The sequence below is a fragment of the Saccoglossus kowalevskii genome, chromosome 21 (genome assembly GCF_978046115.1).
Source record: "Saccoglossus kowalevskii chromosome 21, keSacKowa6.1, whole genome shotgun sequence".
In the NCBI taxonomy this organism is placed as follows: Eukaryota; Metazoa; Hemichordata; class Enteropneusta; family Harrimaniidae; genus Saccoglossus; species Saccoglossus kowalevskii.
The window spans coordinates 10,890,735-10,962,823 of NC_140661.1; the positions used below are offsets into that span (position 1 = coordinate 10,890,735).

Genomic DNA, 72,089 nt, shown 5'->3' on the forward strand with positions numbered 1-72,089 from the left:
CCAGCTTCTTGGCGCGCCCAATCAAATGACTCAATATGACTGCAGTGAAATACTAGTACACCTTTTCCTAACACGCATGGGTTCATAGGCCGGTTATGAATGGCCGGCTTTATCGAAGAAATTTTGCAATACGGACGACGATATGTCATAGGAAAAAAAGATTCTGACTTATATCACACGATTCTGACATATATCATATTATCACGATTTTTGCATATGTTATATTTGTTTCGATATACATGATTTGGCGTAAGTCATAGTACAATGATTCTGGCATATGTCGCAATCTCGGTATACACGGTGCTGGAATTTGACTTGGTGTGCGTGGTTCTGGCATATGTATCGATATGCATGATTCTGGCATATGTCCCGGTATTCGCGGTTCTGGCATATGTCTCGGTATTTACTGTGCGGCATATGTCTCGGTATTCTCTGTGCTGGCATATGTCTAGGTAATCGCGGTGCTGGCATATGTCTCGGTATTTACTGTGCGGCATATGTCTCGGTATTCACTGTGCTGGTATATGTCTCAGTATTCGCGGTGCTGGCATAAGTCTCAGTATTCGCGGTGCTGGCATATGTCTCGGTATTCACTGTGCTGGCATATGTCTCGGTATTCTCTGTGTTGGTACATGTCTCAGTATTCGCGGTGCTGGCATAAGTCTCGGTATTTTCGGTGCTGGAATGTGTCTCGGTATTCACTGTGTTGGTATATGTCTCAGTATTCGCGGTGCTGACATATGTCTAGGTATTCGCGGTGCTGGCATATGTCTCGGTATTCGCGGTGCTGGCATATGTCTCAGTATTCGCGGTGCTGGCATAAGTCTCGGTATTTGCGGTGCTGGAATATGTCTCGGTATTCGCGGTGCTGGTATATGTCTCGGTATTCGCGGTGCTGGCATAAGTCTCGGTATTTGCGGTGCTGGAATATGTCTCGGTATTTGCGGTGCTGGCATATGTCTCGGTATTCGCGGTACTGGTATATGTCTCAGTATTCGCGGTGCTGGCATAAGGTTCGGTATTCACTGTGCTGGCATAAGTCTCGGTATTTGCGGTGCTGGAATATGTCTCGAGTCGGTATTTGCGGTGCTGGCATATGTCTCGGTATTCGCTGTGCTGGCATAAGTCTCGGTATTTGCGGTGCTGGCATATGTCTCGGTATTCACGGTGCTGGCATATGTCTCGGTATTCACTGTGCTGGCATAAGTCTCGGTATTCACTGTGCTGGCATAAGTCTCGGTATACGTGATTATGTCATATTAATCCTGGTTTAACTATATTGGCATATACCTCGGAATACTGTCATTTGTTCTGCATTTTACGATTCTGTCACATGTTTCCGTATTCGCCACATGACTAAGATATCTACACGCATTGTAACAATAATTGTCTTCTCAAAAACCCATTGCTTAGACAACAAGCACGGAAACACGTTTTCTTAAAAGATATTGAGCCTATATTTTGATTGACAGCTATGAATGATCTGTAATATAAGACGGATGTCATTACATGTTTCATGCATTTCATTTGAATGACGTCTTTAAAAATAGTCGATAATAGTATAATTCGGAAACACCTCTCGAGATCAGGGGAGAAAGGGGATAATAAATTGATTCAGCTCATTAACAGAATTGTTGGCGATAATTTCTCTGTGCAGAACAGCAGTTCAAAAGTTCAAACTTGTCCATTCCTGAGCTTCATTGGAAAATTCATTTAAATTACAGAAAATACCACTAAATTACAGAGTCTTTACAAATTGCATTCACTGGAGCGTATGATGACAACTGACAGTTTCTTTTCAACCTTTATATTCATTACAAAATTATACGGTCGTATAAATTACATTTTTATTTAGTAGCAATGTGTAATTTCAATCAAAAATGAAACGGACTCACTGCATAGTGCTCATTGTTAGTAGTTCGTACATTTCTGCAATGTCTTTATGTGTTGCTTGATAACGTTGTCAGTAGATGCACTTAGATGTACATTTTCACCAAACAGTGAATAGACTTCCCTTATTACGCCATTACAACAGCAATACGCTAACAAGTTTTTGTAATTTGCCAACGTACGACGGACGGCCGATTTTTTTTTTCATTCAATATCCAAATTTAGCATATTCAACGAAATGTTGTGTTTTCTTTTGAAACCGACACACATGCTTAACAATATAGGGTTAAATGTTAATACACGTCGTTAAATGTACTTGTATATTATATATAGTACTTTCATAGTGCAATCTGAAAGTTTGGGTAGAATGTCCCATGAAATATGCGACTCAAGATTTTTTTTTCTGAATTCAAATGATGTATCGACCATTAAAACGCGTTTAATATTCGTGCATAATGTTTGCCTGGTGTAACTATGGTTACATCACAACTTTGATAATTAGAGACACCTAGAGTGACACTGGCGAACAAAAAAAAAGATACAATAAATGGGAAATCACATCTTTTGTACACATTGATCTCATCTGTGTTTGTACATTTTCTCGTGTCTAATAAGGAACGTCGCTCAGTAAAATTTAGCAAATATGCATTTATCCGTTGAATGCTTTGACAATGTATAAAATTTTTCGCTATATTTGTATTCGCCTGGTTATTATAACAGAGCCATTGAAACAAACACGGCTGTGTGTTACATTTCACATGCTATGATCACTGCGTGAATGAACATTAAACAAGCATGTCTCTTATGACGTAATGTCAACAACACTGGTAAGAATTGTGGCTTAGCGGCGGGAGGGTCGTCACCTGCGCACGCGCGTAAATTGAGTCCCAAGCGATGATAACAACAGACGCTAAGAACGCAAAGGCTCACGGGTAGGCGCTTGTTTGTAAACAATGACACGCTATGGCCACCTGACGCATGCGTAGGTGACAACTCCCCCGCTTTAACTAGTGACCAATACAAAAGAAGATTTCGATTAGGTACCAAATACCGGCTCACGGGTAGCCGCTTGTTTGTAAACAATGATACGCTCTGGCCACCTGACGCATGCGTAGGTGACGACTCCCCCGCTTTAACTAGTGACCAATACAAAAGAAGATTTCGATTAGGTACCAAATACCGGCGTGTATGACTTATAGGTGGTGTGTATTCTCACGGAATGCATAACGTATGTCTCAATCACTTGCACGGTGCGTACGAAAACATATAAGCTGTTATGCATAGTTCTACTTTGGTTAAACCTACACATGCGTGGATACTGATTACCCCTGCCGCTAGTACGCAGACAGGAATCTCCGTTTAAAGCTATATATTGTTCCTAGCGGCATGCGTACGTATGCATAACTCAGTAAGAAACTTATTGCAGGTTATTAATTCATAAATACTATCCACGGTCAATATACCGTCATCTGTTTTCACTTTTGCTTCATTTTGTGTTCATTATTCACAATGATAGTGAAATCATCTTCAAGTCTATACGTGACCTCCACACGCAAGCCACCGTGCTATTTAACAGAAATTTACCAGAGATACAAGTTGGTAGGTATCACAGGTTATCATCATTTGAACGGCGTATGCAAATTTGAATTTCACTGCACACGGTGTACCTTGTTTAAGGACACTATTTATAAAAAAAAAAAACTGACGAATGCCTGGACACTGGTCATCTTAAGTCTCAATATACACATAATACGCATGCGTAGAATAGCCTGAAAGTTTAAGCAGGACTTAACCTATATATTTATACAACTGTGCGGTTCATTAAGAACTGTGTTAATTTCAATCACTCAGCTGTTCGGTCTGTTGGTCATACCGTATTGATACACTGTAGCAAGGAATAAATAAGAAGGCTTGGCGCCGTTAAGTTCGTTTCGGTTGTGGCCTTAATTATCTCAGATCATTCTGTGTGTCACCACAGGTACATGTTACTATCCAGCTCCATGTATTCTACGTGGTGCTTCGTCCTTTGCCGTCAACTAACATAAAATCGCTCCACGCTAGTTACATTCCAATAATTTCCACATAACGTCACGATTTAAATTCAGTCTGCCACAAATATAAATCATATAGTAAAAGTACTTTCACTCGCTCTTGTGAAATGTCAACACGCTGGAAATAACTCAACAAAAGTTTTTAAAACATATGGCGCCGCTGAATACAATATTGAATTCTTCCGCGTATTGTTAATACCGCTGACAAATAAGGTTTTCACTTAGTTAGTTTCCTACTTGACGTCATCACGTGCTTGACTCGCCACTCGTCTTTATAGTTATCTGTCTTATACGTATTGACTCGAGATACTGAGTATTTAAAGTATGTTAGGATGGGCTTTAAAAACCACATGTTGACAACAATGCTCTGTCGGCATATTGCTTGTTATTTGTTTGTTGGTGTACGACTTTCTACATCACACGTTGTGAGATTAGAACGGCACCTGTTTTAATACGATAGGGTATTTCTCGTCTCCGTGGCACGTTCTCAATGAACGCTTGCGCTCATAGCTCAAGCCGCTACCGAGCGCACGAATCACATCATTACTACCCACCGGCACACTGTTTTATAATATTTATACAATGTAACAGCACGATGACGTCATATTAGTACTGTTGAACACTTGCCATTTACTCTAAAGTTCACGTTACGTGTATTTAATAGATATCTACATCTTCACTGAAGTTAAACCAGTTAGTAAATAAACGTAAATAAAAGGGTCACTGAAAAAGACACTGCAAAACTCAAAGAACATTTAACCCGTAATATGCGTATTATTATACATACATTGCATAGCTTTAATACTTTCTGAACCTCGCACGCAAACATTTTCTGGAGTCCTTTTTTCTATTCCCATCGACGACACAAGTCTACTTATATTTCCTGAAATTGTTTTACTATTGAACAAACTAGATATTTCTCCCATGGGGGTAACCAACTAAGTGTATCATTCACAAATAATTTGGTTCATATATGACGAGTATAAATGTCAGCTTGTTAGCACGTCTTCATTATACACACTGAAACTTGAACCCCGTTGTTTTTCATCTCATTGTATTCCCTCTCAACCATCGAGTACCTTTCGTCGAATCATACTGGTATGATATTGCTGTTAGGTCGTCATTGTATTCGACGAGTCAGGCGATCATTACGCTATGTAGCCACAAACTAGTCATATGTTACTACTCGAGGTACCGTCATATTAACAAGCGTCCGATTTACCGATGTTATAGCGAAGAAATATGTAATGCTATACCAACTTGAAGTCAATACAAACAACGAACTTCAAAGAAAACAACGTTTTATTGAAAATGCTAATACGTTTTTTTTTAATATATTGCTATAAACATATCCAGTCTGATACCTCTTTCCTCCATGGAAGAAAAAAAGTATTTATCTGCTGGATGAAAAAAAAAAGCTTAAATTAAAAAAATAAGAAAATGAGTGAACTCGTACTCATATGTTCAATCTCAAAACACACACATTCACACATTATATCACTATATATGATATTTAATTAATAAAACAAATCAAAATATACTTCACGCTAAATAAATTAAACGCATTTTGTTTCTGTTACGTACCAAACTGCCTTAATTCTATAGAAATAATATCCCCCGTAATGCCGCATATCAGAAAGTACTTTGCTTTCATGATCCAGATGTGACGAACTCGTGAACCGCCATACTTAATGATTAGCGACAAGTAGATCACAACGAGGCATTGAAACATTACAGACCGTATGGAATTATATTTAATAGATTGAGAATAAATGTCAGCAGACTCACATCAAATATTCATGTTATCATTTCATTGATAATTATTATTGACGGAAACAGCCAACATTTCCGCTGATGAATTCATTAATTGTATCACGCTGTCAATATTTGGATTTTGCAAACAACTTCCAATTTATTTGACATTTTGTGGTTTTAATTTCGTGAAAAAAATAATATATGTTACAACATACGTTAAGATTGTAAGAATATATGTGCGTATTCTGCATCGACTGAACTATATAGTGAAGTCCAGTTTATGTATGACGCCCTCAACGTTGTTTGTTTGAAACGTGTGCGGAATTCAGGATCAAAAACTTAAAGCTGTTGATGATCATTCCAATATGTATTGTTTTTATATCAAGTTCGACATCGTCATCCCTGGAAAACAGTTCTGGACACATTCAAGTATTAAATTCACCCACTTTCATACGAAAATGGCTCCCATTTTACTAAGTCACACCACAAGTGTCAATGACAGTCCTCTACGTTTTATAGTAGTACCATTGTTTGTTGCATGTAGCATGAACAAATCAGCGTGAATGAATTTAACAGTATTACTGAAGAAAAAAATGCAGCTAATTTAGGTTAAAATTGTGGAAACATTCTAACCCAATCAGTAACCCAATATGAGTGGTCTTATCAACATGTTAGATGGAATTAAACAAGATATGAATGGCCGCCAATCGGATAAAGGTAATCGAACTGCAAAGCAAAGTGTATGTGTATATATTTTGGAATCAATCAATTACATCCGAAATATGACAATTTTAAATCAAATTGATAGGCATAATGACGCCAGCAACCTGCCACGGATGCTGCAATACCAACTTTGAAGTTCCAACGCCTGAGAAAATGGCCGCCAGTCGACCAATGTTCGACGAAATGATGTCGGAAGTACGAACTGATTCGCGGACGGGTGGAATCGACGGAAAACGTAAGCCCTCGTTTCGAAACAAGGTCCGACGGGAACTAACATATGAAATGAACAGTTTATAGGTTTTCGGACACTAATCTCGCAGTACATAGTTAATCATTACCCATGTGTAAGCAAGGTGTGAATAATTCAGCTATGTTCGTGTTATTGCGTTGTGTGGCACTGTCTAGTGTAGGCGTTAGTTTAGGGCAGTAGTTGTGTTTTTACTAATAAATGGTACATTTACTGATGTGCCGGAGGTACGGATAAGTATAAAAACGTACGAGCTACAATTGGGTCCCGGGTGTAAATTGAATAACGAAACATCTAATTATTGGATGCGATAGTTCGCATGCGTCCACCAATTCGCATGCATCTACCTACTGTTGTGTACGTCAATAAATCTCATTGCTCAGTGGCGTGTGTTAGCTGAGTCTGATTGCATGGGCGCCGTGACATGGGGCTCCCGTATTGACCTTTATTGCAAGACACTCGACGAGACAGGTCGTGTTTTTTTGGTTGCTCTGATTGTGCGATAACGTTGCCCGGTATCGACTCGAGTTTGTGCAATAACTGGCAATGGCGTATACGGCGTGTCCTTTCGGAGACCGATATTGACCGTGGCATGGTTTTGGGATATTGACCGTTGTTTTCAATCTGCGTCGGATTATAAGTGCGAACAACCTGTTACTAGTCGAACGCCTGTCAGTGACTAGTAGTCGACTACAATGCAGTTTATTCCATCCCATTGGTTGTCGTTGTTGTGCTTTATAATCATTTTTCTTAGCGTGTGTTTCGCACAAACCGTGGGGGCTTCGTATAAATTACGATTCGGCGTTATTCTAACGGAGCCTGGTCACTTCAGTGTTGCTAGTAACTTGACCATCAAAAATATGTATCCATACGTGACCCCCATGATTGCACCGGGTATTGATATTGCTGTAGAAAAAGTGCGAAATGATCGTAATTTACTGACGAATGCCAATATATCCGTGGCCTACGTCGATTCCGAGTGTTCAAACCATGCCTCGATGATACGAGCTGTTGAACTTATGGGGAATATTAACGGACTCGGAGTGGAGGCATTCTTTGGACCCGCTTGTGAATACGCCGCTGCCCCCGTTGCAAGATTCGCCTCACACTGGCAAATCCCGGTACTAACAACGGGGGCGAAAGCTCAGACCTTCGGACACAAGGAAGAAAAGGAATACGAAATGATCACGAGGGCTCACCCTCCGCACATCAAAATGGCGGAGGCGTTTGTGGAGGTCTTACAATATTTTAATTGGAAGCGAATAGCAGTATTACACCAAGACGACGGTACCCGGCCCTACCGGGATTGTTGGTTTTTCAACGCTGCGCTCCTTGCAGCCATGACAGCTGCTGGAATCGAGTATCCAGACGAAAAACGTTATGAGACGTTCAGTGAATATTCCCCGACAGAAGCGGACCACGATTACTCTGAGCTACTGGAAACTATGGTTATACCCCAGGCTAGAAGTAAGTCGCTTTCACGATTGCTGCTATGTAATGAAGTCTCGCAATACTTTTACCCTTCCTTATTCATCTTATTTCTTTTTCCCATTTTCCCATGAATAATAACATGACAACTGGTTCAAATAGGTAGTCTATGACGAACATCGCACAAAGATTCGCTGGTAAAAACAAACAGAGATGTTTGTATTATATTACTGAGCATTTTAATTGTTCATATGATTCAAACATAATCATTCGAGAAAACATTTTGTACTCGCAAGAAAGTACGGGAACGTGGTCATGTGGGTCCGTGGCACGGCACTTCCTTTGTTCATCGGGTAAAATTAATCAACTTGTTCTAACCCATTCACAGTCGCCAATAATAGCAACATTATTGCGAAGAAATTGTACAAAATCACAAAATCTAGATGTACGAACAAACTTCCAGGACGAGTTTAATTTTATAGATACATGAGAGCAGTTTTCCGGATGAAATCTGTAATGTGTAGGTTTTAGTTTGAATGCGTTCAATGTGTGTTGCTTAAGTTTCTCGTATGGACAACGCGATACCCCTCGAGGTATTTAGATTCAAACGCTGCTCATGAAACCCGTATATACATTACATTATCTATGACGCTAGTAAAAATAGGCTTAAAAATGTAGAATCGTCCAAAAGAAAAAATGGCAAGCGTGTTAAGCCTAGTAAATCATCAAACACAAATGTTAAATAGAGAAAGTGTCTGCACATTGTTTGTGAGTATTTAAATAAGAAGAATCAAGTACATGACCATTGATAACGTTCAATTGTAGCTTGTGAGTAAATACTATATGATTAACAAAGTCAAGTACTATTCAAAAGTCTGTGTATACATTCAGTACATATGTTGTGCTATTTGCGCATGTACTAGTCCATATATTCAATGACATCGTTGCTTTCAATAATGACTGCTACTCAGTAAATAAAGCCCAACCCAATAGAGCATATTCTGTATAGAATTTCCGCACTCTGATTTATTGACTTAAAAATGTGCTTAAGCGATCCACGTATACTATTCAAATATCGCCCATTCGTCTGTGCATCTCGGTGATGTGCTGGTGATTGGTTGTTAATTGATGGCTGTATTGCTGACGTCAAATGTAAGTATCTGCGTGTGTCCACAGAAGCCATTGTTGTCAGTAGTTCAATCACGCTACTTCCCTAGGGATGTCTGGATTGGTGGCAGATATAACACAATGAAAAGCGCTTTAAGTTATGTGTTGATCTACCTTAATACTCTCTCGAAACGGTAAACATTGGGGTTCGTGTCTCGATTATTAACACCCTTTAACAATGCGATCAATTTAACCTAGCAACGACCCGTCAAGTTGTTGTTTAGTAGCAAATATATCCTTCACAATCAGTCACAGGCAGGGTAAAATGCCAACATCTCTACAAATTGAGATGTCTGATAGCATATAAACAAAATTACGGCGAAGACCTGATGTTGAATCGGTAAAAATAGTTACGTTTTTCTTATATGAGTGTCAGGCTACATTCCCGACATCTGTACTTACGTATCCATTACTGGTGCAAGTGACGACGGAAAAATACGAACACAAGTTGACCACCCCCTCCACCTAGGCATGTTGTGTCTGTGTGATAACGAATCTCACGATTTACCAACCTTATCATATTGGCTGAAGCAACTTAAACAGTTCCCCAACTCCCAAAAACATTCAATAAAACTCTTAATCCGTTTTTTTTTCTAGAATCCCCCGCTACTTTTTTGTAACTTATATATACTTGAAAAAATGCAAACTAAGAAAACACTGTATTTTTTCAAAAGCAATTATATTCTTCTCCGCAAATGTCAGCGAGCTTCCATTCTACAACTCTGATAATAGTTTCGAATTAGCTTCATCAACCCCATACCATGTGGTTTGTAGTCTCCGTTGATGCCAACGTTGGTGTTCCGAGGGTTAGTTTGAAAATAGCTTCATTATTATTATTATTATAGTAGAGGAATTTCCAGCATAGTTTTACTAAAAAATTAATAAAAAATTAAGCACTGATACACGAGATAAAAAAGGGTATGTGTTCATAATCGCATTCTTGTACAGTTTCCTAATTTGTTTCAAATTATTGTCGATGGTCACATCAAATGGCTCTTTATAAAAACTTTTACCGCCCCCTCCCCGACCCCGCCAACACACACACACACTACATCGAACACTGGGCTGGTCTGGGCCCAAGCACTGACCCCGAACTAAATAGTCTTTGATGACAAAGACACAGTATTACAATGCATATACAATGCCTCTTCTGTGTATTATAAATTAAAGTTCGTAGACAATGTCAAAATATTGCGTTTTATTTGATTAATCTGTCATTCATTTGCCTTATATAAAAACACCACATATATTTAAAAAAAAGGAAATGACTGAACTAGTCGTTATAAACTGTGACAACCACGCGTACGATTCTAGAAGTACCGTCTGCAGTTTTAACTGTGAGAGGCGATCATACAATCACTTCCCACCGATTAACTGGAAACAGAATTGCACACTTTTACGTTAGTGTGTGCGTCTTAATCTAGCTTATTCTTACAGTGGCAACCAAAACTGTTAATCTGGTAGTAATTATGACAACGCATACGTATTCTGAAGTTCAAACTGTATTAGAACATATATGAACCTGTTTTGTATCATGTTTTGCTTGGAAGACGGAGCATCTCGTCAACAAGATACAAAAATAACTGTTTTGCGCATCGCGTGCGGTGGCTGTTATTCTCACAGCTGATACACACAACAACTTTCTAGGAATTTGTTCGCATTTGTTTTCAAGTTGGAAGTTGTATGACAGATTACAATTTGAATACATGTGTTTTTTTCGCAATCGTCTACGAAATTCTCCGTCACTTAAACCGGGGAAGTCGTCACCTACGCAAGCGTCAGGTGGCCATAGCGTTTCTTTGTTTACAAACAAGCGTCTACCCATGAGGCTTTGCGTTCTTAGCGTGTCATTGCATGGGTCTCAATTCTCGCGCGTGCGCAGGTAACGACCCTCCCGCTCTAATGTCCGCGCTTATTACACGCTATTCTGTCTGTTGCGGGCAGTTAGCGTGTCGTAGCGAGGTACGCGTCTGATTGCAGCGGCGAAGCGCTTAGCCGGAGTCATGATGAGTTTGAATCTCATGTTGCGTGTTTATACGATTGTATGTATTGTGATGTCGAGTAATACACAGAGTCAGCTTTGTTTAAAAGTCACTTTTCTATGAGATTTCCCCGGTTGCTTACTTTAAAATTGAAAAGTCGAAATCGTTCAACTTTAATTTGCGTGTGTTGCAATTGACGAAGCCAAGTCGGGGATTACACATATAGGTATAACCCTACATAATCTGGCAATTATATGAAATCCGCTTCGAAATTCAAAGATTTTGTTACTACGATCTAGCTCTTAAATTCAGCATCACGACTTTAGCTTATATGAGTTGAATAGAAATTGTGGAGAAACAATACGAGTTAAATCCTTATATTTTGTCCTTAGTACGTCAAGTTATTCCATCATATATTAGCTATCCTGTTCAGCTGCGGTTCACGCCCTGGCGAAAACAAACGCCCAATGTGATGAATCCCACCTCCTGTGTGGTCTCGGACTTTGGTCTCCTGTTGCGAAAACGCTTACAGTAGGTGTTAAAACTATCATGCGAAAAGGTCCTCGTGTCGTTAGGTCAAGTGGGCAGGTATATGATTGCCACGTAAAGAACCAAACAAAGCAGTCAGTCACTTAATCATATCTATTAAACGGAAACAGTGAGGCCAACTTGACGTCGTGAGACGTAGAAGAAGGCGATCATTCAAGCGTTAAAATATTTAATCTTTGTGGTTCTGCGATTGAAGGCGTCACGACAGCGTAGGTTCTACTGTAAGAAGAATCAACGATATCGGTGATTTGAAAAAAAGGAGTATTTACTGAGTTACTGTCTGTTACTGCAAAGATTTATACTTTATTTTTTGGCTGATGGGGAAACGTTGGCCAGGAATAAAAACGGCAGAGTGACACCGTTACAGTCGGAATTGCGAACGCAAAACAATGCTCGATTGTTCTTTATAAATCTAGTTTATAATACATACCAGTATTTTATCATCTACTACGCAGACATAGCAGTCATGCCCTCGCCACGAGGCGTTACCCGGTGAACAACCAACAAAACAACATGCGTTGTTAGTAATAACATGGAAATTATCTCCTATATTCCGTATCGGGCTAGATCAGCAGTACAGCAGTGGTTTACGCGGGCATGATAACTTCTCCTTGTCACGCTAATTATGGACACTTTTAGCGTATGTTCCCACGCTAAAAGAGCTTGTTTGTTCTACAATACATTTATCTAGCTAAACGAAAGACATGGAAATCTCGTCCTCCGTTCGATTACATAATGAAACTCTGTTATGAAAACTTGGAAAACTATTACTAAGGAAGTAGATATTAGAAGGGGCATATTTTTCTGAATAAGTAATACAAGTAAATGTTGTTTTTAAATCGCAACGTGTAATCTGTTTTCTTAAATGCGATAGCTATAAATTTGTGGGGGGGGGTGCTTGGTCCATCGCATTGTTATATTACAGCCACTTCTCAAACTTTGGTTAAATATATTGTTCGAAGTCGACGATGGGTTCGTAGTCCGGCATTAGAATTCTAATATTCCAACGTATAACATTCCGTCGTCAAATTATAAATGTGTGTTGAATTGTTGCTCCACAGTCGCTTCAGTTGCAATGATATATATACTTGCAATAATTAGTATTGCAATTGACCTTCATGTCCTGTTTGCAACATATATAATAATGAATTCTAAAAGCTTACCCATAGCGATAATTTGAAATACAATATAACCCAACCAAGCAGAATTACTTTAATCGCATTAGTTCGACTTTATGCGATGTGGGTTACCGGTTCTTTCAATTACTCGCCCTGCTAACGACTCATAACATCTTATCCATCAGCTGTTTGATTGACAACAAGGCCACATACCGGCATCGTATCATAACTGAGGTCTATTTCCACGTGAAGTTAGTGTGATCAGTTGTCCTGAGCGTATTATCAAATCTACCTTGCTCTTCAAGGAGATATGATGGTTGTTTATAGCACATTGTATATGTCATTACACTTACAAAGTGACTAACTGTTAGTTTATCACTGTGCGATGTTATACACGTAACAACTTCAAAGCAATTTGTGTGTGGAATAACATATTGTAACTTTGCTATATTTGAAAAAAAAGCGACATACAAAGCATATCGTCTTTACAAATGGACTGCATGTCGCGTCGATGTCCAAAGACAACTTAGTTAGATCATGGGTTGGACCTCGTTATATGTGCCAATGTTCTGCAACCGAGGGCAGAATTTCGTATCCATGGCATGTACACTGGAAGTCTGAAGACGCATGTAATATGCCAGTTATCAATACTGTCTTTGTGCGTGTTGTTATTTATCGCTGTGTGCCATCTGAGCGCACCGTGACAACATTTTTTCTTTTAATTTCACGCTTCGTAGGAATGGCGTCGAATGATTAAGGCGTTGACTGTAACTGATGGAGACACAGCAAACAGTGACTGAAATACAGGTCCTTGGTGCGCGTGCATGGCACAGTAATTACGTGTACAAGAAACAGACACTATTCTGTCCTTGGTTATATGTGCACCACTGGGTTCACTCTCAATGAGGCTGAGTCTTATTCAGATTTATGCAAATATCCAAGCTAAATTACGTTGAGATTCGGGGCTCATTTACTTCATGGCACCAAACGAACGTTTTCACTGACGACTGCACATGCCACTTCGTTATCTGCTCTTCAATAATTCAACAACTCAGTCTTTCCGTTTTACGTAACATAAAGCGGTCAGCTATATACAACTCAATTGTGAGTGCATGAGCGCCCATATGAAGGGTAAATACACGGAATTACCGTCGTCTCGGAACAGACAGTGCGTTTCATGTATAAGTACACTTAGACAGTGTTTACGCAAAATATTACCGACTCCGGAGGCGACACTTTCCCGACGTGACTGAATCTCGTATTTGACATTTTGTTAGACCTTCGGTAAATATGTTGAATTAGTATATATTCAACTCAGTAGCTGATGCATATGTGATCGAGTTACTCGGGAACATACAGTTACTGTATTCGATTAAAACTTGATGCTTTTTCCCTCGATATTCAACATTGATTAATGAGCGCCGCAAAAATGTTTATTTTTCTCAGGGTTTTAGTCAAATACAAAGAAAACTTCCGGTGTTGTTAATGACGTGTCACAAGACTAATTACCCGAGACACAGCCATTTTAGTCACGATTGAATGAGTGCTTACTTGTGTTTATTTCTCGCAATGCATGGCGATCCGATGCTATGATATTTAATAGAACGGTTAATGCCCATCATTGTTTTAATTTGTAAATATTCGAGACGAACCATGCGGTTGAACGCACCTGAACAACTACTGTATTTCAAATGGTGTTAACGGAATGGTGAGACGATATCAACGCTCACAAAGGAAATGATATCAAGTTAAACTGGGATAATCGAACTAATAAATAACTCTAACAATCTGAGTGAGCATTGTATCCTTTTCTTGTGACATATATTCTAAAATACATTATCTTTAAGTAATTGAATAAATGAACACCATAGTTAGTTTTAGACTTTTCTTAGATTTTGTTCTTGTTTGAGAAAAAACAAATCTCACATTTTCAAAACTGTGTCAAATGCATTAACAGCAAGCATGCGTGTTGAAAGATGTGATCAGAAGGCGTATTTATGCAGCGATCGGCAATTCGCTCCTGGTTTAGGGCGGGTTTAACACCAAAATTTTGAATACTGTGCCTGCGGAAAAAACTGTCCTCAAGCTATGGACGACAAAGAAAATGGACTCGTCGCTACTGTTTAGCACGTGTGAATGTTGAAAGTTCTATGAGTATTACGAAGGGTCTCTCATGAATGGTTGCCGAAAAATTAACGCAACCTTGTACCTAACTGAATTAATAAATTCGGATTTTTAATTTTTGTTAACTTTACATATATTCGGGTTTACTGTGTATTTGTCATGTTTTAGCAACTGCAATAACATTCATCATGTTCATACCTGAGGAAAAATGTTTATTCAAGTTGTATTGTAACTTAAAGCGGGGAGTCGTCATCTGCGCATGCGTCAGATGGCCATAGCGTGTCATTGTTTACAAACAAGCGTCTACCCATAAGTCTTTGCGTTTTTAGTGTGTGTTGTTATCGTCGCTTGGGACTCAATTTCCGCGCGTGCGCAGGTGACGACCCTCCCACTTTAATCATTGCATAGCATATTTCATGTCAATCTTTAGCTGGTTCTTCTTGCCTGCGAGGAAATCCAATAATGGTTTCACTTAGTCGATGTTTTATTTGATATTTGTGAGGGAGAATTCTCGGCAGTACTTCACGAAGGCTAGGCTGTACGACCGCGAGAATGTGTTGATACTTTTTCGGAGAATTGTTTGTGATCTGACGTCAAACGTCGATGGCAATATTTTGAAGTAAACATCCTCTATTTGTCTATTCGTTAAGCTTACTAAAGAGTGTTTATGTTGTCGTAATAGCTGAGAGCCGATTTACGTAAAACTTTCTCAAATAAAAAAAATAAACAACCCCAATATCTACGTTGGATTTGTCCAGTTTACGTTCTAAGATGCCACGGCTAAATCACGTAAGTCATGAACAATGAATGTTTGTTGTAAAACAGTGTCAAGAAAAAAAGACCGGCCATAGTATTTCGTGAATAGAATCACAGTCTCTCTTGAGCAGGATCTAGGTATGGTGCAGTGGTGCGCCTCGCACCGAGGGGAGGGGTGCGGTTTCCATATCTCCCAGCAGCATGCTCTCTCGGCAGTATAAATCGCTGAGTAGATCTGCTTGAACCATCCTCGGCGGGCACATCCAGCGACGATCCGGAGTTAAATCATAGAAACGAACCGTGTTTGAAACAAAGAAAATAAGCCAAATATTGTCGTGATAAGCAGTTTTTGGAATGCACGATAGAAGTACGCACATACGACTGATTTGTGATTTCTTAAGTGTTTGAACAGGATAACAAATGATACATGGCAAATCTACCTATAACTGTCAGCTCTTGACTCGCATGGAATCAATCGTGACCAAAAAACACACTTCCCAAAATAACAGAGATAAGACTGTATTTGCCAAGCTAAGTTCATCTGATGTCGTCGGTTGTTCTGAGATACCGTCGCTTAGTGATGGGTGATCGTGAACAACACCATCAATTGTGACTGATTATGCCCGTCCGACAAGAGGTCAATGACCTAAACATTACAGATTATTTGGAAGAGGTTATTAATTAACGTATATAATTAAAAAAAATTATCAACTAAAATCTATTAAAAATGTTCTTCCTTTATCTGCAATATACTCTAATTCTTGTAAAAGTCCCGTAAAAATGAAAACCTGCCAAGATATTTTGAATCATAAACCCACCAGTGCGTAGAACGAGTGAACGCCCAATTCCTTGGAAGAAATAGTGTCAGTCACGTACGATTGATTTGTCATTATTTTCTCACTTTTTGTAGCTATGGTGTCATATTTTACCCATAATACATTGCTGGTGATATGTTAATTATCTAGAGAATAAAAAGAGATATAAGCAAAATTGTAAATTACATTTGTGGAGCTCTTTCATTTAAAACTTGTTGTTTGCCGAAATTTTCCTTTTTTAAGGAAGGTGATTGTCGTTACATATCAAATGCTCTGTTTATGAACATAACATTTGACCGCATCATAACGCGCGGCTGCCTCCTTCCTTTAACATGATATCGATGATCGTGATGACCACCTTAATTTGCAGAATAAACTGTTCGTCTATGATTGTACGTGTATTCCTGTCTTACTCAGACCCTTGGAGGCGCAAATTGTATTCGTTTCGTCCGACAGAGGGCGATGAACACGTTTCTTTACACCACCTGTAGGATCTGAGTCGTTAAGCCATGCTCCGACGTACTACGATAATAGCTAACCTTTCTTTGTTTTATACATTTCGCGCATTGATATTAGGTAAACAGTTTTACGTCACGTGGCTACTATGAATACTGTATTTTTGTTATCGTGTTTATATCAGAACACCGAAAGTCTTACATATATGGAATACTTGTGATGAGTATTTGTTCAGTTGATAATAATAAACAACAAGTTTAACGACTACAGCGACTAACGACTAAATAAATGACTAAATAAATAAATAAATTAATTAATTAATTAACCTAGCACACATGAGTCACAGAGTCATATGTAGCCTCACTTGGCTTCCAATTGCAACCAAATAGTTTTCTTTCTGTCACATGTCATATGTGTTTTACACCCCACCCTAATTCGATTGTATATGCCCCTCTAGATAGCTAAAGGGCTGTTCAGCGCAAGTATATTTAAATTATGGGGCCGTTAGAGAGTTAATGTTAAAGTGTGGGGTGGGGTACAGAAGGAAGTCTACTTATATTAGTTTGTGATTGATTAAACTGGTTACTTCAGCGATAGATTTTACTTTAATACCACTGGATCAATCCCTTTATTTTTATTTGTTTTTATAATTTTCAAAAGAAAAACATTAAGACTAGTAAGCGAGTTTAATTCTTGGTCTTGTTCATGAAATAATGGACTACGCGTCACCCTAAACATTACGCTACCATGATTATTGCAAACGCAGTTGGCCGATGTTTATCTCCACCTATACTGATTGCAAATGATCACAGTAATAACTGACTATGTAGATCGAAATAAAATGATCCAGTAATACTAACCACATATATAGGTCAAAATTATTCCAATAGTGCATGTCTACCAACGTCATTGATTGAAATGGCCTCTCGTACTTTGTATCCCTCAACGTTATACGAGCAACACGTGCAATTTCAGTTTGACCTTATGCGGGCGCTCTATTGCCTAGTAAATGCGTCATTTAGCGACAATAGAATTTGTGGCATGTGGCATTCGCAGGTCACTGTTATCAGCGTTACTGTCTTACTGTGAGAGGCAAAACCGACTGACGTATCACACACAACATCCGCAAATAAATCTTCACATCGAGACTGCTCGCTAAGTCAAATGACGTATACACCCGAGATCTTTGAGTTGAAAATATACTTTTCGCACGGTTAACCGAGTTGTAGCGATACGCTACGGTTCACAGTCCGTTCCGATTTGCCATGTTGATTCGAAATGAAATCAAGTGATTATTAACTGCCTTCGTAGCGACAATTTGGTGTCAGACCACACAATGACAGTCAGGGGCGATTCGCGTCGTATTTCATGATAATAGCATACAATATATACATATCTTGCTTAACTCGTAATGTCAATATTGGAATATGCAGTTTGGGGGGTGCCAGGGACTCAGTGTAGTACGTAGTATGACCTCCTACATGTTCTTGACAATGACATCGAGATTCTAATTAATTAGAGTACATTGCAATTAATGAGTTTTTCGCTTTCAATCGATCTCTAGTATTGTTTTCACGGGGGGGGGGGGCTGAAATTGTTACGTGGGTGTAATTAAAGTGTCGATCTGCATCTGAACAGTTATAAACACGGCGATTTGTCATCGGTATTGCGCATGCGTTCATGGTGCTTGAGTAGAGTGCCCATTCAAACTTACAGACCAGTTCATTCTGATAAGCGATGCGTTTAGTGAGTTATAAGCGATCGCCGGTGAGGTAAAACACAGTATGTGTGTGGATAACATGTGAGTGTTACCGACCGGCTCGTCCACACGCGCACGGTTCCGCGGATTTTTTTACGCTGTCTATGCTGTGTCACGTCGGCCAATGCGATATCGACAGTGGCTCAGTTCGAGTCATCTCGGTCTGTTCAAGCGTCCTGTGTCAATGTGTCCGCATTCTACGTCTTATACTTTGTTCGATTCATTGCAAGTTGTTACCGCGGTCACCGCCTGCAGGTAGAACCACGCACAGCTGGAAGTCGAGTAGTTATAAGAAGACCCGCCTTTCATATAGCATTTAGGAATATACGCAATTTTTGATATACTTCCCTTAAATTTATATATTTTTTTATTATTGCATCGTGTCACCATGAACTACGTCGTTTCTTACGGAATACTATTTGTTATTGTTGCGTTCTTCCAATCTGAATACGCTTTCTTTGACCCGTTGAAGAATACTGACGAAGATGTAATTCAAGTGCAAATCGCCGTCATTCTTCCAAAGGACACTGACGAGCCACCGGAAATACGACACTATCCATACAGGTTTGAAATGGTATGTCCTGCAATCGACATCGCTGTAAACAAAGTGTTTATGCAAGGCAATTTTTTCGGGAATCGGAAGGTGAATGTGACCATTAGAAAAGTGGATTCTCGGTGTTCCAATCTTGTGTCTCCTATCCGTGCTGTTGAATTCATTACGGAAAGGCAAGTAGACGTATTTTTCGGACCAGCGTGCGATTACGCCGCTATCGCGGTCACAAGATTCGCGTCCCACTGGAATATCCCTTTTATAACGACGGGCGCTAAGGCTAAAGAGTTCGGCATGAAAGAAAAAGAGGATTTCCGCACATTGACACGAGCCCACGGTCCCTTTTTGAAAATGGCCGAATTTATGATGGAAATCTTACGAACTTTTCAGTGGAATACAACCGCTATTATCCACAATGACAAAGACGTGTCTCTGTACAGAGACTGCTGGCTGTTCGGCGGTGCCCTATTTCATTTATTTCACGGAGCCGGTTGGTACGACCCTGGCAAGGATTACGCTGGGTACCAAAAATTTGTGGAGGACGACGATCCTAATTATACAGAAATCCTTCAAGAAATTGTCATGCCGAATGGTAGAAGTAAGTGTTTTCTTACGTTTGCCATATGGGCCATGCATTAAATGTCTTTAAAAATACTTCAATCTGTTTCTGGCATGCGTTGCTTCTAATAAAAAAGAAGCGATCTTGGCTGAAAACTCAGACCTTAGTTTTTGCCCGGGCAACTGATTGACTACTACTATCTCAACGACAATAATTTGCGCCGTGGGCAGTTCTCATCGTTTAGTGAGTACGTGGACGGCCCTGTTCCCTTTGTTGCCGGAAATTGCAATTAAATTCGAATTCACCTAGCTTCACAAAAAAGGATGCTTTCATGCAGAAAATTAGATAAAATCAATTCCGCGATGATTACGTAATAGCACGATAATGTCATCACCAAGTTCAGATATCAAGGTCTATCGGCCTACCTACTACACATATACAGCGTTAGAATACGATAACCAGCAGCAACATGCTGTAACGAATGTCAGGATGGACGCTTTATGCACGTCCCCGAAATGTCTCCCGTTCAGGAACCTGAGGGAAATTGACGATCACTGTAGTTTGAACAGAATGGCATACATTCAGATATACTTGAGAGATGCCGGGGTGGGTGACCTTTGGTACAATCCCGCCCCGCATACGGTCTGTTAATCTAAATACTCCCGGGACACAATATAGTAATACCCGTTGGGAGAAATTTGCTCTGTTTTTAATAATATTCTAGGAATATGTATGGGCCTTTTTTACTGTCCAAATAGGTTTAAATTCAGGGTTTAAATATCTGGCTGATTTCAGCTGTTAAGGGTAGCTGCTTTTTGAATAAATATGGATCTACATTTGTATATGCAAAAATAGTTAAATTGTTTCAATCGCGTTGACCAGTTTCAATACATGGGAATAAAAATGCTCACACTTTTAAAGCCATTGTTGTAGCCTTCGTTTTCCTTGTAGTCGATAAAGTTTTCCGGTAGTCTAGCGGTTTTCTTTTCGGGCCCGTCTTTGGTACGTCCCGAGTCCAAATCCCACTTTTGGCTAAGCATCGAAAAAGGGCTTTACACCTACCATGGGCGAATGTACCACAGACCAAAGCTACTGGAGGAGATTCATTCCTTCACGGGTGTTCCTTTTGAGAAATCTCTGACAAGGTGTGCAGGTGCTTGTGTTCGACCGCGATGTCGCATTAAATAACCTTTTGATAGAGAGATGTCCGCAGAGCCCTGTCAAGCTGTCGCAAACATAGATATCGTCTCTGTGGAAACATGAACTTATCATAAGTACGGTTCGCGCGTGCACTTGCCATAAAAGAAAAACAAGTCAGAGAAGACATCAATGACATCCATTTACTCGAACTGTGACCCGACACGATAAAATAAATATTCGTTAAACAAACTCTTTTTGAATATAGATCATTAAAAGTATCGTCGAAGCACTCACTTTCACGTTGCATTGCCACCGTCTGTCACGCGAAGATGCTTCCAAACAACGGTAACCCAAGTCCCCAATTATAAGGTTTCGCCGTGGACGTGTTTAGTCATGATTGTACAACTGTATCGCATTGTCTAACTAACTGATTCGCTGACAAGTGGGGTAATACGCGCCTTGGATTATTGACCATTCACAAATAGTATGCCAGGCCACTTCATCGCGTCTAAACGGACATTGTTATGCAAACGAGTGTAAAGCCCATTTTTAATTGCATCGCCGCCTTCAGTGATCGACATGGTTACGATGTACCGAGTTTTTTGGAATATTTGTCTTTGATGGTTGGGGCGGAATAAAACGTTATTGGAAATAAATATTTGTTTCAGTCACGGTGTCATCATCAATCCCATCCAACAACAAAAAATATGGTCGACCTAGAAAACAAAATAAGAGACTGTAGTCTATTTCCAGTTCTGCAATCATTATGAATACACTCCGGTGTTACTTGTTCATGTTCTGCTGCAGAATTCCACACTAGAGGTAAACTTCCTGTACAGGGACTCACATCCACGTACGAAAGTTGACATGCATGTGTTGTCCTAAAGTTTCGTGTAAACAATTAGATTCAGTTGTTCCGGTCGAAAACCGATTGACTCAGTACACTGACGTCTTTGTCAAGTTCCCTAAAATGAATTGAAATAAATGATATAATTTGTTTTTTTTTGTTTGTTTTTTGTCATATTTTGAACGGTTTTGATCAAAACCCTTGGGTAATCAAAACTTCAGTACATTTGAACTAAATTCAATATAGAAACTGCAGAAAATTTAAAAAGAAATATGCATAAAGTGTGGCTAAAAAAAATCGTACTTTTCGACTGGTTGAAGTGTGTATGATTTCCTCTCATAATCCCTGTATCGAACTCATGCGACAAATATCAAAACAGACTTAAAAACAGCATTTCTATATTTCATGGTGTCCAAGCTTAAATTCACCTCTACGTACCAAGTGGTGGGCTGTCCGCCGTCAATGTAATCAGTAGAACTAGAACGTAAGGATATTTAGAACCACAGTCTGTAGCTGTATACTGCGTGTACAGACCTCTGTAGGTATTCAGTGGATTCATTTTATTCACAGTAATATGGAAATGTTTGAAACAAGTGTATTTATTTTGCGTGATGTATTGACAGAGTGGCAACTCTCTCGGCCAGCGACAAATGCTAAGCAACGCCAAGTATACTTATATCGCAGCTGTTTCAACACATGTCCGCTTAATATTATTAAATATACGGAGGTGTTGTAGCGCGATACCTAACGAGTTAACCCCCGAAATTTGCTAACTGCCACTCTGAGTAAATTCAATTGCGAAAATGATCGTTATGCATTTATTTGAAGCTGGTTTCAAGTTGTACAATTCAATTTTTTAACGGAGCGTAAATATGATTGCAATGTTTATGAACATGAATCAGAATTCGGGTGAGGCTGATGTTAGAATGGCACGGTAAAAATGCCTGGCACCAAGCAGTCGGAATTATGTTGGTATGCTATAACAAACAAGAAGGTCAACAAGGAGAGTCATGTTGATTGGATCACGTGATCACGACACAGTGTGGTTTTCAAAAAAAGTATGCCAATGCATTTTTTTAAATCGAATTTCGTGCACCAACTTACATTACAAAAATACCGAAGCAGACTATGTGATCGTAATTAGGGTAGTGTTAATGGACACCCCCAATCCTTCACAAGAACAATGTTGATCATTTCAGTACTCGTGTCTCATTTCATTGTGTCGAAATGCACTGAATTAAGTTCTTAGTTCTTCCAACAACATTTTAGTGACTAAATGTTCCTCTGATTTATCAGCCGCTACATCCGGTCATTCAAAATGAATCCAATCAATATGACGGTTGAATTTGCATTTTTTCCTCCAAAATATACTTTTACAATATCTGCTTGATTCGCTGGTGAATCTGTACTGTTCTCATACAATTTCCAAATTTTTGGGTTAACAAAATATTGAAAACGTGTGATACTTGTAGGTACCGTGTTAGGGATAGTATGGGAGTTCTTGAGTAGGCATACGACTATTCTGTACAGTTGTATATATATATAACCATGGCGACTGACTGTTATATGCCACATTTTTGCTTCTCACTGTAATATGGAAAACGCACTAGTCGCGTGGCCAACATTCTTACATTATATCACTGTCGTAAACTGATCTTCAAAACACCAGCAACCAAACTATTATTAAATTTTCCGATATCACAGGGATTCTTGTATTGCAGTGTGTGGTATGGCAACTAAAAGGCGCGGATACATCCATGTGTTTTAATTCAGGAAATATCGCGATTCGCAACTGGCAACAAGAAGATGCGCTAACTCATACCACACGCACATAGTGTCGAATTACATATGAATGTACTTTTCGAATCCACAATCTGATTCCCTGGTGTGTTTCATTTCAGTTACTTCGGTTGGATGGGTATCGTGTGCGCTGCATGAATTATTTTATTTTTAATAGACCGCTCGTGGAGTTAGACATACACGGCCATAGAGCTTGAATTAACAGTTTCATATTTATAAAAGTTTCTCTAAGCGTTGATGTAGAGTTCCCACTCAAATGTATAGTTAAAGGGCGGTAGTCGTCGAGCTGCGCATGTGCGACATTTGTGTTGATAAACATTGATTTCCCCACAATCCAACGCGCTCTTCTAATGGAAATGTATGATGAGGTTTGACCTGGGCGCGACTTGCACTAATTGCCCCAGTTGACTCTTTTGATACCTTCCAATCACCTAAAAAAATACCTAATTAAAGCTTGGTAACCTCTCAGTTTGTACTCGTTGATCTGCGCAACAGCCAAAGTCACCATATTTGTTAATATGAGACCCATATATCTCGCGCATGCGTGGCGCGACGACTACCGCCCTTTAAAAAGCTTTCTAGAATTTCAATTTAACGATTGTTTTCTAGTTTGCCATAACTCTCAGTATTGTGCTTTATCTTCGCAAACAACATTTTTGGTTTCAAGGTTCAATTTGTTAGTGAAATTGAGTTTTATACCCCCCTTTGCCAAACGTATTAATACGTGATCAGTCTCCCATTGTAGTGAGTCTCATTTACTAGTACATTCGTGTGATTAGAAATTGCCAAGCTCAATTAGTCAACATTGTGATATTCTATGTCCTATGACTGGTCTGTTATGCGCTAAATTACAGGCATAACACAGACGTACGAGCGTACCGCTATCACGTGATTATCATGCCAGCCGCTAAAGTGGCCGTGATCTCTTTCTGAGTTGCAGATTTCCGCCTTCCCTAGGGAGGGCATTTGTTGGTGTGCTTCGTGCGATTTGGTTGTAATTAGTAACTGTTTGAATGGTGACTGGCGAGATGAAACGTGAAATTCCGTCTTCATGGCAGCTAAGAAAGGATTACGCGAGAAAGATCAGTGACATTTCTCGTCACTTTATTCTTACGTATCGTGGCGTATGACCCACACATTTCACCCCGTATCAGTTTAATTTGCATTCACAAAAACATATTGACCGTCCCTTCAAAAGAAACCCAATTTAAGTATCCCTTTTAACAATCTCGTACTGAAAACACTCGGGAGCACAATGGATATCGGTCTTAAGGTATTTGATTAGTTTTGGCAGATTCCCCCAACGGGAATAGTTCAGTTTATTCGTAAAGCCCCAGAAGCTATCAAGTTAGCCGTGGGACACGTCTCCGCTCACTCAGCCGTGAAATCAGATTACCAGCCCGAGTGTCGTGACGACCATGATGTAATGTGTTCGGCATTCATGATTCCGGCCGTCAAATTGTGGATCCTTCCCCCGTTTTCCCACTCGTTTTCCCACTCGTTTTGGTTATGTGCTGAAACTGAAACAGAAATGATATAACCGTGCTTGTGTCCATTCTCGTCATTTTTGGCACTTATTTATCGTCAAATCGTGAAAAAGGTGTTAACATTTCTAAATCTATTAGAGAATGCGTTACAAATGCCAAGAATGGACACAGGTAAAACTATATGAACGCGCAGATAAGCTGGGAAAAGAAAACACTAGTCGCTATTAATTCACCTTCATCGTTTCGCCTCGTAATACAAAATAACATAAAAGTAGTTGTTTTTCATAATACTGTTCTATTGAAATCGTGTCATACAACGTACTGTTATATATAGTATAGAGTTCTTACGTATTCCACAGACACACTCAGTATGTCGATAAATTGGATGAAACGTTGCATTTAACGGGCTTGAATTTATATATGTTTGGCACACCGTATTGGGAACCTCATCTCGCGTCGTATTCGGTATGGGTCCCATGCTACATGTACGTATACAGCGCGTGTAAAATACATTGTTTTCTTACACAAAATTTGAACTGTGGCGTGTCAACGTTTGGTATAAGTTTACTTGTGTTTGGTTTTGCGCTGGCAATCACAGTTTACAGTAACCCACATCATAAACGTATACGTTTAGCGTAGAGATCATTTTGAGTTGTATTTTTATAAGCTCCGGGTATAAAAAAATCGGTGCATAACAACGACAATTTCTATACCGTAGCCAGGCTGTGTTCCAACGAACATAGCAATAACTGATCGTATTGACTCTTGATTTAGAGTGGATTGGCATTCCTACGTCGTCAAAGTAGGTGTTTTGACTTGATGATAGATATCATGAAAACGTTACATTTGATGGATGTGTCGTTGAATAGCATTGATTGACTTATTGCGTTAATAGTTCGTGTTACTCGTATTTGGATAAAATATAACCCTGGCAGTCCATCCATCATCATTTGACAATTAACCTAATACGCAAACAATACATGAACGTTTTATATACGGAATGGCCACGACGTTAATTTACATGAATATCACGTGACTCGAGAAAACAGGTTTCGGTCAGGTTCGTCACGTACAGTACTGCAATGTACAATAACTACCCATAGTTTGCACGTGGCTTAGTAATCAGTATATTAATTTCCGAGTTAATTAAAAAAAATATATGACAAACGACTCGATGTTAACAAGAAGTAGATGTGTAAACATCACAGTTGATTGTAATCGCGTGCTTTATGGCCCATGTGCCAATAATTATCATCGCCATGAGTGAATTAGTGCGGGACATTCCACTGTTGTGTACTTGACCTATGCAATGAAATAGAACTCACAATATAAAACACAGTATATGCATCAGTCAAGTATAACATAACTCCTATAAGCAGGTCTAAATAAAATACCAAACTCGTCCCCAATACAGACATACACACAGACGGAATTATCATAAGAATGAATTGAATAATTAATTTATTAATGAATAAATGAACAATCCATTTTAACATTTTACTACGTCGAGCATAGATGTTAAGCGCATGTGCTATAAGTGACTTAGTAAAGTCACTGATAGCATAGTGGTTGTCGCATCAGACTCATGATCATGATCGAACGAATCGAAGTAACATGTTCATTTATTAGAACTACAGTTTAATGCCACAGTCAAAGCACTCAACTAATATATGTTAGTCGGTACTTGATAAGATAGATACGATTGTAAATTCAACTTCAAGTGCGTGTCAAAATGTGTTGATTTCCTATCTGATAGATAATCAATGTATTGATTACCAGGCATGTTGACAATAAAGTTATTTAAACGCTCGTTACACAAACACAGTTCACATCTGTCTTATCGTCGCGGACTTTATCAAAGTAATTGTACTGCTGAAATTGGCCTTTTATTAATAATTTAAGCTCCCAACGACCTGTATCATGTTGACATATACTGTTCAATCGTTGTGATTTACCACACTGACTCTTTATTTTGTTCTCACCTGGTAAACTATCGTTGATGAAAGTAGATCCGGTAAATTTGAGTTTGTTTTCTAAATGTTATAATTGCGCTCTATGAAAAGACGTAAATATGTTTTGCCTCTTTGGGTCTCGGCTCTTACCAGAAGTTATAATGATCAAACTAGTACTGTAACAGTGTTCCACTTATCTGTCGGATGCAATGAAATTCATCTCTGATGATTAACCGAAATTCTATGGTGTGTGAATAACTGGACTACATGCAACTACTCAAACCTCTTAATGATCTTGTGCTAGATGTTTTCCATGTACCCTAGATTTTAATCACGACTTTTAAATTATCCACGCTTATTATTTCATTGCGGAGTGAAACTTTGCATGGTTTATATCGCTAGACTGACGCAATATACGATAAACTCTGCGGGAAATGGTTGATAAGAGAAGTATTCCAAGAAGATGACGTAACCAGATACAATCGTATAGACGCTTTCACACGGACACTTATCTCTATTGCAAAAAAAAAAACGACACATACACTAATATATATCACTGAAATAAACATACATTTATTTACCGTATCATTTTACCGGAGTCTTATTTATCGTATATTTCAATATATTTCCGAATGTCTATATCACAATATAAGCATTTTGATGTAGCATCACGCACAGAGTTCGGAAAGTCATTATTATGCATTGCGTATTTATTTAGAGCTTCAAGCTTTATCGACGATTATCGTTTTAAGTCAAACAATTCAAGGAATAATCACCGGTTCGTATTGCTCTATTTGTCACAACAAATTAGTCACAGCGATTGCCCAACTTTGTAAATTGTAACTAATTGTAGCGTACACGGTTTTTTGTTATCCGGGGCTTCTCGTTTGATGTTACGTGGCCACTTCTAACTGCCAATCGCACTGTGATTGTAGTGTAATGTTTGTCAGTTGTTTGGTTTGTGTTACTGGACTTATACATTTTCTAAATAACCATTATTGTGTACCTTTAAATCTAGTACATATATCGTCCACCATCAGTGGCGGATTCAGAGGGGGCTAGGGGGCCATGCCCCCCCAAACGCATGACGATTCATATCATCTGAATTACGCATAGCATCTCTGCGATTTTTGCTCCGTAATGTTAAGCGAAGCTTGTCCCCCCTCCCCCCAATACATTTTGCTGGGTTCGCCACTGGTCCCCCTGTCTGTATATCTATAGCATTTCGCGGTTCGATCGAAGCTAACATTATTACCACAGTTATATGAACTCTTGACTCACTCGTCTATTTTTCTGATAATATATGTATATATATATATATATATATATATATATATATATATATATATATATATATATATATATATATATATATATATATATATATATATATATATATATATCATGCAGCATCGTGTTTAATAAAACAATATCGCATGAGTAGGTTGTATACCATGCCGTCTGAAGCAAATACCACATTGACGTGATAACTTGTTGAGTTTTATTAACAAGTAAATTATTGAACTTTCCGTACTCTGTGGTTCGATTATCGACTGATTGAATGCTGATTTGCAACACGTGACTTCTTTTTCATCACCTGCGTGCCTTTAAGGACTGCGTCACTGATCACACCACTCGCGGTAACTGATTATACCATATAACTGTTTTCTATAGAAGAGCCGAGCTTATCAACGACTATGACAGGGCGTTAACTTAAACCGGGGGAGTCGTCACCTGCGCATGCGTCAGATGGCCATAGCGTGTCATTGTTTACAAACAAGCGTCTACCCAAGAGCCTTTGCGTTTTAGCGTGTATTGTTATCGTCGCTTAGGACTCAATTTCCGCGCGTGCGCAGGTGACGCCCCTCCCCTGTGTTATTCACTGTGTTATTAATGCTAAAATTGCTGGTTAATTTCTCCTGCTAAACAGTTACTTGGTAATTGTAACAGACAGGCAGACAAAGTTATTTAGACTGATAAACCATGGCGATTTGGCACGTCATATAACCTCTATTCTGCAGTATTGTTCGCATATTTCATTACAAATCTCAAAAATCACATTCCTATGCACGATAGCAACGAAACAAATTAATTATCAAACATTGACAGGAACATCTATCACTCGTAATCAGTTGCGTTGAATATCTGTACACAGCTGTTAATTAATTATTTAGTTCACGTTAGGGGTAATCTATTTCAGTCCACCTTTATGTTGACAAGGAATAATTAGAAATACTCGACAGCCAAGTAATGTTATCCGCAAATATCAATATCAATCATTGTCGGCGGAGAAGGCGAATCCCTATCGATTCGTTGTCTGTGTGAACCATCGTGGGTTTGAAGTGAACAGCGCGTTTGCGTGGGTTGTAAGATGGATGTAGGTATTTAATTATTCATAGCAAGTTGGCATAGTCACTTGTTGTATGTTGATGGCTGATGACAATCCAAATAGCACACGATTTTAAGAATGATACACATGGATAATATTACGCTGGGGTGGGAATATTTAACTGCAATAGAAAAAAATTAGGTCAGAGTGGGTTGAAAAGGTCCAAATCTAACATTACACAATATACACACAACGTTTTCTTTGGTCACTCGTATGAACTGATCTTGCAGACTCAAATGTCCGCCGAAATCTCGTTGAAGAGATTTTATTCTCGAATAGTCTTCTCCGTTTTCCATGTTTCTTGCCCGCTTATCCACTGACCAGTTTAACTATGGTATCTGGAACCGTGTACGCGATGGTGGAAAAGAATGAAGGGGGAAAACTAGTGTTGTGACTCTTTCGTTCTCAACGAGATTCCGGCGGCCACTTTGCGTCCCAAGAATATTTAATTTGACTTTAAATAAAAGTGTTTAACGTATATTTTTCTAAACAGATTCACTTTCTGTGGTAAGGTATAAGGTATATTGTGTACCCTTGTAATTGAAAGTGGAAAATGCTTTGCTTATTTACACAAAATCAGAACGAAATTGAACACACACGCGACGATCTCCGCGGCTCAAAGCAATAGAGTCGTCGCGGTGCGACGAGTTCAATGTGTCCCATGCGCCATATTAATTGTCCACCTGAATTTTTTTCGCGTGCGAGACGACTGTCACTAATAGTCACAGTACTGTGCCGACATATCCATATATATTGGTGCACTTTATGCGTACACACACGGAGCAGATGAAAGTAAGGTCCCTATAGCTCGTTTTGTATTTATTGTATTTATCAACATTTGGCAACTGCAAATGAATATAATAATTTTTTTTTTGTATCGCTAGTTGTGGTAATTTGTGCATCTGGAGAAACCGTCAGAAAAATCATGTTAGCCGCTCATGACCTGGGAATGACGAAGATAAACAAAGAAACTGGTCGAGCTGAATACGCCTTCTTTAACATACAACTATTCGACAGTGCCTACTTCGGAGATATTGGTTGGAAGAGAGGAGAGGGTGGCGATGGGAGAGACGAAGACGCGAAGGAAGCTTATCGTTCGCTGATGACTTTGACTTTGAGAAAGCCCGATACGAAAGAATATCAAGATTTCGCCAGAGAGGTGAAACAACGAGCACTGGAGGATTACGGATTTGATTATGACAAGGAGGGGGAAGATGTAAGTATGTACGAATCGGAGTTAAAATCCGATTAATGACGAGTGTAATTAGGTCAGATGCTAATCTTGCATTACTTTCATAGGATTCATGGAAATGAGCTTATATTCTTACAAAACTCTCAAAATCGCCGATTAAGTTTAATTTGGGCACGAGTATTAGTGTTATTTTGAGGCAGGGAGTTTACATTCAATATTATTAGTTGAGATAAGTAATAAGTATATTGTACCAGCACTTCGTCCCTGAATACGTCGTTCTGATTGGTCGAGAGCGTGTTTCTAATTATGCAAGCCGTGGTTGAATAGACGATATACTACGGTTTTCCGTGTTTTAGAAGTCAATATCTACAACAATCACTGAACAATACTATTTTGCAGACGCACAGACATAGCGCGTGGTGAAGGAAAATGTGATTTCGGGGTATTATGGGCTCAAAAGAGAAGCATGAATAAAATAAGTTTCAGTACAACGTAGACGACGACAAAAATATGATTGCCGTCTGTTTCGGATAGCTTGTGAGTTGTTTCCATCCCCAAAACGCATTCGGGAGTACGGCGCCAGTCTGCGTTTGTATTTTTTTTTTTAAATAATGTTGTTTGTGGCGGTTTTACATTTAACAATGCTACTGCACGAATGAATCTCAAGAATGTTAGCCGCCACTAAATGTGTCTGTAATTGATGTGTGCTAGTTCCAGAACCCTTTTCATTTAACCACGTCTGCAAATAGAATGTTTAGGGTGCTGTATCACATGCGAACATAATTTTGTGTGCTTTAAAGTTACTTATGTATGTAACTCAGAATTACTTTTAAAATGAAGTTAATACAATAATAATAGTAAATTGCCTTGCAACAATGACGGATTTCGAGCCCGGCGTGGCTTATTAGCAACGTTCCAAATTTAACATGACATCGTATGGACTTCTCTCGTCACATGATTTTGTACAGTGCCTTCAAAATGGCACTGGTTGGAATGTACAACATGCAACAGTGCTTTATATAATACAGTTATACATATTAATGGTTGCATTTTCCTATTAGGGTTCATTGCAATTTCGCATAATAATGAGGTCATATGACCATATAAGGCCATCTTACATGTTATCCACATCTCTTGTCCAATGACTTCCATATTGCACTGGTTGCATATCCCTAACTGCAACATTGCTTGATAAAGAATATTTATGCATATTAATGAGTTTACATGACCATATATGGCCATTTGATATGTTAGTCACATCTCGTGTGCAATTGCTTCAATATTGAACTTGTTGCATTGGGATTGCATTGCATTGCATTGCTTGAGATATCACAATTATGCACATTAATGAGGTCACATGACCATATATGGTCATCTCATATGTTAGTCACGTGTCTTATGTGATTTCAATTTTGCACTGGTTGTAACAATGCTTGAGCCCTCCTCACTTTCCTGTGATTATTTGCATATAATAATAATAATAATAATAATAATAATAATAATAATAATAATAATAATAATAATAATAATAATAATAATAAACGGAACAATTACAAGAGGGTTTCTCCTCAATTGGGCTCGAAACCCTAATAACGACCCAAAAGATTAGCATGTCCTCGAGTATGACCAGTTCAGGTGGAACTGTTAGCAGGTCAAGAGCCAAAATAAATGTAGCTATCATTTCTGATGCCACAACGTTAACGCACTACGGGCCAGTCAAATCCTTGTAGGTAGGTATGCATAGCTATGATTGTGGTTTTAAAATATAGGGGAAAAGTTAGTCGAAAAAATATAAATATAGGGTCAAAACTCTTCTTGCAATAACGTATTCCCTTACCGATTACACTCAATACACGAGTGTGAAAATTAGTATATGACGTCATACATATGTAAATTTTGTAGTCTTTGGAATAATGAATCACCTTTTCTTTCAGTGCCAAGTCAAAGCGGGAGAGTCATCACCTGTGCATGCGTCAGATGGCCATAGCGTGGCATTGTTTACAAACAAGCATCTACCCATGAGCCTTTGCGTTTTTAGCGTGTGTAGTTATCGTCGCTTGAGACTCAATTCCCACGCGTGCGCAGGTGACGGCCCTCCCGCTTTAAATGTACTTAACAGGAGTGATTGTTGCGACTTTACTCTGTAACCGACAAAAATTATCATACGTAGATCAATCTTACTTGGCTATAAACAAATTGCACACGTCACAAATATAAATTAAAAGGAGATCGGATCGCATAATTAAATCGTCCATCAAATTAAGCGTGACTATGAATGATGTCCTTGTACTAACATTCTTCTAAGACGATAATGTGGAATGATGGGTAATTTATGCAAAGTATACCAGTAAGCAGGTACAATACGAAAGATTGTCGACTGATTAACTGATTTTAAGAACAATTCCGTTGACTACAGTTGTCCATAAGTATAATTGCAAAAAAAATAAATGGATAAATGGACACTGGGGAATAATAGGTGCACTATCTCAATCATGAAATGAATGGCGTAACCCAGTCATACAAGATGTGATTTGTGGTTATAACAAGCCGTTTCGAATTGTTAAGGTAGTTTAATTGTATGTCAATATTGAATAGATTACTAAATCCCAGGATAACTGTAATTCTTGATTTTAATATAAATGACGGCACACACTCATACGCACTGATGCAACAATCTGTAAGTTAATTATATGCACGCATAATTTGGGTCCAATCACGGATGGTATAACTTCCTGAATACTTAATATTGGTATATATACAAACAGGTGAACAGTTTTGTCGGAGCATTCCATGACGCTGTTATTCTGTATGCCCTAGCGTTGAACGAGACACTGGAGGAAGGTGGTAGTCCGCGTGATGGTAAGACAATCACTGCGAAGATGTGGAACAGAACGTTTGAAGGTGAGACGATATATCCACAGCCTACACTGCATACAAATAATGTTAGAAATATCACATTCATTCAAGCAAAACATCGTGAAAAATGTAAATGGGGAAAAGTTTGTGTATTGTTGAGTATGATGAAATTGTTGTCTTTGAAGTTGATGATACAGTACAATACAAATCATCAGAAAATATGAAATATTGAAAGTCGCAAATGCGCATGCGCCGTGAATCTACCAATACCTGCAGGCGATTTAAAACATCAAAAGTATTCAAAGTTCTTATCGCCTCTTTTCCTGTAATTAGTACTTCTCATAGAGTTACTCATTATGATGACGCAACATAATTAACATATCATTTCGAACTTCCGGTGAGCACACGACCGCGCCATTTTGACTGTATATTTGACAATGCAAAGCGCAAACTGCCATTCATATATTCGTGGCGGCTCATTTTGTGAAATCTGCTTAAATGTCAAGGCAATCGATAAGCCTCACTCGTCCGGCAGAATTGAATATGAATATGTGTAATAAGGTAACATTTTCAGAAATCAAAATTGTGTAAATGTTGGAAAAGTAGCGATTTGTAGTCTCCTTTCTTTAATAAAAAACGGATGTCTCAACCATCTCATAGTATATCATATAAAGCATTGATTCGTGATCTGTGTAAGTGAATAATCTTGGCTCATCGTTTTTTTTTTGTTTGTTTTTTTGTTGACTTGAGTGATTTTCAATAAAACAAGTAAGTCACGTGGAATATAAGATCATGAACACCAATTATCACAAGCACAGTTTCATATCCCTCTTATAGAGTCTATGATTCAGTAAACACGTATACATTCGAAACTACTTACTAGTACTAGCTAAATAACTTCGCCGTACATGTAAGCCGAAAAACACGCCTACATTGCCATGTGAACCAAATATCACAGGCGCCGATTGTTCAACGATCAAGAGATTTGATTAGATCGTTGTATGCACGTCGGTGCACTACTGGCACTAAGATAGACATAGCATAGGCATCAAGACTATTTTAGCATCGATGTCTGTAGCAAGCAGTTTTGTATTACCATTCCGAAAATGAATACAAATTGTAGATGGTAATTTAGCAAAATATTCGCTCCAATTCATTTTAATTGTTCGGGTAACCGCGTCACAGGATGATTGACAACATGATGTACATTCGTGCATGCATAATTAAATCCGATGACGTAACCCAGTCACTGTAATGTACATTAATCCTATCAAGTCAGTCAAGTGTATTATTTTTTTACCTTAAATCTCGCTTATGTAAGTCATTCGTCATAATTCGTCTTAATGTGCGTGGATGATAAAGCAGTCGCTAGTTCCAAGCCCCTGGTAATGCCACTTTATATAGGTTTACACAGCCCTGCAAAAACAAACATGAGAAAGTGCAAATCGCAAGAAATGTCAATTGATTTGGAAATTGTTGACTAAAGACCAACTTGGAGTAGTCAAATACTAGATTATAAATTGCAAAATGTCTACACTGTCAAACAGTAGTTAAATATGACATAATGTTTAATTAGAACTGTTGGATGAAATAATCTTATTGGTTGCTGTAAATTTTAAAATCTATGCTATATAATCGGGCAAGCACAGTTCTTGGAAGTGGGCTAGTATAATTCTATTGAATTACAAATACTGATCCGTTGTCTCCGGGGATGGAGTGCAGACATTGACGTATTAGTAAATGGTAGATTTACTGGATTATCGAGTAGCTTAGCCAAGAGGGCCTCGTGTTGCGTAATGATGTGTCTCAATTCTCCACAGCGAGTATATTCCGATTTTAAAGTGATCACGTGACTTTCAAGCTGCGGGGTCGAACTGTCTATGTTTTACAATACAAAATGTGTCTTGTTTTGCAATCATGTTAATGAAGTCATGTCTGTCTCTGTGTTTTGTTTATTCATTACGACGAAAATTTGCTGTTTTCGTTTAAGAAATAAAATATTCAGAATGTATTCATTTTGCAATAAATTATCCTCTCACTCGAGGATATAAGAAGAGCGTATATTTTTCGAAATAAAAGATGCTTCTTTTTAGGGAATGGCGGCTATTTTGATAATATTATACTGTTTTCACTATTGATGTATGCCAGATATTATGCCATATCTGGATTTGTTGCCTGGTAACACAGGCAAAAAAAAAATTGAAAACATTGTGTTCTATGTAATTGTTTTCTATTGTGATTATTTTTTTGTCTAAATTTTACACAAAATAATGCTGTTTCATGTTACCATGGAACTATTCCGTTATGGTTTTACGTAAAAAAACAATGCACATTTTCATGTAATTGAACTCTCTTATATTGCACGCGTTTGTATTAAATTATCATTAACTTTAGACTGTATATATGATGAAAACACGTACATGAGTGCCAACGTGAAAATGTCGCCTGAATGAATGAATAAATGAATGAATGAGTGGTTGTAATCATAAAATTATAATTATATAGATCGTGGAAACTGTAATTACGATTACCCAACGGAAACGAAAAATGTTTAGATTGTGTGTGCACATCATTGTAATATATATTTCTGGCAAGATATGGTTATTGTAGATTCCTGAATTAATTCGTAATTTTACAGATTGTTTTTACAGTAACTCTATGCACTTAAATATGCAAAATGTCGTAACCATGAACTTTCGTAACTTCTTTAGGCATCAGTGGCGATGTGAGGATAGACAATAATGGGGACAGAGATGCAGACTATTCCTTATTGGAAATGACTGACATCGTCAATGGAACATTCTCCGTGAGTATATACGACACGATACCATTAATTCCCGTTGGTGACAGTGTTAACGTTTGGTGCGAGACTACGAATTCAAACAACTTTCTTTGAACCTGTAGCTCGGAGTTATTCATCACGTTTTATTGACAGTGAATCAAATTTCCTAGATCTATTACATCCACCATATTCTGTCCCAGATTCATCACATATACTACATTCTTTCACAGGTCCATCACATATACCACATACTTTCACAGATCCATCACATATACCATATTTCTTCACAGGTTCATTACATATACCACATTCTTTCACGGATCCATCACATATACCACATTATTTCACAGGTCCATCACATATACCGTATTCTGTCCCAGATTCATCACATATACTACATTCTTTCACAGATCCATCACATATACCACATACTTTCACAGATCCATCACATATACCACATTTTTTCACAGATCCATCACATATACCACATTCTCTCACAGATCCATCACATATACCACATTCTTTCACAGATCCATCACATATACCACATTTTTTCACAGATCCATCACATATACCACATTCTTTCACAGATCCATCACATATACCACATTCTTTCACAGGTCCATCACATATACCACATTCTTTCACAGGTCCATCACATATAACACATACTTTCACAGATCTATCACATATACCACATTCTTTCACATGTCCATCACATATACCACATGTTTTCACATGTCCATTACATATACCACACACTTTCACATATCAATCACACATACCACATACTTTCACATGACCATCACATACACCACATTATTTCACAGGTCCATCACATATACCACATACTTTCACAGATTCATCACATATACCACATTCTTTCACAGGTCCATCACATATACCACATACTTTCACAGATCCATCACATATACCACATACTTTCACAGGTCCATCACATATACCACATTCTTTCACAGATCCATCACATATACCAAATTCTTACACAGGTCCATCACATATACCACATTCTTTCACAGATCCATCACATATACCAAATTCTTACACAGGTCCATCACATATACCACATTCTTTCACAGGTCCATCACATATACCACATTCTTTCACAGGTCTATCACATATACCACATTCCTTCACAGGTTCATCACATAGGCCACATTCTTTCACAGGTCAATCACATATACCACATTCTTTCACAGGTCTATCACTTATACCACATTCTTTCACAGGTCCATCACATACACCACATTTTTCCACAGGTCAATCACATATACTACATTCTTTCACAGGTCCATCACATAGACCACATACTTTCACAGATCAATCACATATACCACATTCTTTCACATCTCCATCACATATACCACATTCTTTCACAGGTTCACCACATATACTACATACTTTCACAGGTCCATCACATATACCACATTCTTTCACAGGTCCGTCACATATACCACATTCTTTCACAGGTCCATCACATATACCACATTCTTTCACATGTCCATCACATGTACCACATTCTTTCACAGGTTCACCACATATACCACATACTTTCACAGGTCTATTACATATACCACATTCTTTCACAGGTCCATCACATGTACCACATTCTTTCTCAGGTTCACCACATATACCACATTCTTTCACAGGTCCATCACATATACCACATTCTTTCACAGGTCCATCACATATAACACATACTTTCACAGGTCCATCACATGTACCACATTCTTTCACAGGTTCACCACATATACCACATACTTTCACAGGTCTATTACATATACCACATTATTTCACAGGTCCATCACATGTACCACATTCTTTCTCAGGTTCACCACATATACCACATACTTTCACAGGTCTATTACATATACCACATACTTTCACAGGTCTATTACATATACCACATTCTTTCACAGGTCCATCACATGTACCACATTCTTTCACAGGTCCATCACATGTACCACATTCTTTCACAGGTTCACCACATATACCACATACTTTCACAGGTCTATTACATATACCACATTCTTTCACAGGTCCATCACATATACCACATTCTTTCACAGGTCCATCACATGTACCACATTCTTTCACAGGTTCACCACATATACCACATACTTTCACATGTCTATTACATATACTACATTCTTTCACAGGTCCATCACATATACCACAATCTTTCATCGGTCCATCACATATACCACATTCTTTCACAGATCAATCACATACACCACATTCTTTCACATTTTCGTCTCATATACACAACCCATGCACTACATAACCTAAACTTTTCATTTCCGAGTTGTTGCTTTCAAATTATATCTTGTAAACATTTACTAAATCCCCAATAATAAATCCCAAGGTATTACATAAATGATTATCTGTATCTGGTCATGTGACTAGAATTAATAAAACCGAGACAGAATGTGTACTTGAAGTTGTTCTTATACAAGTTAGAGCAAATTTTCAGATTTCCCATAATTCATAGGGCATGGTTATTTTAGTTATATCAACAGAACAGTGTGTATTTTTGAATAGGTGTGTCCTTGCATATGACGCAGTCTCACAGCTCACGTTTTGCTGTTTGCGGTTATTAGGTAAAAGAAAATTACAGACCAATTTATAAACTCACAGTGCATAGAGTTGCCCAAGGGACCCAACTTTTAAGTAGCATTTAAAACCAATTCGATTGTCTCCATAATTATACTGTTTTTTTTGTTTTTTTTTGTTACTAATAATGTATCTTGGGGACTGTATATCTCCCAATTACTGTTTTTCCGTGTTTTATTTGTTCTTAGAAATCACGGTTGAATTTAAATGAGTTTAGTTTTATTTTTTGCTCGTATTCGCTTTTTTGACATGTAGGCTTCTCTGTTCATGTTTGCATGCATCCAGCCTGAGTGTATCGCATTATTGTGTATTCTATGGTATATACATGAGGTCGACTAGTAAAGGAATTTTGAAGCTCTTAATATTTCGCTGGGGGTAAATTCCATTGAGACAATAACTTTGCGTTTTTCCTGTAGCGTTAAACCCTACGGTAACGGACATTTTGAATTGGCTCAACCCCATATACTTGCGGTTTATAATTAGCTCCGCTGTCGACTTTGTCGAGCGGAGCTTATCATATGAGTGATTTACGTCGTCGTCCGTCGTCCGTCGTCCTGCGTCCGTCGTCCGTCGTCCGTGTCAATGTTTTACTTTTTCTACAAGCCTGAATGCTTTGATACTTGGTGTATATGTACCTTGGGTAGACCTCTCTCGGATTTGTTCATTTCATGATCTTATCTTCAATTCTCTAATTTTGGTGCATATTTTTGTCATTTTTGGTAAAAAGTGATATTTTCAACTTCTTGTTAAAAACCGCAAGTCCAATTGCTTTGATATTACATATTTAGGTACTACATGTGGACCTCTCTCAAATTTGTTCATTTCATGATGATATCTTTAATTTTCTAATTTTGGTGAATATTTTTGTAATTTTTGGTACAAACTGATATTTTCGACTTTTTGTTAAAAACCGCAAGTCCAATTGCTTTGATATTACATATATAGGTACTACATGTGAACCACTCTCAAGTTTGTTCATTTGTATGATGATATCTTCAATTCTCCAATTTTGATGAATATTTTTGTCATTTTTGGTGAAAAGTGATATTTTTGAATTCTTGTTGAAAACAGCAAGTCCCACTGCATTGATACTATGCATATTGTTCATTTTCTAATGATATCTTCTGTTCTTTAATTGAAATGTGCATTGCTAACAGCGGAGCTATCTCAGCCGAGAGGCTGCTTGTTTTAAAAATTATAGTAGGAACCTATACCTCATTTTTAAAAACTACTACATCGTACACAATTCTGAAACTCTCGGTACCACTTATCACTGTTTTACGTGGATTCATATTAAATCACCGCTAGATCTGTCTACATGTATGCGCCTCGCTGTGATAACATGTTATTGGGAAATAGTGTATCATTAGTTTCAAAGTGCATTAATTGGAGAGGGGAAACTTGCAAGCAAGAACAAAGAATCCCTATCTATGTAAAAACCGAAAGTAAACACTGTTTTTTTTCCTCAGGACATGCCACAATTAGGTAGTAATGGCATAAACATTACGTCATGCAATACATTTCATCACGTGCGTTACTGTCACCGGGAAACGAACAAAGACCCCGATACGAGCAAGCAATTATACCTGTAATAGTAATACCATTTAGCTTCTGAGGTAAATGTACCCGCAGGCCATAGTAAGTTTAGTAATATCAGTTAATTTGAAAATGTATTATTTCGCTGTTATTTTGTAGGTTATTGCTAACTATTACGGCACCCGCAAGAAATATGAACCCGTTCGGACGGTTAAAATTGATTGGCCAGGAGACATACCGCCGGACGATGTACCGGAATGCGGTTTTGAAGGAGAACTGTGCATTGAAAAACGTGAGTAGAATAAAAAGTTTGCGAAACACATGGCAAGCGTTGAGTGTTCGTTGTGAGTTGCCATATCAACCACGGCCGTATCCTACTAGATTCGAGACGTATCGTCTTCGTGTCAACTCTGTGTGCTTTTCTGACGGTTTTCTGACACTCAATGGTAAATGACGTCTACGTCTTACCTACACTGAGGCGTTCAAGTCATTTCGTTGATTTCTCCTACATAGTAGACTATCGCGCCACTCCATGCTGTAAATTGAATTTAAATCGCATATCTTTAATTACTTGGGCTAAGTGTGCAGCTTTAGTCTACTTTGGCTTGACAATTTGGCAATTACCAGTAATTGCAGTGTTAATCGACTGTGAGCACGATTCGAAATAAACTATAGCGATAAATATGATTCCTTCATTAACCAACAATTAGTATACCCCCATTTGCACGAAATGTAATCTAATACGGATTGCTACGTAATTCCGCTTTATTGAATACACTTCCACGCTATCAAACAAGCACTTTCCGTCTGGGAAACTGTTTCCCTTTTACAAAATTGATGCATTCTTTCCCATTTCCTTCATCCGAGACCCTATTTCAAACCTGGCCGAAGCAGCAGTAAAACAAGCCCGTCTCTCCTGTCATTGTTATCCACCTTTCACAATAAGTAAAGCTTCATGCCGTTTTATAACAAAAAGTGCATAAATAACAACATCTTAGCAATCGCTGACAATTCTGTGAGATGATAGTATGAAGATTGAAATGACACTTTAATGTAGATGCATTCTTTTTTTCTGTGCGAGGCATTGAAACACGTTCGACAAAACACTAATCTCCTGAAATACTTATCTTTATTTTTAGAACCCTTATCGCTGACTCTAATAATTTCGATTGTCTTCGGAAGCTTTTTATTCATTCTGATCATCGTGGCTTTTATAATATACAGGTGAGTGAGTGAATTTTGATCTTAGCAATGCAATGTGGATAGTGTCACCCGGGCTTATCGTTCTGAAGTCACGTACAATTACATGTGGGTGTTATTACTTAGTTATATATTTCACAATTTTCTCGGGAAATTATACTAGACTGTTTTTGGTTCTGTGGTGTTCAAAATACTTGTTTTTTTGTTTTTTTTTTGTTCTCATTTTTACAATACTTTGACATAAAGCAGAACAAAAGTCGAAATCTTTCGAAAATATAAAAATGCTTTTGAAGCCACCAAACATGATTATTTCTGAATGGCAACACTATAATTACGTTTTTATTACAGAAAGTGGAAACTGGAAAAAGCATTGGCTGACATGGCGTGGAAGATACGATGGGAAGAAATCACATTCAACCGGACTAAAAGGGGTCTAGGGGGAAGTCACACCAGTCTCAATTCTAGGGTAAGACATGGACATATATTTAATATTGATCTGTGACACAAAACTTCCACGTGGTGCCAGGGTTGTTGTACCGTATTCATCACACACTGGGTTCATGGACACCATTGCACGCTTCTATTTCTTATGCAAGCGCAGAGTGCATATTATTATTACTTTGGTACTAAAAAAATCGAATGAAATCCTGATGTAAAGTCTTGTGGCTTCTCTCGCTCAGCGTTATATCGGCGGCCATTTTAATACTTTATCCAAATCATTGAAAATACCTCTTCCATTTTTACTAGGACTTTTGTTCTCGCCCGTACTCATTTCACATTAGGCTAGCTATCAAAACTCCTAATATTAATTGATCTCTATCGTTGAGTGAAACATTAATTTCTACATAGTCGTCATGTCCATTTTTTTCAGAGATCAAGTATCCATTCCCAGCAGTCCGTGTGGGATGCGAACCAGCAAATATTCACAATTACTGGAATGTACAAGGTAATATAAAGGTTCATTTCCATACCTAGAATTTTCAGTACAACCGGTACTTCGTAAGCTTTCATATACATTGAATACACCTAACTCTTGCATATACTAATATGGAGGGACATATACAAAATTGGTGTAAATGCTTTTTTGTGTTAACTTGTAGAACAATATCGTCGCTATCAAAAAGATCAACAAACGAAGAGTGGAAATCAATCGACGGATATTAAAAGAATTTAAACACGTGAGTAAAAGATTTTTCAATATCTATTTCGCAAACTTTAACACAAACAGTCGCGCCCTGGTGCGGTGTTAACTACGTCACTGATTCTGACGACTGGGCGTGGTATTCGGCATCGCCAAAATGCGATTGCTTTTGTGATTACGTGAACGTGCGATTCTCACCAGATCTACGAAGCTATCGTAGTAGTCGAGAACTATGAGCACATGTCAGAACGAATATACTATAAGCCAACTTCTTCTAGGCATACCAACTTTCTAATCCAGGTTTAGTTATCACACACAGCATTGATCACTCGGCAGTAAATTTATCTGGATCGTTACTTATATTGACGTGCCTCGATATTGCGTAAATGTATGTACTGCGCAACCTCATGTAAAACTATTAATAGCCTTTACTTTCCGTGGACAGACATCCTTAGCTACAACCACTTAGTATTCAATGTGTTACAATTGGTATATTTACACTTTATTTTGCGACAAGACAAATTATAGCTGCATTTTTACTACAGCTAAGGACGTTCGATACTAGCGATTATGTATATCCAGTATTCACACCTCGTGTTCTAAAAAGCTGCGGTGCACACTTCGATTAGGTGTACAACGGATGTGGAAATAACATAATAAATAATTAGAGACGTATTCCCATTAAATAGTGTCACGAATAACGCAATCGATGCCATGGTACGAACACAGTGATATTTATCGCGTCAAATCGCGCTATTTCGAAGGCATTGTGGCCGTCTGGTGAAATATATCGTCATTAGGAAGAGACATTAACGCAATAATACAAGGGAAGACGAACGAGGAATGTATTTAACACGATTATATGTCAATAGCACCATTGAATACAAATAATTGTGAATTGCTTCTTGGATCGCTGCGTGTATGCGACGCAATTCTTGCTATGCTCAGAAGAATGCCAATTTCAAAAATCACAGCTTACTCCAAATCTGGCTTTAATATATTCATGTGTATTGGGTAGCCTACGTCACCATTCGTTTATATGAAAGCAAATACTCGTCGGTGGCATACGCAACAGCGCCCTCTGAGACTATAATTTGCGCATGACGGATGTCAGTTATTGCGTATGCTATCAAACTTATACGATAACAAGTTGGAAATGTTATTTTATCCTGCTGTTAAGTTTCAGTACCTTATTTTTAACTAATATAACAGATGAATTGAGGAATTGTCTCACTTATTTTGTTTCTAGATGAGGGACCTGCAACATGATCACGTGACACGATTTATTGGTGCTTGTGTTGAACCGCCGAATATCTGCGTTATGACTGAATATTGTCCTAAAGGCAGTTTACAGGTGGGTGTATATCTGTCGCGCGTCTTTGGGTGTGTATATCTGTCAGTGTATCACTGGGACTCACAGTGGATACAACCGGGGAACGCGTGTAATACGCACGTTATCAATACTTTTGTTTTTGTACTTTTTTTTATCACTATGATACCCATTTCTATGGTAGCGCTATTCAATTTCATATGCTTCTTTTAAAATACTGTACAGGGCGTTACCCACAGTTGGCGCAGACACAACAGACAATGAAGTACCCGTAGCGCGCGTTCAGGACAATCGTTCCCCCATTCATCACGAACAATAAACCGCCACGCTGTTCTGTCCTCCGCTGTATCTGTTATTCAAGGCAGACGTTCTCATAATATAAGAAGGGTATTCATACTGTAACAGATTAAACATTGTATTACCGAGACCCATGAACTGAAATTAGATTTGGCAAGGCATGTTATGATTTTGACATAGCTATCTTACGGATATGTTGTCAGTAATTTATCTTATCTTATAAGATTACAACATGTATCAATTTGCAAAGCTAAGGTGATATTTCACATAAAAAATAACCACCTTTCCCCCCATTTGCATTTACTTCATTATTTTCATAGTATCACTGGAATTATTATCACCTCGACCTGGGCAACAATGTTTTTGCGTTAGGCACAACAGCCACTGACATTCTTCTATCACATTTACTCTTTATCTATTAAGGACATTCTGGAAAATGACTCCATCAAGCTGGACTGGATGTTCCGATACTCACTTGCCTACGACATTGTTAAAGGCATGCATTACATACACAGCAGCGTCATCAATTCCCATGGCAACCTGAAATCAACCAACTGTGTTGTTGATAGCAGGTTTGTGTTAAAAGTTACCGATTTTGGAATGAACCAATTCAAACTGGACGATGAAGATAAGGATATGGATTTTGAATCGCATCAGTATTTCCAGCGTAAGTAAAAATCAGTTATATTTATGCCATGTGTTGGTTGTATAGGTTCTTGAAATATTTCCTATCGGGTGGTAGTAGACTTCCTGCAATCCACCGATTTAATAATAGACCTTATTCTCAAATGGCCGCCGAGATCTCGTTGAAAGCGAGAGAACAACGAGAATGTTTTTTTGCTTAGCCATTAGTGTCATTCTATCAATTCATCGCGTGTAATCTATGTAACCATAGTGTTTAGAATAGCCGGCGCCATGAAAGTAAAGTCTCGCGGCTTCCTCTATCTCAGCGCGATCTCGCGCCCATTTTAGATGACTAAGGATAGGGGGAAAAAAACTATAACAGTACTTTATCCAAATTATTGAGAATACCGAACCCATTTTCACCAGGACATTTGCAATCACTCGTGCTCATTTCATATAAAGCTCGATACCCCAACTTATATAATGGGGAAGATGGAACGCTATTAAAGGGATGACAACAAGTCTCGTTTCACTCTCGCTCTCAGTGAGATCTGGACGGCTATTTGCATCTAAGGTCTAATATCCAGCACGCTGGGAGAGCGTTAAAATGCCGACGTGGCGCAACAGAACCTACTAAAATTCTTCAATGCCACGAGTTTTCAGAAGGTCGTTTTTTCACTAGTATACCTGTTAGTATATTTTCCCAGTTTCTATTTTACCTGCAATCTATGATCACTGTGTTTAGTTTGTACAATGATGTTTGCGTTTATTGCAGGCAAATTGTGGACGAGTCCTGAGCTACTTAGAATGACAGAGGCACCACTTGGTGGCACACAGAAGAGCGATGTTTATAGTTTCGGAGTTATACTTCAAGAGATTGTTCACAGATGTGGTCCATTCTACGTATCGCATATGGATCTATCACCACAAGGTAACACACAGCTACAACTGTCATAATTGTTTATCCTGAAATCGTGCATCGTGCCGTAATATATTCATTTCACAAATTATATGAAAATATGTTTTTTTTTCTTGACAGAAATTGTACAGAAAGTCCGAGCTAGTAACAAACCGTATTTCAGACCAAGTGTGGACAAAGCCACGTGTCCGGAAGAACTTTATCCAGTGATGGAGAAATGCTGGGCACAGGACCCGGCTGAGAGACCAGACTTCAGTTCCCTCAGAACAACGATGAGGAAACTAAACAAGTATGTTAGTTTACGTTTTGATATTCGTGACTTGTCAGTTAATCAGAAATTTCCACATAGTGTACACAAACCTGCAGGAATGTTTCGCGGAATCAACAGGTTTCCAATCCCTTCTACTGAAGTGGACAGTACATATACAACGCAAATAATGTTAGACAATGCGTAAACATGTCATTGTTTGCAAAATATACTCTATCGTCTCCATGTTACGTCCTGTAACCCTCACTATATGTACTCTTACAGTCAAAGCGCTGGAAATATTCTGGATAATTTACTACGGCGTATGGAACAGTATGCAAATAATCTCGAGAGCTTAGTGGAGGAAAGAACCGAAGCCTTCTATGAAGAGAAGAGGCGAGCGGAAGAGTTATTGTATCAAGTCTTGCCAAAGTAAGTGTTGACTATTAACATTATACGTGAGAACGCTGCGTCGAGTACACGTTTGTGCGTGCGTTATGCGCGTTGACTTTGCGATAAGCGCATTTGATTAAAGCGCGGTGGTCGTCGCGCAGCGCGTGTTCGAATTTCACGTAAATAAACAATGTATGCGTTGTATACGTCGCTATGAGTCCCATATCGAACAGGACGCGGCACGACGACTGCCGCCCTTTCATACTTTAGTATGCAAATTATGAATGAAATAACGTATATCAACTTAATACTAACTCATATGTTATTGCTACTGGCAATTTGTACATTTCAATCGCAGACCTGTTGCTGAGAAATTAAAGCGAGGGCAAGCAGTACAAGCCGAGGCATTCGACAGTGTCACTATATTCTTCAGCGACATCGTTGGGTTTACAGCTCTCTCTGCCTCGAGTACTCCCATGGAGGTACGCATAAACTTTCACTTTCAAATATAGGAAGCCTGTGTGTGTTTCTAATGTTTAAGTAAATTTAGTATAATTTACACACGCGATGATAACTACTCAGATGACTTTGGTGATACAAAATTGCGTATGTGGAAAACTGAGGTTAGATAAATTCAAAACACACACGCATGTAAATTACTTTATCTCCCAATATTCGCGAAATATATTGTGAAATTGTGTAACTGTCATAATATATATGATATGTTAATTTGATTGCTCGTTTAATCAATTTTAATATTTCCATTCTAGGTCATCGCTTTACTAAATGACCTTTACACGTGTTTTGATGCAATTATTGATAACTTTAACGTTTACAAGGTAAGTTATATTTTGGCAATGACGTAATACATACGTTACATTTTTTTAATATTGAAACATTGGAACCCGGAACAAACTAAGAATACGCAAATACAGCCGGATAACGTTCGGGTGTTAGTGAAGAGTAGATGTATACCACTTAGACATACGCACTACCACCATCATAACAATAACATATATCGTGTGTTACAGGTGGAAACTATCGGAGATGCGTACATGGTAGTATCAGGTCTGCCCATACGAAACGGTGACTTCCACGCCAGAGAGATCAGTAGAATGGCACTTGCGTTGCTGAAGGCTGTTGACACATTCAAAATAAGACACAAACCTGACGAGAAGCTGAAACTCCGCATAGGAATCCACTCCGGTAGGTCGTATGTGAAATAGTCGCGCACATGGTGTTCGTTCTAAAATGAAATAGACAACATCTGTCCCTGGGTTAAGTTATAAGACACACCACATGGACAAGACCCTGACGTTGTTGTCATAACAACCAATTCATTTTCAGTTATTAACAATTGGTTCATGTTATGATAGGCATGGTATGCGCTGGTGTTGTTGGTCTTAAGATGCCTCGATACTGTCTGTTTGGTGACACAGTGAATACGGCGTCAAGAATGGAATCTAACGGCTTACGTAAGTTTTAGTTACATGCACGTTTTATGTGTGTTATATCTCTGTAACATCTCCTTCTTATTATTTTATTATATAGAGTTATACGCAGACATGGTTCTGTATTACTTTCTGATATGAACTCTAATTAAAACAACGGTATGTTATCTTTTCTATTTTCTACTCTGTATCAGCTCTGAAAATCCATGTCAGTAAGGAGACGTATCAAATACTCAAAACATTCGGATCGTTCGACATTGTATGCAGAGGCGAAGTTGAAATGAAAGTAGGTTTTCATCAGAAATATTAGCTATACAATAAAATACATGCCAACCTACAAACACATACTCTCAGCATGGCTTAGTATATCATATTGTTTTTTGGTATTAAAGTTAGATATCCTGTATGAACGAGGATTTCATTTGAATAAATATTATATCTTCATGTTTGTTTATTAAAAAAAAGATACTTCAATACATTAATGTTCTGTGTTGATTAACATATGCCTTAATCGTCCAATTTTAGTTTGTTGGAGAACTCTGTGTTAGTCGTATGCTTTATATATGTCCATTGTCTTCAACACACGCACTATCATATTCTAGTTTTAACATGTTAAGTATTTTCGTTAAAGGGCAAGGGCAAACAGTTAACGTATTGGTTAGAAGGCGAAGACCCTCCCAAGCAAATAGGCAATGGCACAACGAAATCTAATGGTTTTCTACCGACATCTGTAAAGGCCGGCAAAAACTATATCTATGCTTAATTAAGAACCACGATGTACGTAGCAATATATGTGTGCGCGTGAGCAAGTCAACGAAACAACACGCCTCACGCCACGAAGAACCAATTTATCACGTGGTAACGACGAGCAATATGTGTGACAATGTCACGATCGCTTGACGCCAAGTACAAGTTTAACTTTGGTGGAAAATGTGTGATTCCGTCTAAAAGCATTTACCGTTATATTACAAGAAAATATATTTGCAGACTTTCACTATATTGTAAATACGATACTTTATGTAATACTTTGTGTTAACGCAAACATTTATTTGATGTATGTGCTAATTTTGTCACCAATACGACATGGATTTACTAATCTAAATACTAGTACCTTTGTGTCGAAGATAAGTTACTCATTAGACGGGAGCTGCGCATGCTCTGTGAACGCACACATGCGTGCACGCTGCCAATAATATGTAAATAAGTTTAGTTGAACATATACATTATTCAGATACAAATACTTTTAAGAGGAATTTTGCAATTATGCAGTAAGTTTGTTTATTGTTATTTTTATTAGCAAGCCCAGACACCATTTTGTGGAGCATCCGTGCTTGCATTCCGAAACATATTTGTGACGTATTTAATTTGTATATTTTGAAGTATTTTTTTAGAGGTTGTTTTTATTCCAAATGCCTTCATTTAGCTTTTTACGCGCGGGAAAGCGTTTTCTTTCCGCTTTATTTTGAGCATGTGCGATAGCAAAATTATGTTCTTGTATATTACTGTTTCAAAAGCTTTTCTGATACCTTCAATTAAGCAGAGTCACAAAAACTGTGTGATCTGTGATTTTCTTTCAAGCCATGCGGTTTTTTTAAAAAAAAAGCTGTGGCCGTCACGCTGTGTGTTCGAATTTTGATTAAACAAACAATTATTTTACGTGCGCTGTATATGTCGCATGGGACCCATGCCGAACACAACGCATCGTGACGACTGTAGCGCCCTCAATACCGTCGATGGACTATCGAGTGAAGCGTACATTCAGATTCGCAAACTGCAAGCAGTGAAAAAAAAACATGTCTTACTTATATAATTATAGGTGAATAAACAGCATATGAACACGTGACCGCAAGCTAACAAATAAGAGGGAACCTGTATAATTGAATTCATGAGCATTTCTGTTATATTGTAAACGTTCTTGTAATTATAAGAAGATTGTGTCATATTGTACATGCTTTTGTAAATATATAGAAAATGTTATTTACTGATAATACAAAACGAATAGTTTTATTTCATTAGTTCCAGAATTGCATTTCTATCATTAACGATGTAGTCCTACCCAAAATGCCTCACATCCGAAAAATGCTTAAGAATTATTTTCTAAAGTCAATACACTTTTTGCCTAGTGCCTAATGTTGCGTAGAATTTGAGAGTGTTTTTGTTGTTTCAAACAATGCCCGTTTACCAAAAGTGGACTGTGATTTTGTTGAAACAATCCACGTTTGGGTTTTAAGTTTTTTAGAACGAGATTGTTCTTAAATAGTTCAAATGGAGAATTATACAACTTTTCCTTCGCTATTTTTTGTATTAGACGTTCTTAGAATAATTAGAAGAACGATTTTCAAATAGACGAACTATGTAAACTAATGGAAACACTACTGAATGAGCTAAGCACGTGGTGTGTGGTGGGATGCAACAAGTGGCCTGATATAATTCATATTTACGTAGTGTGATATGTAAATCGTCATATACTATATCAAATCGGGCGTTGTTGGCCAAGGTCATTTTATTGCTCAATTGCTTAATCGGATGACGCAATGTACAAGGTAAGATAAAAGTCCACACAGTACAATATAAAACTTATTAATAATAGAGTCTTGGGTTATTTGTAAAAAAAAAGTCACATCGTGATTTAAATGCAATAGGTGGTGCTACAGTCACGGTACCTTCTGGCAAACCATGTGTTAACAGCTGGTGTGATCACTGATGTAGTGACGTTGACTTTATAAAGTAATACTAATTTGTGCACACAGATCATGTCTTCTCTGAGACGACGATGAGTGAGACTATACAGGTTCTACTGCTTCCAGCGCTCACAATACTGAAAATTATTGCGACCAGGGTCCAGTTTGGTTGCCCTACGCTAGGCAGATTCGAAATCATTAATTAAGATGACCAGGCTGGCACACCATACTCAATGTTGGGTCAGAAAACAAATTATCAAGGTAACATAAGGTGAAAATGCACGTCGGATGATGGATCTTGTTTGTAGTAGCAAATATGTAAGTGTTGAATTTGAATACGATTTGCTTCAGACACAATTGCTAATACATGACTACTGAATTTCAAATGCTGATCAATGATCACAACACGATCCTTAGTGAATGTCAGATCATAACGCGAGGACTGGATGCTAGAAATTGAATATATAATGCCTGGGTAAGCTTTACCAATACGTAAAACTTTGCATTTGTCAGAGTGAAAATGGAGATTCCATTTTTTTAGACCAACTGTAATCACTGTCAATATCTTTCTGTAGATTTATGAGTTCACAACTGAATTAATCTCCTTGTACAATTCAGTGCCGTCAATAAATGACGTTACATGTGAACATCAGAGAATGTCTGGCAAATATATATAAGGAATAAGACTTTGTGGTATACCACGCTTAACTCTTCAGAAGATATCATTGGCGGATTTAGATGGGGGCCGAGGGGGCCGCGGCCCCATATTTTTAACAACCAACAGGGCTTCGCGAATCCTAGATCCGCCCTTGGATATACCTTTAACTACAGCACAATGCTCCCAGTTAGAAATTATCTGTCCCAGCAGTGAAGCTTACGGAAGATATCATAGCTCTTAAACTTACACAGGAGAAGTAGATGTGATGTCAAACACCTGCATAACATCAGTATAAAGGACATCCGGTCTACTATCCGTGTCTAGAATATATTTCAATTCATTCACAACTTCCAGGCATATTCCTGGAACAAAACTCTGTGACACAGATGTTCATAGAATCCCGGGTTAATGACTCTGGTATTTACAAGTGATAGAAGTACTACTAAACTGGTCTATAGTTTGATAATACATCTTCCTTTGATGAGATTCACACACTTTTACCGTCTAAAGGTGAATACTTTATCATCGACTGAGTTTTCTAAAAATAAAATAATGATAAGCGGTTTGGATAAGATACTACTAAGTTCTTTCATAATTCTTGGGTGCATAGTATCTGGGCGCAGCGGCCTTACAAAGGTTTACACTTCTTCTTAATACTATCTTTATTGAAGCTTACATCATTCTTCAATTAAGTTGAAGTGTGTGCTGAATGTACACGTCATTCCGCATGTTATTGTTATCAGCATAAGCAATATGCTTTTACTTTTAATGTCAATTTCAGGAATTGGGTCAGCTTCCTACCAGAGATTCTGTTATCGGCATACTTCCTGAACTATTTAGGATTACGTTTGACTGTATTAGCAACGTTTATCTTAAAACATGCCATAGTCTTCTTAGTTGTTTGTTTCGCCTAGTTTTTGTATTTAGTATACTGTAAGTATTTTAAGCAGCATTTCCAGGCTGTTTGTTTTCCCTTATATTTCTTGAGAGAGGTGACATCCACAATGTTTTGAGTATAGTACCATCATTACTACGATAATTTACATTTTTTTTCTGGTTTTAAATTAGTGTATGCAGTAGCTTTATATTACACACGGAATCACGCTTCTGAGTGATAACTAGGTCTTTAAACGTACCCCAGTCTCTAGTGAGTTTTTTATTTTTTTATTTTTAATTATCTTTAAGACAGGTCGTCGTTTGAGCAAGTTTATGTTGTTACATTGATTGTTTCATAAACAAAGTCACACATAAGGAGTAAATTCGATATTTTTACAGTGAAGCAGTTCATCTAGTTGGAAGTTACTATCGCAGGTCCTGGCTGGGCTACGGTATATGCAGCCAATATGGTGTCGAAAATTGTAATGTATAAAAAGTCAGTCAGTTCTGTTTGAGACCGTTTCTACACGTATCTATAAAATAAAATTAAATAATACAATTATGTATACCAAAAATGCGATTATATGCTACTTGTCGAAATACATGTAAAACAATATATATAAATAAATACTATAATATTGGATTTGTCGAACAGATCAATTTTTTCTCAGACTTTCCAGACAGCTCAATCCGTTGACTCGTCCGACTTTCCATTCAACGTTTTCGACTATACGACATACAATTATCCATTTTCCAACTCACCATAAAGGCATTTGACCACTTAACGAAAGACATTTATGTGTATATTACGGTGTACTATACGTATCCAACGAGTTGAATCTGACGAGTCGGAACACCAGTATTTTAGCCACAATGCCTCGTAGATACCATAAACAACTGTATGGTAAAATACGACGTCATCAAACACAAAATGAGAATTTACTTACGATTTTCATTAGCGCTGTAACTTGATTTCAATAATGAAGATCAAAAGTGACCTGAACCGGAGACCTGTTCATTTCCCCTAATACTGTTATTAGCTTAGCTGTTATATTTGTATTATTTACAACATTGGACATTACAGCGTGTTGATGGTGGGCATTGAGTGACAAAACACTAAAACGGTGACACTGACACTTAGTGACATACTGATAAAATAACAGAGAATTAGAAAAACTTTAGGTGAATTTTTAACAACAACAAAATCTAAAATATATATTCGTCCTTTTTTTCCTGTACTTTTATCAAATTTTGTCAGTGCCACACTTATGTAACCAATTTGTTCGTGTCAAAATTTTATTTTGTGCTCATCTTAATTTGTGCACATTGTAATCTCGATTACACGCCGTGGGCGACCTTTATTATTACTATATAGATTTGTAAAACCATAAGTTAAATACCAAAATAATCTATAGTAAATATCTCTCATAACAGTGAGGAGAGTGGAAAAATAAGACAAACGAAATTTTGATCATGAATTAATTAATTTTTTTAATTAAAAATTCACGTAAGTTATTCTAACTTCCTTTGATGCCCTGCTGATGCGCTGTGGTCCTTCTTTCCATTTGCTACGCGCCAGCATCAATATAAGCCCTAACATGTGCATAGCTGTAGCTTTCCTATATGTCCTCCGAATACAGGGTAGACTATACTGTAACATTGAAACATTGTTAAAGCGGGAGGGTCGTCACCTGCGCACGCGCGGGAATTGAATCCCAAGCGACGATAACAACACGCGCTAAAAACGAAAAGCTCATGGGTAGACGCTTGTTTGTAAACAATGACACGCTATGGCCATCTGACGCATGCGTAAGTGACGACTCCCCGGCTTTAAAGCATGACGATTTATGGAATGTGAACTAAATATTCGTTTTATTCCTTGGAAAATACGATAAAATAAATACAGTTCAGGAATGTCACATTGAAATGATTATTATTCTGTTTTGTAAATAATGGTGATTGTCCGATAATTATTTGCATAAACCACCACGTGACTGTCAATATAGTGAATATGAAATGAGCGTCACATGCTTGGCATGGTATGTGTAACAAACAAATTGTCACGTGAGTGTCTATCTAAACCGTCAATTTTTATTAAAAAAAACATTATCACTTTGTTCAAAAACAGTTAAAACATATGATACTTGTTAGGAAAATGGATGCAAATATTAACAACAGGCGAATAAATGTGATTATTCCTTTTCAATAATCCGGTATGGTAATGTTTTGGTCCTAAAAACCTAGCGCCACGGCACGTATAGTAACTCTCGAGTTGTGCAATATAGGCGTGGTTGACGCCTGACGTGTCTTGACTCACTCTCAAAACAACCAATGATCAAGCAAAAATCCGTGATTGGTCGATTGCCGCTAACTGACGCCTCGGCACTTCGTATCGCCAGAAAATGAGGACAGACAAATCACTGTAAATGCGCAGAAACAAATCAATCTAGGTACTATGTCTTCTCGTCACACCAATATCACGTGTATTGTTCATTGCTCCATAGCGTGAAACATGTTGTTTCGTTGCCCCGCTCACGCACACGCATTATTGAAACTCATCACGTTTCTTGGTTACGCGTAGATATAGTTTTTCCCGGCCTTCACAGATGTCGGTACAAAACCGTTAGATTTCGTTGTGCCATTGCTTATTTTCTTGGGAGGGTCTTCGCCTTCTAACCAATACGTTAACTGTTTGCCTTTGCCCTGTGAAGTGCAATATAGGATATCACAAAATAGATGAGGAATTTCATCGGTTAAAAATTTTGGTTTTGAACAATACCACAACGTCTGTCGAATTGGAACATGATTGTGCTACAGGGACACTGACGGGTTAATACATTACTTTTTTAAAGTGCAATATAGAAAAAAATGGATTTTTAGTAACCGTAGTACAATTCCTTTATAATAAACTTACTTTCATTTCTATTTCTCCTCGGCAAACAAGATTGAACGACCCAAAAGGTTCGAGTATATGGTACGTCTCCTTACTGAGGTGAATTTTCAGAGCTACGAAGTAATGGAAATAACACGATTATACTCCATTTGTCACAACAATTAACATGTAACATTTTTTAAATTGAAGTCAGAAAAAATATAAGACTATTTTCGCGTGACTTTAAAAAAAGAAAGAGCTGGTAGCACATTATAGCACACTTAAATATACAACACAAACACGCGATCACGTGTCTTTGATTAATCGAGTCTAAATTTGTTCACCTAATATATAAGCATATCCTAAAACTTGAAGAGAGAAACTTACGTAATCCATTGGACTCCATCCTGGAAGCTGTGTTCACCGTGTCTCCAAACAGACAGTAGCGGGGCATCTTAAGACCAACAACACCAGCGCATACCATACCTGTCATAACAGTAGACAACTATTAAAATAACATCATATTAATAAGTCGACTTAAATGTTTGCTGTTCATAAGACAGTTAGGACGGATGCTGTATATGTTCTGCTCCAACCACAACCTACCAGAGTGTATTCCGATACGTAGTTTTAACTTCTCGTCAGGTTTGTGTCTTATTTTGAATGTGTCAACAGCCTTCAGCAACGCAAGCGCCATTCTACCGATCTCTCTGGCGTGGAAGTCACCATTTCGTATGGGTAGACCTGATACTACCATGTAAGCATCTCCAATGGTTTCTACCTGTAACACGATATAGTTTATAGTGTTATGGTGGCAGTGCGTATACCTAAGTGGCATAAATGGGTTCTTCACTACTGAGTGTGGTTTCGTATCATTTGTCTTTTTTTAACAGGCGTCAATATGCAAATAATCATTATTAATTGTGAGTATACTATACTGTGACGTACCTTGTAAACATTAAAATTATCAATAATTGCATCGAAACACGTGTAAAGGTCATTAAGTAAAGCGATGACCTGTAATAAGAACACATCACATTAATTTGTTTAGAAAATTAATGAAATATCAGACAAAAATACTACTAGTATACAGATGTCTCACGTTAACAGTGCTAAATGTTCGTATTATACTGTGAATATATTTCAACGTGGATATAGGCTTAATTAAATTCCAGTTAAAGTGATATCGCATTTAACTGCATCTGATCCCCTAATTCGCTTTTATGACAGCGATTCTCAGCGAATTAAAGCCAGCCTTACTGAAAAAAGGCGACAGTAATATATCTGATTGTTTTCTGATCGGACGAGAACTAAACGTGATTTAGATAATCATTTGGCGTAGTGGTAGTCTGCGCCTACCGACAACTGAAAGAAAACTAAAATTTGGACGTTCACCAAAGATAGTAGCAACCGAAGTTGTTGGTGTTAACTTCCCGGATGTACCCGATGTCATGTGACGATATGTCAAGTTATCCTTTTAGTTTACTGGAATATTGGCACAACATGGACCGTCACGTCATGACACATGTAAGGGGTAAGGCTATGAATACGACGAAGTATATGAAAGTTTATGCGTACCTCCATGGGAGTACTCGAGGCAGAGAGAGCTGTAAATCCAACGATATCGCTGAAGAATATTGTGACACTATCGAATGCCTCGGCTTGTACTGCTTGCCCTCGCTTCAATTTCTCAGCAACAGGTCTGAAATTGAAATATACAATTTGCCACGACAAATGAGTTAGTATAAATTGGATAAAAATTAACAATTCATATACACTTCCCGTTCACAAAGACACAACATTGAACGCACGTAGAAAGAAATATTTCAACGAAGCGTTGTCTTATTTAATCTTCCACATAAACCGATCTAGAAATAAACCTACTTTGGCAAGACTTGATACAATAACTCTTCCGCTCGTCTCTTCTCTTCGTAGAAGGCTTCGGTTCTTTCCTCCACTAAGCTCTCGAGATTATTTGCATATTGTTCCATGCGCCGTAGTAAATTATCCAGAATATTTCCAGCGCTTTGACTGTAAGAGTACATATAATGAGGTTGATTGGACATGACAGTACATTTCTGTGAATGTTACTTTTATTACGTTTGACTAACGCTGTGGATTGTATAGATATATTGCTATCTTGTCGTTGCCATGGCGTTATTATTTGTATTTTATATATGTACGAACATTGGTACTCTCGAACCTTCTCTCTCAATAGTTTATGTAAATTGTAGTGAAAACTTGGGAACATGAATCATTATAAAACATAAACTAACATACTTGTTTAATTTTCTCATCGTTGTTCTGACTGAGCTAAAGTCTGGTCTCTCAGCCGGGTCCTGTGCCCAGCATTTCTCCATCACTGGATAAAGTTCTTCCGGACACGTGGATTTATCCACACTTGGTCTGAAATAAGGTCTGTTGCTAGCTCTGACTTTCTGTACGATTTCTGTGGGAAATAGAACAATGTTTTCGCATTATCAAATAACATTGAATACATATAGAGTAAAAAGAATATATTTGAACAACTCCAAATCTGTAAAAATGACTATGCACACGCAAATAACACCTCTACACGTGAAATACTCTAGCTATGTGCGTGTTAATGGAATTGAAGGGAAAAGTGCCAGACACATTTACTGTGTGTCTAATTTGCAACCACAAAATCTCTTTGGCCTCATAGGCATTACATTAATTTAAAAATACGAATCCTTCAGAGAGTCTTCGCCCGTAAAATCAATATATCTAGCAAATTGAATATATCAAGCCAACAGTGATACAATTGTGTCGTATTCCCCATTAATATCGTTGAATCCAAAGACAATTTTAGGTTATGTGACAAAAAGTAATATATGAAATCCATTATCTCAAAGAATGACACGACTTCGGGAGCGACAATTATGACAGCTGTAGCTGTGGGTTTACCTTGTGGTGATAGGTCCATATGTGATACGTAGAATGGACCACATCTGTGAACAATCTCTTGAAGTATAATTCCAAAACTATATACATCGCTTTTCTGTGTACCGACAGTCGGAGCCTCTGTCATTCTAAGTAGCTCAGGACTCGTCCACAGTTTGCCTGTAATGACAATGCCTGTGCTTTTGAAATACCATTTACTGAAACCATCAGTATGCAAATGTCTCCTAACAAAAATCTGGTCCCCAGGGGAGGGACTATTTAATTTTTGAAATATATATTCCTACAATGTCGTCAATCAATTTATGCATAGTTGTCTCATTTAATGAATGGATATTACTAACTGATTTTCACTTACGCTGGAAGTACTGATGTGACTCGAAATCCAGATCTTTATCTTCGTCGTCCATTCGAAATCGGTTCAGTCCAAAATCGGTAACTTTCAAAACAAACCTACTGTCCACAACGCAGTTGGTTGATTTCAGGTTTCCATGGGAATGAATGACGCTACTGTGTATGTAATGCATGCCTTTAACGATGTCGTAGGCAAGTGAGTATCTGAACATCCAGTCCAGTTTGATGGAGTCATTTTCCAGAATGTCCTTAAGGATTAAAAGAGTCCGTCAGTGAGAAGATGCGGCTCTCTATGTGATAATACTCAAAAGTGAACAAACTTCAGACTTTATGTTAATAGGTGAAATAAAGTATTAGAGCAGTCGTGTATATTTCTGCATATTCAATTTATGACGTAACTGCGTCACGTGATATGTACACTCACCTGTAGACTGCCTTTAGGACAGTATTCTGTCATGACGGAAATATTAGGCGCATCTGTACAAGCTCCAATAAATCTTGTCACGTGGTCATGTTGTAAGTCTCTCATCTGAAATAGGAATTATGATAATTCGTGTCTCTATTTTGTGTTATCGTTATTGAAAATTATTATTATATGTTATACATCGTAGTCTGTGTAGAAATTATGCTTATATTTGCATAGGTAGGTTAGAAGGTTAAGATGAATCGTGCGTGTAAAATCGACAGTTGATGACACCCGCGGCAGACGGGGGTTACACAAGACAGATGTAGGTCACACGGGGCAGTCGGAGGTCAAACAAGGTAGAAGGCGGCACACAATGCAGATGTAGGTCACATAAGGCAAAAGGAGGCCAGACGGCGCAGATGGCGGCTATACAGTGCATGTGGTGGTCACAAAAGTCGGATGTAAGTCGGGCAAGGCAGATGGAGGTCACAAAAGGCAAATGGAGGTAGGTCAGACGACGCAGAGGGCGTCTATAAAATGCATGTTGTGTTCACAAAGGGTGGATGTAAGTTATGCAAGGCGAATGGAGGTCATATAAAACAAACAAACGTCAAACATGCCGAATTTTAACTCAACTTTGACGTTATTAAACAAACCATTGGCACATTATTATGTTTGACGATACGTAGTGTGAATATTTTCAAAATAAATATTAGTAAGAATCTATTTTACTTACGTGTTTAAATTCTAGTAAAATCTGTCGATTAATTTCTACTCTTCTTTTGTTAATTTTTTTGATCGCGACGACATTGTTCTACAAGTTAAACACGAACAATAAAGTAATGAATGAAAAAAAAAATATTGAAAGCGATGTCATTTCAGAAGATTTTTTCACAAAAATTGTGCCACAATCACAATGTTAAGACGGCTGACGTATTTTGCTGTTTTTAATATAGCAGCACAAAATTTACCGATCGAAGAGTCTCAATAACACTAAATCCTAAATATATTAGAATTATTATGTTATGGAAATGAACCTTTATATTACCTTGTACATTCCAGTAATTGTGAATATTTGCTGGTTCGTATCCCACACGGACTGCTGGGAATGCATACTTGATCTCTGAAATAAACAAAGAATAATTATTATATGAACAATGTACATAAGAGTTATGTAGCTTGTTTCAGCTATACGAACGACACTAATGTGAAACGTGTAGAATCTGGTACACGAATTTGTATAGAACCACTGGTGAACGCGGTATTTGATTTCGAGTACGCCTTCAAGATACAGTCTGATTTTACAGCTCATACTTGAATATAAGTTTTTTTACCCTAGAATTTAGACTGGTGTGACTCCCTCCAAGACCCCTCTTTCTTTTTGTAAATGTGATTTCCTCCCATCGTATCTTCCAAGCCATGTCAGCCAATGCTTGTTCCAGTTTGTACTTTCTGGAATACAAAACGAAATATATATGTATATAAAGTACGAAATGGTATTTTCTACTTATACTTTCTATTAGGAAGGACATTTTGTATTATTTTATAAAACAGCTTAAATATATAAGTCTGGGCGACACTACCCACAATGCATTGCTAAAATCAAAGTTGACACTCACCTGTATATTATGAATGCCACGATAATCAAGATGAATATAAAGCTTCCGAAGATAATTGCAATTATTAGAGTCAGCGACAATGGTTCTGAAATTAATATAATAAATATAAAATCTGGTTAATATTAGCGGTTTAACGTGTTTGGGTGTTTTTGATTATACCAAATCAAACATGCGTGGTTGAAGCGCCTAAATAGTCGAGCTGCGCATGAATTTACCCACAGTGCATTGCAGTTTTGTTGTCCAAAAACAAAATGACAGCAAGCGAAACAGTGAAGGGAAGTATTTCAAGTTCAAAACCTCCAAATAAGTTCGATTCTTTCAAGCGTGAAGGGTGTGGTTTATGTTCGTTATGGTCTCTCTTTGAAGTTTGAAAACAACGCAAAGTATTGTGGGAAATTCTTCAACAAAGATGTGAAGCGCGATGACTTTAACGATTGTAAATAATTCCCATGAAAACCAACAACTATTAACCCGTAAGAAAGGACAACATAAAATATGATACACCGCTCATGTACATTTCGTGCCAGAAATTTCAAGCCAAGGAACAATACACAAGAATTAAATAAAAAACCCATAACAGTTGACAGTTCGAACTAAAATAACATTGGATGCTGAAATTTGTAAACATGTTAAAACAAAATCAACGGATTCCAAAAAAAACGTGCTAAAGAATTTAATAGGAAAGAGAAAAATTTAAAAAAAAAACTGTTTTTCTACATACCCTGATCTTCGATTGAAGTTGTCAATAGAAATATTTCTATTCTAAGTCAGTGGGCAGTTTAAGCCACCCTTATTTCATTAATATAGACACGCTTAAGTAAAACTAGGTCAATAATTTGTGGTAGCTAGCAAGCTGTATGATGTTTTAATCAAATTCACTGAAGATCACTCAAGTTAGTTATTCCAGAAAAAAAATAACGACAACGGGGAATTGTTTCTCCTACATTACATTATCATTCATGTAAAATACGAGATTGGTAATTAAGTTTAATTTGCCGATTGTCTACACTGAAAGTACGCTAATGGAGAACACTTATTTCAAGTGATTCAATTTACTTAATTGTATCTGACAAAGGTCTGTCGTGGCCGTACAGTGGGGAAAAAATAAAGTGACGTGTATGCCTCAACAAATACGTGGCGTCTACGTTATTAAGAGTTAAAGCTAGAGCCTGCATGAGACGCCACATGAGATCCGAATTTGGAAGCAGCCGATCCATTGTATCGTGAGCTGACATAGTAAATTTGTTTTGAGATGCTCTGGGTTACTAGCTATGATATTGTCTTCCCATTATCTCCAAATTATACACATATTTGAATATATTTCCTAATTTGTTGGCTACATTGCATCCGTTCATCGACGCTAATAATCATTGATTGCTGTTGCTTCTCTTCCTAAGATGACGGGTAGTCGACGTAGAAACAATGCAATGAAAGATTGTGCTGATATGTCTTATTTCAATCATATGTAAATCTAAATTTCAGTTGATGGCTATGTACTGGTTATGTTAGTGTGATTGCCAACTCTTAAGAATTCTGAAATAAAATTCGACATTGTGTGTTCGATTTAGAAAACTACACAATATTGATTTCCCCCGGATTGTTATAATTCTCCAATGTGTTCGCTGCGCAGGCCTCCTCATCCCAAGAGTAATACAGAATTGAGTAACATCTGTAAAGTATATGGCAGTCATTCACAAAGCCACAGCCGACATGTTACAAACAACGGAATAAATATGTTGATTTTAAATAGGAGGTAAACGTTAAAAGGGTGGTGGTCGTCGAGCCACGCATGCCAGTGCGCGAGATATGGGTCTCATATAAACAAAAATGGTGAATTTGCCTGTTGCACAGACCAACGAGTACAAGCTAAGAGATTACCAAGCTTTATTCGGATAATTATTTTGGGTATTGGAAGGTACTGAAGGAGTCAGTAGTACAAGTCGCGCTCAGATCGAAACTCCTACTCGCGATTTCATCAGACAAGCGCATTGGATTGTGGGAAAATCAATGTTTATCGACACAAATGTCACACTTGCGTGGCGCAAAGACACTAGCCATTTAACGTTGTTTTTTATTGGAGACGTGTTGACGTGAATGCAACGGACGTACTTGCGTAAAAATGAATAGACATTTACGCTAAACACAGAGAATCACTGAAAACCAAATGAATATTGTATATACGCATCCTAGATTTTCTATATGACAGGGTATATCAATTATCATATCTATAGATTCTTTAGTTAACCTGGCGCCATGTCTTTCAAACATGGTCTAGGACCAAATACCATATATGGGTGAAAGACCCAGAATCCAAAAACACAGACAAAGATTAGAATCGACAATAAAGATAGAAATTATATTAACAAATAATTATTGTCACTAGCTTGATTTCTATAAACATAACTCGATGCACACGTACATGTTGAACAAGCTATTCAATTTATATTTCAATAAATCAAATAAATCTGCAAAAGTTAGCCAATAAACTAGCATCACTACGTAATTAAATCCACATCAATTAATTATAGAATTGCCTCATTTTATTCCCAAAATAACAGGTGAATGCACAGCACTTGTGACTGAAAACTTTCAAGCAATCGAAACAAAAGAAATAAGATTAATAACAAATATTAGATCAAATGATATAAAAACATACATAACAATCGCAACAAAATAATGGATTTACATAGATACACAAAAACGTATATATTTATCTAACCGCAAAGCAAAGCTCCAATAAGTTTAGCCATTGGGAAATAACAGCTAAATAAACACTCAACTCCATACTGTATTTCGGTACCCTTTCTTTTTACTCACGTTCTTCAATACATAATTCCCCTTCAAAACCGCATTCCGGTACATCGTCCGGCGGTATGTCTCCTGGCCAATCAATTGTAAGCGCAACAACGGGTTCATACATCTTGCGGGTACCGTAATAATTGGCAATAACCTACACAATAAAAAATAAATACATACACGTTTTTAATTAAACTCTGATCATTGAACTTGTACATTTCTTTACAACCTAAATGTAATTACTTGTTCATATGTGAGTTGTGTTCGTTTCTCTTTAACTAAAAAATATCGACGAAGACATCAATGCTTTATTATTAGGTAATATTTTCACTTGTTTTAGGATAAGGCGAGCTCAAAAGAAGATCCTCTTCTTCCCGAATATTGACGAGGCTTGTGTTTCTTCAAATTGTTAATTATAAGATTATTCCCAATTACATTTTATCACATATGGCCATAGACTGAGCAAACTACATAATGAATCTAAACGAATAACGTATTGCTTTCAAAGGATCCAGAATTCCAGACGATAAAATTACTGGGAAAATTATGCAACAAGAACTGCGGCTAGACTCATTCCAAGAACAAACAAATCACATGCACGTTGATTGACAGATATGCAATTCCCAAAGGAACTTATTACGGTAAATGATAAAGAGAACATTATTAGAGAGACGAACGAATTTTGAAAGCCACTTAAATGCTTGGTCCCGTGAGCAACTCAGTGTACGGTGATTGTCAGATTGGTCAAATTGCCCTGTAATACTCTCTTAATTAATAGCTGCGTTGAACAATTACCTTCCGTACTAAATACATATTGTGTGTATCAATTACGAAGTGGTATACCTCTACTGTAGTTCTATAGTCAACTCACAATGTATTGTTGGTAGTGGTTGAAACAACCAAGCGATATTTGAGAACTATGGTAACGATCTTTCGCTGTTGATATGGTGAGTACCAATCAGTAAAAGTAAGAGCGAGCAAAAGTGTTTTTTTCTTTAATTACTGAATTTAGTTGTCTACATTAACTCGCAGAACAAATATGGTTGAAATCAATATATGTTCGTAATATGCATGAAACTGATATATATCTGATGAAACAAAACAAACAATCAATTAATCAAATTTAATAAGAATGTAACAAACATCTAAAATAGCATTTAATAAAAAAACTATTCCTCACAAATAAAAAAAGGTTTTACTAAATGTAAATAAAAGTCACCCTGTATATTAACAAAACAACAAGGCCGGTGCCACTGTACTTTCATAAATCGTATCTAGGTCCTTCTTACCACATTCTGCACAACATAACGCGAAGCATTACAGAGCACTGTCTCCACTGTGCATATAGTCATGTCTGGTATAGTGTGCGGATAAAACCGATAACCTACTACTGTGGATTATTGCGTATCGCTTCTAATGAAAAGTAGGTTAAGCTGCTCCACTTATGCGACATATGAACTTCTCAAACAACTTTATGATAACTTGTTCTTTCTTGGGTTATCGAACCTTGTCTTGTTTAACAGACACAAATAGAAAAATATATAATGTGTCTATGCATTTAATGGATCAATGTTCTCAGGTAGTGCTTTCAACGATGTATTAAAAGGGGGAAAGCACATGTCCCGGGGTAATCTAATTTAGATTGTAGGTCACGTGATAGTTAGTAGGAATGAATTAGGTGTAAAATATATTTGTCTATTGCGCATACATTATTTGTTTAATTATAATTACATTACATTATTAACCAACTGCTTTATTAACGATGAGTACGCTAAAATAATTGTGTCAAACTTTGGCTATGTCTGTTTGTATATTCACTGTAATTGTTATGTGTGTTGTATTTAATAGAATAGAATAGAATAGAATAGAATAGAATAGAATAGAATAGAATAGAATAGAATAGAATAGAATAGAATAGAATAGATAACGATCGCGACTTTCGGTTTCTGTTATTTGCAAATACCCAACCGACAGGAATTTCGTGATATTACTTATGGTCCGAGACACTCATATTTTCTTATCACTAAATTGAATATATCTAGCCATGTAAATGATACGACTTTGTATTTCCGTTTTGTAAGTAAAATTAAAACGCAGCTTTGCTGACTTAATGTTTAAATTAGTCCCCAGGCAGCCCTGGCGCCGACTTATTATTTGCGGGCGTTTGTGACTGTCTGTCCACTGACGAGTGGGCGACATGGACGAATTTGCATTATTAATTTTTCTTTGGCTTAAGATGTTATGTTTGTGAAACAGATTTGTTCATTTTGAAATGCGTTGGATGATTGTATGTGTGTATCTGTTTGTCTGCCTGTCTGTATATATGTATACCTGTCCACCTGTTCGTCCGTACGTTCCGTCCGTAAACAGAAAGTGGTGTCGTTTCCCGCACCATGATGAACCTACTGAATTAACGATCGAACCTGAAGATATACTCACTGAAAATGTCCCATTTTCTATGTCTGTCATCTCCAATAAGGAATAGTCTGCGTCCCTGTCTCCATTTTCATCTATTCTCACACTGCCACTGATACCTGTAGGAGTTATGAAAGTTCATCTTTACTAACAAAAAATTTCAATTTGAATTCATGACTTCTCTTTTCATCATCAATACGTATACAGAACTATAATATATATAGTTGTATATTCTGTGTATATTTAAATATGACTATAGTTTTGGTTAATTACCACCAACATGGCTTTAGGCATTTGTGTGTGATTCATACAAATAAATAGCATTGTGAGTATACTGTACAAGTATACGTAAGTCTGCTGAAGTCAGCTTAGCGATCAGTGAACACGTGTGTGAGTTTATAGAGGGAAAAATAACATTGAAGAACATATTTCGCCAGGATCATTCGTTGGTTGTAGAAGTAATTTATTAATTAAATATGTTCTTGTCACCCACGAGTTGTCGGTTTCTCAAATGAAATCAGCATCGTGAATTGGGACACCTCTTTATGCAAAACAAGCCGATGTTGGTGAAGCTGTCTCGTGATAAGCATTAGGACGTAAACCCCAGTAAATCTAATCAATGCGTCAATGTCTGTATTTCTTTTTAGTCGATAACGGCTTAGTATTGAGGTTATCTGTAAGTCAGTATTGATTGACCATTTTCATGGATTGTGCTATGTTAAATGTCATGCAATAGTTCTAATTAGTTATTCGCTGCTGTTTTGTAGGATCTCATTTTCAATGAAATATGCTTTTCCGAACAGGGTTGAAGTCCGAATCGATCTTGAAATTGCGCAAATAAATTAAATGTTTGCAGGGTTGTAACTCTTTCCGAATAATGAGCGAGTTTTATTTTGAATATTTCTCAGAGAATTAGGAAGTATTAAGCTTGATTTATGAGAATATTAATAATGACTTAATAAAGTTAGAGTAAATTGCGGTAAATACAGTGGTCAATTAATGTCATCATTTCTTCTTTGGAAACTCCTGCATCCCATATTTGCCAAAAAACTAAATTACATCTGGACTACTTCCACCAAAATATACCAAATAAACGTGACCTTAATTTATTTGACCAAAATTTAATTCGAATCAGACGAGATATATTCTCCAGTCACCGATTTTGACTTCCTCTAACTGCAACGTATCAGAAACCAATCAGAATATATGTAACAGAAAACTCTTAAGTAAGGCGCTCCGTAAATGGTTGACAGATGCCATCAAAACGCGATTTGCATAACAATAAGTCAGATATAGTTCTCATCGTTGTACACCGGCAGTGGAGTCGAAAGATATATACAAGGCAGAAATTGGTAAATCGAAAAAACGTCAACAAACGAGCTGGTTTCTGATTGGTCTGAATGTTAGGTGTTAGGGTTGGGTAGCCAATCAGGAACAATCTTTTGTAAGAAGCTTCGCATTGACCAGCGGATGGAGCTTCTGCCTATATCGAATTTGGTTCAAATTGTTAAAGTCGATGGTTCATTTCTCCATTTCAAGATCTCAATAGAGAAGCTGTGTTGAAAACAAAAGTCATGCAATGGCAATTTACATAATGGGTAGTAAAAATATTGTCTCACCTTCAAACGTTCTGTTCCACATCTTCGCAGTGATTGTCTTACCATCACGCGGACTACCACCTTCCTCCAGTGTCTCGTTCAACGCCAGGGCATACAGAATAACAGCGTCATGGAATGCGCCGACAAAACTGTTGACCTGTTTGTATATATATCAGAGATATGGTGTTAAATTAGTAAATCACAAAGAATTCAGAAAATAATAATGCTTTTTAGAAACCTAAAACACGTGTAAAAGTGTAATCAAGTTTTAATGTATGACAATATTTTGACACGTGATTTACTATGTGCCAAATGGGTCAATGCGTCTACTATAATTTGTTTCCATATTCATATATCAATTTTATTGTTTGACGGTGTTCTTATCGGCAACTGAAGTCAGATAATTTCAGCAATTGATGTACACCTGGAAATACTGTACGTTTCATTGCCCACGTTGTTTTAAACGATATGAAATCAACACCCCCATATGACTATTATGTTACATATGTGTAAACGAGCTCGCTTACAACTTCGGTCATAGTTGACTATATATTTTGGTGACCACATCTGTATATCTGAAGATATAGTTATATTTATAAATTTTAAGACTGAACATTTATTTTATGAATTTTCAAATTTATTTTAATTTAAATTCTCCTGATTAGTGTCAACGGTTGAACTCTTACTATTTTGAGTACAGATGTAAAATATGGCGGTAGATTTCCAGTGTTACCAATAACGTAGGAATGACTTTTAATCATATAATAAGTACACAACTAATAATGTATGGCGTATGTTTGAAAGCAATTCGGCGTATTGTGTGAACAGCGTCCCTTACGCCAATCAACGTCACGGACGCGCATCATTGACAGAGGGCGTGAAGAGTCAATGACCAAAAAGACTCAGTGTCACGCGTACGAAACCAGCCAATTAACATGTAATTTAAATACTCACATCTTCCCCTTCCTTGTCATAATCAAATCCGTAATCCTCCAGTGCTCGTTGTTTCACCTCTCGGGCAAATTCTTGATATTCTCTCGTATCGGGCTTTCTCAAAGTCAAAGTCATCAGCGAACGATAAGCTTCCTTCGCGTCTTCGTCTCTTCCATCGCCACCCTCTCCTCTCTTCCAACCAATATCTCCGAAGTAGGCACTGTCGAATAGTTGTATGTTAAAGAAGGCGTATTCAGCTCGACCAGTTTCTTTGTTGATCTTCGTCATCCCCAGGTCGTGGGCGGCTAACATGATTTTTCTGACGGCCTCTCCTGATGCGCAAATCACCACGACTACCGATAAAAGATAAACAGAAAGGTATTGTTACTTTCATTCCTGGTAGCCAACTATGATAATAATACGTCATGCCCACGCCAGCCAATCAGTGTCGATTATTACTGGTAGACATATTCGATCTCCCTCTGGGATTCATACCAATTACTTAGGATTGAATGAGATAATACGTATGTAATAACTGTTGTGTCACACACAATATTTCACCTGATTCCCACCCAAGCTGGGTGAATAAAGTAATTTATCCCGTATATCATGGAAAGTTCAGTCAAAGACACTTTCTAGTGTCTTTGGTTCAGTGTAATGATTAAAAGCACTCTTTACTTTATAGTAAAAATCTGATTGGTTCCTCTCAGTAGATTTAACTTTTGACACCATGGCCGTCCCTCAAAAAATACGCCAATGCCTCTACAACTATTGTTAGAAATTATTTTAATTTGAATATTTTGGATATTTTCTGATGTCATCTAAAACGCATATATTCTATCGTAAATTCTGCCAAACTCAAACTCACCCATACCTAGTCACGGATTGTGAAACGGCCATGCTTTGAATTTATTGCAATGTAACAAATGTAACCAGAAACCCTGAATATAGTGATGATTCCAAAAATCGGCTCTCAAGGGGCATACCTAGTGGGGGTGTTACTGTCGGTATTTCTAAAGATATGATCACTGGTATCAAGGTGTTAAATACAGGGATGAAAGATGTTATATTTCTATTATTGAAGTCACACTATTTCAGATGGGGCAATGATATACCACCAGAAGGTTCTAGGGTGTACGAAAATGAGACTAATGGAATCAGTATCCTTGAACAAGAGTTGAAGGTTGAAAACCATTTATAATTGTACAGATATTTTGCTCGTGGGTGATTTTAATGCGAGGATAGCAGACGAACCCGATTTTATTGCAAATGATGATACAAATTGCATTCAATTTCTCCCACATCTCTACGAGAACGACTCATTTTGTATGCCACGTAAAGCTCGGGATAAATTAACAAATAACTTTGGAAAGAGTTTAGTTTTGTTATGTTGTACTTTTGGCATACATGTTCTTAATGTTAGAGTGGGTAATATTACATGTATAGCAAACTGTGGCATATTTGCTGATCCAATTGTGGGATTGCAGCGGCTGATTAATATTTTAGAACGATTTTGTATTAAATGGAAAATAACTGTAAATAAAAAGAAAACTAAAATTGTAATGTTTCGGAAAGGTTGCCATAACTCAACTAAAGAAAGATGGTTTATGAATGATGAACCAATTGAAACTGTAAATTCCTACAAATATCTTGGGTTATTGGTGTTATGTATAAACAGCTGGTCTAAAGCTGTTGCAAATTTGGCCGCACAAGCACGCAAAACAATGTTTTCTTTATTTAGTTTTGAGTATAAAGTTGGTATACTTAATTATGATGTTTATTTCAGACTATTCGATGCTTTAATTTTACCAATTCTTTTGTACGGGGCAGAAATTTGGGGGTTTAAGCAATATATTCGGGCTGAAAGAGTGCAGTTGAAATTTTGTAAACATTTTCTTGGGGTTGGTGATAAAACATGTACTGAAGCCGTACTTGGGGAATGTGGGCGGTTACCCATTTTTGTAAACTCCTTGTTAAAATGTATAAAATACTGGTTACGAGTCACAGAACTTCTTGAAGGGAGGGTTGTAAAGCATGCTTACACACTCATGTATAAAATAGATGAAAATGGAAGGACATCATGGGCCACTGAAATTAAAAATATACTTCATATCTACGGCTTTGGTATGGTTTGGATATCCCAGAGCGTGGGGGATGTAAACCTGTTTTTGGTACAGTTCAAGCAGCGGGTAATTGATATTCATAGGCAGGATTGGTACAGTGAAATATGTTGCACTGCCAAATTAAGGTCATATTGTAGTTTTAAAACCATGCTTGAACCAGAAAGATATCTTTTTGTAGTCACATAGGCTAAACACAGAAATGCTCTAGCACGTATTCGCTGTTCTAGTCATAGATTGCGCATTGAAGTGGGGCGCTGGGTTGGAAATTGATGAAAGAATATGCGATATCTAATGTAGAGGACGAAGACCATTTTGTTCTTATTTGCCCATTATTTCACTCTATGCGAAAACAGTTAACTTCTGAGTATTTTTGGCATCTTCCCAATTCAGAAAAATATTACAGTCTAATGCGCTCAAAATCAGCAAAGTTACTACGTAATCTTGGTAAATTTCTACTTAAAGCATTCAACCTTAGAAGGGAGTTTTCGTTACTATCGGTATAAGAATTTTATATATATATATATATATATATATGTATGTATTTTACAACTTCTGTACATTCTCCAGTGCTTGTGTATTCTTTTGTTTTTTGATATGTATAGTCATATGGGCCTGGGGCCTAAAAGACAATAAACATTATTATTATTCCAAAAATATTGTTTTTTCTTAATTGAAATTGGTTAACTTGGCGCCAATGAACGGCGATATATGCAAATCTACACTATATTAAACATCCACTCACTAATTTCGATCTAAGCCCTTAGTTGCTAACTTTTAGAAGTTGCGAAATAGATATATATGAGATTAACTGGATTTCAAATCAGTGACCTTGCAATATCAGATGTATTTAAAGGAGTGTAGCAATTTTCATTTCAGTAAAATCTGATATTGTCGTTTTACTCATGCGTACTATCTACGTATGCGCTATTTTGCGTAAAATATCACTGTGATGAAAACGTCAGAAGTGTACGTAAACCCCTAGTCACAAACACAGCAATAATAAAATTATAGAGTATTGGTAAATTTAAAGATTGTGACGGGAAAAACATCGTTTTAGTAAATATCTATTCAAAAATAAATGAAGATAAACAAATACAATTACTTTCTTTATAAGTAAATATAATATTGTTTAATTAAGTGCGATATTAACTTGTGCAGATGAGAGTTGCTACACAAACTGTAAATGAATAATTAGAAATCATATCGAAACAGAAGCACATGCGACGCGCTGTACATTTCATAATCATACTGTTTCATACTGGAAGATATCAGAACGATCAGATGACAAAAACTTGATACGCGAGGGATTTCACATGAGAATTATTAATTTGATATCGACAAGATTGATATTTGCATGATAAACAAAGGTTAACGTTACTCTACTGCCGTGTATAACTAATTATTTCTTATAAACAGCAAGTCGACTGTGATTGATTGCCAATAACATGATGTAAAAATAGTAGATAGCCGTTGTGTTCAGCAATTCAATACAACTGATTACAAGTGGTATAAGTTACTGTCTATATATTATGCTCAATACGAAATTGTATAACACTAACGCGACTGAACCGTTAATTTTATTTATTTATTTATTTATTTATTTATTTATTTATTTATTTATTTATTTATTTATTTATTTATTTATTTATTTATTTATTTATTTATTTATTTATTTATTTATTTGTTTGTTTGT

At 37.5% G+C, this 72,089-nt stretch overlaps 2 protein-coding genes across 2 annotated transcripts; one reads left to right on the plus strand and one right to left on the minus strand.

Moving 5' to 3' along the window:
- Nucleotides 1-7,051: 7,051 nt before the first annotated feature.
- LOC100372422 (atrial natriuretic peptide receptor 1-like) lies at nt 7,052-50,141 on the plus strand. The gene is made up of 20 exons (XM_085495379.1): nt 7,052-8,133; nt 30,429-30,760; nt 33,502-33,637; nt 36,304-36,398; nt 40,704-40,836; nt 41,684-41,768; nt 42,093-42,210; nt 42,616-42,690; nt 42,845-42,922; nt 44,135-44,239; nt 44,936-45,179; nt 45,912-46,067; nt 46,176-46,344; nt 46,588-46,734; nt 47,054-47,177; nt 47,466-47,534; nt 47,727-47,901; nt 48,072-48,170; nt 48,341-48,432; nt 48,778-50,141. The coding sequence occupies exons 1-20, from the start codon at nt 7,362-7,364 to the stop codon at nt 48,907-48,909; spliced, it is 3,336 nt and encodes a 1,111-aa protein (XP_085351505.1). The 5' UTR covers nt 7,052-7,361; the 3' UTR covers nt 48,910-50,141.
- A 4,073-nt stretch (nt 50,142-54,214) lies between these two features.
- On the minus strand, nt 54,215-58,970 carry LOC100313716 (receptor guanylyl cyclase-like protein; the record flags this gene model as incomplete). The annotated part of the gene is given in 11 exon segments (NM_001168171.1): nt 54,215-55,064; nt 55,276-55,367; nt 55,621-55,719; nt 55,840-56,014; nt 56,182-56,250; nt 56,812-56,935; nt 57,118-57,264; nt 57,514-57,682; nt 58,159-58,314; nt 58,511-58,754; nt 58,931-58,970. Coding segments are annotated over 11 exon segments (1,440 nt in total). The 3' UTR covers nt 54,215-54,932.
- Between the last annotated feature and the right edge of the window lie 13,119 nt (nt 58,971-72,089).

Excerpts from the sequence above, each read along its gene's own strand:
- LOC100372422 (XM_085495379.1), top strand. The coding sequence starts at position 7,362 with ATGCAGTTTATTCCATCCCATTGGTTGTCGTTGTTGTGCTTTATAATC. Across the intron at positions 42,691-42,844 it reads CAATTACTGGAATGTACAAG|AACAATATCGTCGCTATCAA; the intron begins GTAATATAAAGG and ends GTTAACTTGTAG. Across the intron at positions 48,171-48,340 it reads AATGGAATCTAACGGCTTAC|CTCTGAAAATCCATGTCAGT; the intron begins GTAAGTTTTAGT and ends ACTCTGTATCAG.